We start from the raw sequence: 65,808 nt of genomic DNA, 5'->3' as shown, positions 1-65,808 counted from the left end.
ATTTCGGATAAATGGCTGTCCAGTCTCTTCTTAACAACCTTCGGTGACGAAGCCCCCATAACGTCTGGTGGCAAGCAGTTCCACTGGTTAATTGTCCTCAGTGTTAGGAAATTCCTAACACCGAAGGTTGTGGTCCCTATTTTTCTACTTGCATTTTTTACGTGCTTTCGAACTGCTAGGTTGGCAGAAGCTGGGACGAGTAACAGGCGCTCACTCTGTTACGCGGCACTCGGGATTCGACCCGCCAAACTGCCGACCTTCTGATCGACAAGCTCAGCGTCCTAACCCACTGAGCCAAAAGCTTTCTATCACAAGACACACAAGCCACCCGGTACGTGTCAAGGAAGAGTCACATGAGGGTCACGTTACTCAATCAGCCTTGGTTTTAACTCCAGATTAAACCTGATCCAGAAACGGTTTCACAGCCACCATTGAATTTCAACACCAAAAGGCTTGCCGGTTCCCCATAGGGAAATCCCAGCTAATCCTGAATTTGCAACACTTCATTTAGTGCAGGGGTAAGCCACCTTGGCTCTTTTACGACTCGTGGACTTCAACTCCCAGAATTCCTGAGCCAGCATGGGGGAACTATGGCCTCTTTATGACTCGTGGACTTCAACTCCCAGAATTCCTGAGCCAGCATGGGGGAACCATGGCCCCTTCATGACTGGTGGACTTCAACTCCCAGAATTCCTGAGCCAGCCTGGCTCAGCGTAGAAACCTCTCCTTTTCCCCTCAGCATGGCTGGCTCAGGAATTCTGGGAGTTGAAGTCCACAAGTCATAAAAGGACCAAGGTTGCCTACCCCTGATTTAGTGTGACATCAGCGCTGGAAAAAGCGAATTAATGTTGAAATAAGAGAGATTTTGGTTACTAAATTTAAGACAGCCGGAAATTAATAGAAAATAAGAACGTTATACTGTATTATTAATTAGTTGGTGTATAATGGTTAACCTGGCTTCCCCCATGGATTTTGTTTGTCAGAAAGGTCACCAAAGGGGATCCACATGATCCCAAAGGTCATAAATATGAGTCAGTTGGCAAGCCTCTGAATTTTGATCACATGACCAGGGGGGAATGATGCAACGGTTGTTAAGTGTGAAAATGGGTCATGAGTCATTTATTTTAATGCTGTTGTAACTTTGGGTCACTAAGCTTCAGCATTACTAAAACACAACAAGGTTTTTTCTGCCTCCGTCACTGTGCGAGAACGACTGTGGCGTAACACCGCATTTCTCAATCTCAGCCAAGTGAAGAGGGGTGGACTTCAAGTCCCAGAATTCCCCCAGCCAGCATGCCGGCTGGAGGAATTCTGGGAGTTGAAGTCCATCCCTCTTCACCTGGCCCAGGTTGAGACAAGACAGCTGTGGTGATTTGGCTCTAATGGCAGCAACGGCTTTTTCAAGGCCAAAGGAGCCCCAGGTGTGATCCGGTGAGGCCTTTCCTGGATGAGTCATTTGGGAGGGGGAGGGGGAAGGAGGTGGTGTAGAAGCAAATAAAGGAAGGGGGAGGGGAATTAAAAATAAATCTCAGCTCCTCATTAAGAGGAGCCAATAGAACCTCCTTGGCCAGAAGCAGCATATCTTACTGGGCCCTTCTAATGATATTTCCAGGCTCCGTTCACCTCCCCCCAAAGGGGAGATCTGAGGGTGGGACTACATCTCCCAGGATCCACAGTTGGCCTACCTTTTAGGGAGGGGGACATGAAGCCTCCTCTTTCTTCCTCTCCCTCCCTTCTCTTTCTCCCTCTCCTCCCCCTCCCTCCCCTTCCCTCCCCACTCCCTCCTTCTCCCCCTTCCTCCCTCCCCCTCTCTCCCTTCTTTTACCACTTCCTCCCCCCTCTCCTTCTCCCCCCTCCCTCCCTCTCCCCTCTCCCTCCTTCTCTTCCTCTCCACCTTCTCCCCTTCCCTCCCTCTCCCCATTTCTTTCCCTCCCCATCTCCTTCTCTTCCTCCCCACCTTCTCCCCCTCTCCCTCTCCCTCCCTTCCCCTCTCTCCCTCCTCTTTTTCTCTCCCTCTCCTCCCCCTCCCTCTCCCTCCATCCCCTTCCCTTCTTGTCTCCCCACTCCCTTCTTCTCCCTCTCCCTCTCTTTTTTACCCCTTCCTCCCCCCTCTCTCCTTCTCCTCCTCCCTCCCTCTCCCTCCTTCTCTCTTCCTCCCCACCTTCTCCCCTTCCCTCCCTCTCGTCTCCTTCCCTCCCCTTTTTCTCTCCCTCTCCTCCCCCCTTCCTTTCTCCCCTTCCCTTCTTGTCTCTCCATTCCCTCCTTCTCCCCCCCTCCCTCCCTCCCCCTTCTTTTACCCTTCCTCCCCCTCTCTCTTCCTCCCCCCTCTCTCCTCCCCCCTCCCTCTCTCTCTTCCTCCCCACCTTCTCCCCTTCCCTCCCTCTCCCCATTTCTTTCCCTCCCCCTCTTCTTCTCTCTTCCTCCCCACCTTCTCCCCTTCCCTCCCTCTCCCCATTTCTTTCCCTCCCCCTCTTCTTCTCTCTTCCTCCCCACCTTCTCCCCTTCCCTCCCTCTCCCCATTTCTTTCCCTCCCCCTCTTCTTCTCTCTTCCTCCCCACCTTCTCCCCTTCCCTCCCTCTCCCTCTCTGCCTCTCCCTCCCCCCTCTCTCTCTCCCTCCCCTCTTTTTCTCTCTCTCCCTCCCTCCCTCTCTCCCCCCGGCTGGCTGGGAAGAGGGGCGCTTTGAAGCCCCCGCCGAGAGCGATGGGGCGTTGTAGTCCACCCCGTCGACGTCCGCCGGGAACCATGGGCTGCCTGGGGCGACCCCTGGTGCGGGGCGGACGGGCGGGAGACGGTGGGCAAGGCAGTCCCGCGGCCCTCCCGGGTTACCTTGGCTCTGGCCCGGCCGGCCTTGCTCCGGCTGCGGGGCTTGACCGCCTCCGCCATCCGCCCGTCCGTCCGTCGCTGCCCTCCGCCTCCCGCCGGCTTGTTGTTCCTGCGGAGCCCGGCCGGGGTCACGTGAGCCAAGGGGCGGGGCCCCGCGACGCAGCCAAGGGCAGAGGAGCCGCCCGCGTCCAATCGGAGGAGGAGGTGGCTCCTCCGGAGGCGTAGCCACGCCCACCTCCCAGCGTAGCCACGCCCGCCTGGTTATTTCCTCCTCCCCCCCCGCCCCGCTCTCAGAGAGCCGGGAAATGGACTTCAACTCCCAGAATCCTCCAGCCGGAAGAGGTGAAGTCTGAACGCCGAATTCGGAGCAGAGCGTCGCGGGAGTTGAAGTCCAAACCTCTGGCGGGCTTCTGAGATGCAGAAACGCGGCTAAAAGCAGCCCCTAGAAGAGAATGGCCTAGGCCAGGGGTCTTCAAACTTGGCCCTTTTATGACTTGTGGACTTCAACTCCCAGAATTCCTCAGCCAGCTGGCTGAGGAATTCTGGGAGTTGAAGTCCACAAGTCATAAAAGGGCCAAGTTTGAAGACCCCTGGCCTAGGAGGCTGGAGATGCTCCCCTGTTTTAAGCGCACCCTCGAGAGGTGGGGGTGGGCAGAGGAAAGTGGCAGCAGCTCGCAGGCTTCTGCTTATTGGAACAGCACAGCAAATGGCAAGGGCTGCTTGGATGGGAGACCACCAGGAAATCCCACCAGGCCAGGCTAGTTCATTTGTAAACATCCCAGGGGAAGACGTGGGAAATTGTTTGCGTTCTCTTTCCGTGGGGGGGGGGGCAGCGGGGACACCCTGGATTGTCCCTAAACTCCCCAGAAGTCGACTGGAGTTTATTTTTTTTTTTATTTTAATCCCATTTATATCCCGCCCTTCTCCGAAGACTCAGGGCGGCTTACAATTTAAGCACAAACCAATGTGCTTAGCAATAGCCTTCATTCTATGTATAGGTAAAGGTAAAGGTTCCCCCGCACATGTGTGCTAGTCGTTTCCGACTATAGGGGCCGGTGCTCATCTCCGTTTCAAAGCCGAAGAGCCAACGCTTGTCCGAGGACGTCTCCATGGTCATGTGGCCGGCATGACTAGACGCCAAAGGCACACGGAACGCTGTTCCCTTCCCACCAGAGTGGTCCCTATTTTTCTACTTGCATTTTTATGTGCTTTTGGACTGCTAGGTTGGCAGAAGCTGGGACGAGTAACAGGTGCTCACTCTGTTACACGGCACTCGGGATTCGACCCGCCAAACTGCCGACCTTCTGATCAACAAGCTCAGCGTCCTAACCCACTGAGCCACCACGTCCCTTCATTCTATGTATATGCCTGCTTATTTGAAGACAAATCGGTTTCTCTTTCATCTTTGGCCCCACCCTGGGCTTTCTGAGACTGCAGAGAGCAGAATTACAGACCTGGAAGGGACTCTTGGAGGTCTTCTAGTCCAACCCACTGCTCAGGCAGCAGACTCTTATGCCAGGGGTCTCCGACCACTTTAGACTCGTGGACTTCAACTCCCAGCATTCCTCAGCCAGTCATGCTGGCTAGGGAATTCTGGGAATTGAAGTCCACGAGTCTTTAAAAGTCGTTAAGATTGGAGATCCCTGCCCTGTGGCCATTCCAGACAATGGAGGCAATGCAGGACTGTGCCTTTCGTGAATGCACGCAAATGGGAGGAAAGCAATGAAAAAAAATGATCTTTGCCTGGGTTTTGAAATGTGAATGTTGTTTATTTGCCACGATGAGTGAGAGCGGCTTCTCTTTCGGGATTCTGCACTCGCAAACTGGCACCGAGTTGCTCCTCTGCACTTTTTAAAAATCTACCGGCTTTTCTCCTCCACCAGTCAACCATGGAGGAAGTGAGTCCGGCGAAGTCATAAACATTGCAACGTGGAACAGCGACCCCTGGCGGCTAGGGCGGGAAGGCAAAGCCGTGTTTCTAAACTTGTATTCGGATTTGAGCCCTTGCCTTTGCAAATCCTTAATGCGCAGTTTTCTAGTCCTCACTGAACTCGTCTATTTTCTCGAGCTATATAAATTCCCAGCCAAATCCTCAGCCAATAACACATTTGGAGGGAACTAGTTTAGGGAAAAAGGGACGCGGTGGCTCAGTGAGTTAGGATGCTGAGCTTGTCGATCAGAAGATCGGCAGTTTGGCGGGTCAAATCTCGAGTGCTGCGTAACAGAGTGAGCGCCTGTTACTCGTCCCAGCTTCTGCCAACCTAGCAGTTCGAAAGCACATAAAAATGCAAGTAGAAAAACAGGGACCACTCCGGTGGGAAGGGAACAGCGTTCCGTGCGCCTTTGGCATCCAGTCATGCCGGCCACATGACCACGGAGACGTCCTTGGACAAGCGCTGGCTCTTCGGCTTTGAAATGGAGATGAGCACCGGCCCCTAGAGTTGGAAACGACTAGCACGCATGTGCGGGGTACCTTTACCTTTAGTTTAGGGAAAACACATCGTCAAACCCACTGCTTGGATAACTGGAGCTTTTTAAGAAGAGACTAGAGATAGTCACTTGTCTGAGATGATATAAGTTGCTTCTCTCTTTGTTCAGTTTCCGACCATTGTTTCTTGTCCTTCCCTCTCGTGCTTTGGAGAACAATTTGGTCCCCTCCTTTCTGTGACAGCCCCTTAAATATTGGGATATCACGGCACCCGTTTCTTCTTTTCATTAGACTAGCCAAACCCAATGCACATTCAATTTATTTTTTCAGCCTTCTCCAGTAATCTACCATATCCCTAAAGACCACCCTATTTTTCCTTCTGTAGGAAGTCAGCCCCCACCCCCAGAGAAAGAAATATTTTTGGAAATATTTAAAAGACAGAATATATTTCTCTAATGGATTTAAAAGGCAGAAAGCAACCCATACACATACCCCCAAGTCTCTCCTATCCCAAGCAGAAACCAAGTCTGCAGAATTGCAGATGTGATAATGTTGTCAGAAAGACCGGGGCCAGGAAACTGGGATTAGGAAGAAAGATCCCTAGAACCAACAACGTCACACCAAAAATCTAAGAGTCATCAGCCCCAGCCCCAGGGAAGCAGGATACGACCTTTGGGACATAATAGGATTAACCCACCACCATCAGAATACCAGAAGGCACACTCAGACTCAGGTCAAAGTTCACGCCACAGGAACAACTCCAAACAAAAGGCTCCAGAGGGTATAAAAACCCACTCCCTACATGTGCTCGATCTCTTTTCTTCCAGAGCCATCTTCCTGTCTGGCTCTCCTCTTCAATAAACTGCAGCCTTCTTCCTAAAGCAGTCGCCATGTTGTTTATTCCCAGCTTGGACTGAACCCTGATGAAGACTTTCCCTTCATTGCTTCCATGCACTGAGTTCAAAGCCAACAACTGGGGGGAAAAACGCTATACAACTGGAAAAAAGCTTCCTAAGTTAACAGAGCCCAGTCTGTGCCCAATAAGGCAGTTGTCACATCAAGGACACAGGTTTATATTAATTGCTTATTTATTTATCTCCTATATTATAAGCCCTCAGAATTCTTCTTCACAGAGTAGAATATTACGGTAGAAATAGGTAAAAGGTAAAGCTTCCCCCATACATGCGTGCTAGTCGTTTCTGACTCTAGGGGCCCGTGCTCATCTCCATTTCAAAGCCGAAGAGCCAGCGCTTGTCCAAAGACGTCTCCGTGGTCATGTGGCCGGCATGACTAGACGCCAAAGGCGCACGGAACGCTGTTACCTTCCCACCGTAGTGGTCCCTATTTTTCTACTTGCATTTTTACGTGCTTTTGAACTGCTAGGTTGGCAGAAGCTGGGACGAGTAACAGGCGCTCACTCTTGTTACGCGGCACTTGGGATTCCACCCGCCAAACTGCCGACCTTCTGATCGACAAGCTCAGCGTCCTAACCCACTGAGCCACCGCGTCCCTACAGTAGAAATAGGGTAGGATTAAAAATATTGATGACCAAAAAAAAAAAGGCAGAAATCCCACAACAGTCTGCTTTGGATTCCAGAAGCTTCCGTGAATGAGTACTACAGCTACCACACATTTTCTGTCCCTTTTAATCATGAGGACTAGAGCCTTGCTTTTAACTAAAAGGGGAGCTTCTCAGGCAGCCGACTCGGCACCATCACAATTCAAAAGTCCAGAAGGAGAAGAATTAGCCTGAATGTTACGGCTGTTCCCACACACAGATTCCCCAGTCATTTGCAGACCAATAAGTTTTTAATTCTTATTGCTTAACAAATCAGGAAGAGTCCATTTGCTCTACATTTCACCGGATTTTGAGCAAACTAAAAAAAAGGGAAGGCAATCAGAACTCTATAAGCTTTCCCACCACTCTCTAACATAATTAAGTAAGATCCAAGAATTAAGGCTAATATCCTGGGATTGTCTTGATCCCTCCTCACAACCACCCTGTGAGGTAGGTCAGGCAGAAACTACAATGTTTCCCAAGAAACCCACTTTCCAGGTAATTCTCACGTATGTTTAATTCTTCAGATGTCACACACCCCTCCCCTGCTACTAATGAAAAAGGCAGGGGTCCAAATATGTGGTCAAAAAAAAAGGTAAACTTGTGGGTCTAAGGATGCAGTGGATGCTACGGCTCCCATCTTGACTTTTTCCGGCCACGTCCTGTGAACACCCCTGCAGGGGTTTTCTCCCTTCCTTCAAAGGAATAAAACAACAGAATAATCTGCAGAGAAAATTTGGAGAAGTGGATTGAGACAGCTTTTAAAATGGCTGCCATTTCATTTCCTCATAGAGGTATCGTCCAAGGAAAGATTCCGAGACCTAGAGAGAAGAAAAAGATCAAAGAATGAGGGGAAAAAACGCAGACTGGATCCATCTACGGATAATCCTCGGTTTACGACCACGAGTGAGCCACAAATTTCTGTTGCTAAGTGAGGCATTTGTTAAGTGAGTTTTGCCCCAGTCTACGACCTTCCTCGCCGCAGTCCTTAAGCGAATCACTGCAGTTGTTAAGTTAGTAACACGGCTGTTAAGTGAATCTGGCTTCCCCCCATTGACTTCGCTTGTTGCAAGAGGGGATCACCTGACCCCTCCGGGACATACTGCGACCGTCATAAATATGAGTCAGTGACCAAGTGTCTGAATTTTGATCACGTGACCACGGGGAGGCTGCAACTGTCGTAAGTGTGAAAAATGGTCATAAGTCATTTTTTCCCAGTGCCGTTGTAACTTGGAACAGTCACCATACCAACTGTTATAAGTCGAGGACTGCGTGTAAGCCAAGATCTGTTTAACTGTGATTTGCTGATTAAAACACAACTTATAACTCTGTGGTAAGCCAAGATTCACGCTTCCAAATTGTGAGAGTTGTAATAAGGTAAGCCCAGATCGAGCAAACCTTAATCTGGGGAGATTAATATGATATGTTAATTTATGTCTTACCTTCTTGCATTAACCTAGCAATACTCTTTGTAAGCTATGGTTTATGACTGAGGGACTAGTGCAGTGACGGCGAACCTTTTAGAGACCGAGTGCCCAAACTGCAACCCCAAACCCACTTATTTATCGCAAAGTGCCAACACGGCAATTTAACCTGAATACTGAGGTTTTAGTTTAGAAAAAACAATTCACACGTTAACATCTTTTGTCTTAAAAGAAAAAACACAATAAGAAAGCTTTCAATTATACCAACAACTTTTTACTGAAAGGTAAAAGTTTGCATTTGGCATGCTTTGGAACAATTAATGTGATTTTTGCTGTTGCATGCATGCTGATAATTTGTCTAATCTCGGCTCATACTTTGTAAGTTTGAGAGCAACACATGCAGCACTCAGGTCATCTCTTAGTCTGTTTCTGGTGTCAGATTTGATATAATTCAAAGCTGAAAACAGCACGCTCGCTCCGGAGGCATGCTTTGGCTAGGAAGGGCTTGAGAAATGGCTTTTTTCTGCAGAAACTTAGCCAAAGAGCGAGGCACGCGTGCCCACAGAGAGGGCTCCGAGTGCCCCCTCTGACACGCCTGCCATAGGTTCACCACCACAGGACTAGTGTACCATCAGCAAATCTTGTTTATTCGCACTTAAGAATAGCCAAAGTATAACTGTGAGCTAATCCATGACTTAACACATTTCAATCCTGGCAGCTTTTAAGAGGCGTGGACTTCAGCTCCCAGAATTCCTCAGCCAGCATGAAAAACTTGAGGCTTTTAAGAAGAGATTGGACAACCATTTGTCTGAACTGGTATCGGATTTCCCGTGTAAGCAGGGGGGGTTGGACTAAAAGGCCTTGAAGGTCCCTTCTGATGCTGTTATTCTGTTTTACATGGCTGGGGAATTCTGGGAATTGAAGTCCATCCATCTTAAAGTCACCAAGATTGAAAGACACTACCTTAAGATGTTGTATAAACACAGAGATATTCTGTATTATTCTATTCCAATGATATGCTTAATTAGACAGGCACTTTAAGTTCCTTTTCTAAATGACAAAACTTACCATCTCTGGGCTAGTGAGGATGAATTACGCTATACCCATCCACAGAAGCGTAGTTAGCTTCCCCTATAAAAACAAAGGTTACAGTTATTAATCCATAGAGTAAAACAGGGGTCTTCCAACCTGGCCCTTTTATGACTTGTGGACTTCAACTCCCAGAATTCCTCAGCCAGGCATGCTGGCTGAGGAATTCTGGGAGTTGAAGTCCACAAGTCATAAAAGGGCCAAGTTGGAAGACCCCTGGAGTAAAATGTCTGAATCCAAATTTAAAATGGCAAAAACTCTCCTTGATTAACCGCCAATTTGGGTAGGAACAAAAGTTATCATTTAGGAAATGTCAGACAGGTGTAAAGTCTGCTGATTAAGATAAGGAGATTCCCAAAAAGTTTATTGCAAGCAGCTGGAGACAATTCAAGTCAAGATCAGAAATTACCCATTATCATGTAAGCATCCAAAATTAACCCTTCCCTCCATTTAAGGGGCTCTTTGTCCAAAATGCAGGTAGTCCTCAATTTTTAATAATAACAACAACAACAACAACAACAACAAAAAGTTGGAAGGCACCTTGGAGGTCATCTAGTCCAACCCCCTGCTCAGGCAGGAAACCCTATACCATTTCAGATAAACGGCTGTCCAGTCTCTTCTTAAAAACGTCCAGTGTTGGAGCATTGACCGTTTCTGGAGGCAGGTTGTTCCACCGGTTAATTGTTCTGTCAGGAAATTTCTCCTTAGTTCCAGGTTGCTTCCCTCCTTGATGAGTTTCCATCCGTTGCTTCTTGTCCTGCCTTCTTCAGGGGCTTTGGAGAATAGCTTGACTCTCTCTTCTTTGGGGCAGCCCCTAAGATACTGGAAGACGGCTATCATGTCCCCCCTCGTCCTTCTCTTCATTAAACTGGACATATCCAATTCCAGCAACCGTCCTTTATATGTTTTAGCCTCCAGTCCCCTGATCCTCTTTGTTGCTCTTCTCTGCACAAGTTATTATGGCTGTTTAGCAGGTCATCATGGACCAATCCTGATTTTATGACATTTTTTGCAGCGGTTCCTAAATGAATCGCCATGGTCATTAAGGGAACCCGTGATGGTTAACGGAAGTCATTGTCATGGACATTTTTTTTGCTGGAAACTAGAAGTCAATGCTAACTTCCAGCAAAACACACACACACACACACACACACACAAATGTAATCCACGATCACGATTGTGGGATGCTGCAAATGGTCATAAATGTGAGCTGATGGCTGAGTGGTCAAAATGTGATCACATGCTCACAGAAAGGCAGCCGTTGGAACTTAAGACTCTGGGTCATAAAAAGTAACCTGGCGGGGGGCGGGGGGGCAGGGGGTGACTGTCATAAGTAGAGGACTACCTGTATCGGAGATTTTCATGCCCGTTTCCCATAACGCTGGGGAAAAGCAGAGGGGGATGGGGAAACTAAATCTCTGTCTTCCCCCTTTCACAAGGTTCCCTTCGCTCAATTTCCAATTTTAAACAAGGCTGGAATTCTGCTTCAAAGTTCTCCCTCTGCAGTCCCCAAATTAGCAGATGAATAACAGAATAACAGAGTTGGAAGATACCTTGGAGGTCATCTAGTCCAACCCCCTGCTCAGGCAGGAAACCCTATACCATTTCAGATAAACGGCTGTCCAGTCTCTTCTTAAAAACGTCCAGTGTTGGAGCATTCACCGCTTCTGGAGGCAGGTGGTTCCACTGGTTAATTGTTCTGACTGTGAGGAAGTTTCTCCTTAGTTCCAGGTTGCTTCTCTCCTTGATGAGTTTTCATCCGTTGCTTCTTGTCCTGCCTTCAGGGGCTTTGGAGAACAGCTTGACTCCCTCTTCTTTGGGGCAGCCCCTGAGATACTGGAACACTGCTATTATGTCATGCCTCATCCTTCGCTTCATTAGACTAGACATACCCAATTCCAGCAACCGTTCTTTGTATGTTTTAGTCTCCAGTCCCCTGATCATCTTTGTCGCTCTTCTCTGCACTCTTTCTAGAGTCTCAACATCTTTTTTACATCGTGGTGACCAAAACTGGCTGCAGGATTCCAAGCGTGGCCTTACCAAGGCCTTGTAAAGTGGTATTAACACTTGATGTGATTTCTATTCCATTCCATTCCATTCCATTCCATTCCATTCCATTCCATTCCAATCTATTCTATTCTATTCTATTCTATTCTATTCTATTCTATTCTATTCTATTCTATTCTATTCTATTCCATTCCATTCCATTCCATTCCATTTTATTCTATTCTATTCTATTCTATTCTATTCTATTCTATTCTATTCTATTCTATTCTATTCTATTCTATTCTATTCTATTCCATTCCATTCCATTCCATTCCATTCCATTCCATTCCATTCCATTCCATTCTATTCTATTCTATTCTATTCTATTCTATTCTATTCTATTCTATTCTATTCTATTCTATTCTATGCCATTCCATTCTGTTCTAGTTCCATTCCATCGCTTCCTATTCCTGTTAATGCAGAGGTGTAGAATTGTGCAAAAAAATGGGGACACACCAGGGGTGCAAGGTTTACTTACCTGCTTCACTGGGAGGGATGGGCATCTGGGGTCTCCTGCAGGGGAGAAGAGGTGAAGGTAAATCAGTCCAACCCAACTTCAGACACCTTCAGTCAACTTGGTCGAGGCCAAGCACAGCAAAATAACGCTTAACAGAGGACATGGCCACTAAATACAGGCAGTCCTCCAATTATGACCCAAAATTTCCATTGCAAAGCGAGACAGCTATTCATTGAGTTTTGCCCCATTATATGACTTTTCCTGCTGCAGCCGTTCAGTGAATCCCTGCCATTGTTAATAAGGCAGTTGTTAAATGAATCACCGAAGCCGATCACATGACTCCAAGGCACGGCGACCGTCATAAATACGAGCCAGTGGCCAAGCGTCTGAATTCTGATCACGTGACCAGGGGGATGCTGCGACGTCACAAGTCTGGAAAAAGCGACTAAATTGATGGTTGCAAATTGAGGATTACCTAGATGTAACATAATGCATTTTGACTCCTGTCTTTTTCTTTCTTCCAAGCAAGAAGTTTATCTTCATAAGTCAAGGACTTTCTGTACAGTGTACTTTTTTTTATTACTCAAAAATAATATAATTATTCTTGGCAGAAAACTATGACGTTAGCATAAAGCAGCTAACAAAATAGCTGAAAAGAATAACATTTACATTAAATATATATATATATGCTTTTTCATTCTTACGTGCCAGGCACTGGAAGCTGACTTCTTCTAGCTCCTGTGTTCTTTTGTGTGTTGTAATAATTTTCATAGACTACAGGAGCTGCAAAAAGCAGAAAACAAAAAACAATGTCACAAAACAAAAAAAACACACAACTTGTTTCTCCGCTAACATTGGCCCAAACTGGATGGGATGTGTTACTTTCGGGTGCTGAGATTAAAATTCTTACAATTCTGAGCCAGTGGAGAGAAGTATTCTGGGATTTTAGTAGCCCCTTCTGCATTATATATATTTTTCCTTAGCAAAACGTGGTTCTGAAAACATGTTTGTTGGTTTGTAAGCCTCCTTTATTATTTGTATAAGTAACTCAAACATACCTAATACTGCTTCCTCCTCCTATTTTCTCCAAAATAACGATCAACCTGTGAGGTAGGATGAGTGGAGAGAAAGTGATTGGGCAAAAGTCAACCAGCTGGCTTTCATGCCTAAGGCGGGATTAGAACTCACCGTCTGCTGGTGATTGGCCCAAAGTCACCTAGCCAGCTTTCGTGCCTAAGCCAGGCTAGAACAAAGTCTTCTAGTGAGCAGCCCAAAGTCACCCAGCCGACTTCCATGCTTAAGGCAGAACTAGAACTCACAGTCTCCTGGTGAGTGGCCCAAAGTCACCTAGCCGTTTTTTATGCCTAATGCGGGACTAAAACTCACAGTCTCCTGGTGATTGGCCTAAAGTCACCCAGTCAGCTTTCATGCTTAAGGCAGAACTAGAACTCACAGTCTCCTGGTGAGTGGCCCAAAGTCACCTAGCCGTTTTTTATGCCTAATGCGGGACTAAAACTCACAGTCTCCTGGTGATTGGCCTAAAGTCACCCAGTCAGCTTTCATGCTTAAGGCAGAACTAGAACTCACAGTCTCCTGGTGATTGGCCCAAAGTCACCCAGTCAGCATTTATGCCTAATGCGGGACTAGAACTCACAGTCTCCTGGTGATTGGCCCAAAGTCACCCAGTCAGCTTTCATGCTTAAGGCAGAACTAGAACTCACAGTCTCCTGATTGGCCCAAAGTCACCCAGTCAGCTTTTATGCCTAATGCGGGACTAGAACTCACAGTCTCCTGGTGATTGGCCCAAAGTCACCCAGTCAGCTTTCATGCTTAAGGCAGAACTAGAACTCACAGTCTCCTGGTGATTGGCCCAAAGCCACCCAGTCAGCTTTTATGCCTAATGCGGGACTAGAACTCACAGTCTCCTGGTGATTGGCCCAAAGTCACCCAGTCAGCTTTCAAGCTTAAGGCAGAACTAGAACTCACCGTCTCCTTGTTTCTAGCCTAGTGTTTTAACCCTAAACCAAACAGGGAACTCGAGAGTATCGGTAGAGCTTCTGAAGTGGTTGTATTGATTGTTACGGATGGATATGACTACCCCGGCTATGAATTTTGCTATATAATTTGCTGTACATCCACAAAAAAATAAAGTGGAATGGAGTAAGAGGAAGCATTGAGACACAAACTTTTAGAGTTGATATCAATCCTTCAAATTCAAGTATATCAAGAAAGAGGCACAGAAGGACTTCCGGGCAATTTGCAGTCGGGTATAATAAGAGAAACTTGAAACCCCGTCCAAATTTCTCCCTATCTCCACTTATGCTAAGGAAAATCAAGATGGGATTAGTTTGAGTTTCTTTCTCACAGGTCCTTCTAGCACTGGACGGCCGTCTGTTCTTCCTTTTCCACGAGTCCCTGATGCCTTCCCCAAAATTGCCTCTCGTCTAAACTCCTTTACAGACCCGTTGTCATGGTTCCGACAGATGCAATTCTTCAAAGAACCTCGAAGCATTGTTTTTCCTTAAGGAGTCTTTTAATCCCGCTTAGACTACTGCAACGCTCTCTACATGGGGCTGCCCTTGAGGACCACTTGGAGGCTTCAGCTGGTGCAGAATGCGGCTGCGCGAGTTGTGATGGGGGTCTCCCGATACCCCCATGTAACACCTCTACTCCGCGAGCTGCATTGGCTTCCAGTTGCCCTCCAGGTGAGATTCAAGGTGCTGGTGATGACCTATAAAGCCCTACATGGCTTGGGTCCGGGATATCTGAGGGAACACCTGCTGCCGGCATCAAGTTCCCTTCGTCCTGTGCGCTCCCAAGGGGAGGGTCTTCTCAGGGTGCCACCGGTAAGAGATTGCCGGCGGGTAACACCCAGGGATAGGGCCTTCTCAGTGGGGGCGCCTGCCCTCTGGAACCAGCTGCCCATGGAGCTGAGGACTGCCCCCGACCTCCGTTCATTCCGCCGGGACCTGAAGACCTGGCTCTTCGAGCTCTCTGGCCCAGGCTGAGAATTTTAATTTTAATTTTAATTTTAACTGGGGTTTTATTTGTTCAGGGACGGATATAATTTTTTAAATTGTTTTTAACTTTTGTATTTTTGTTTTTAATCACCCTGTAAACCGCCCTGAGTCCTTCGGGAAAGGGCGATATATAAATGTAATAAAATAAATAAATAAATAATCAAAAGAGCATAGCTTTGGCAGATACACGGTCAAGCTGAAATCTGGATTCCCGTCCCTTAAGCACACGGTATCAAAACACAGTTCCTCCCTCTAATTAACCGTCATAAATCACATTCTCCAATTAGTTTGCATTGTAAGCTTTCCCTCCTGTTTAACAACTGGCCAAATTCTTCTCTTCTTTCAAAACAGCCTTGAGAGACATTCTTCCTACTCTCCACCACCCCCACCCCCGCCCCCCAGCATCAACTAATTCTAACTCTAAAAGTAACACACAAGTTTGAAAGAGGCAAAGCTTGCCTCTCCACGTGTTGTCAAAGCAAGAACATCTGACGTTAGCAGCGTTGACAAGCGTGTTTTAAAGACATGAACGTGAGACCGCGGGAATCTGTCTCTTTTACCTGGAGGGATGTTGCCGGTCTTGCGAGCGTGTACGAAACACTCTATGTCGTTCCCAATGCTGCACTGCTCGAGGGCTTTCCGGATCTCCTCGTAGTTCTGTCGCACGGAAGAGAAAGTCAATTTTAGTGGCGGAAAAAACGATGCGCCCCAAATTGCTCCTAAGTTCGTGTGCTTACTACACAACAATCAAATCACTTTTTGGAATTTAAAAAAGTGTGTGTGTGTGTGTGTGTGTTTTCTCTTTTCCTGCGGATGAATGAATCCATTCTGTTGTGGCAAAAATCCAACTTGGACCATCGTCTTCGTGACTCGGTTCAGAAAACTGATCATTTTTGGAGACCTAACCCGATTCACAGGGAAAACAATGTTTCTGCAAATGTATCTTCAGGGGCTGCCCCAAAGAAGGTATGTGTGTGTGTGTGTGTTTGTCAATCTCTTCTCTAAAATGCCCAAAGGCAGGACAAGAAGCAACGGATGGAAAATCGTCAAGGAGAGAAGCAACCTGGAACTAACCAGTGGAACAAGCTGCCTCTAGAAGCTGTGGATGCTCCAACACTGGAAGTTTTTAAGAAGAGACCGGACAGACATTTGTCTGGAGTGGTATAGGGTTTACTGCCTGAGTGGGGGGTTGGACTAGATGATCTCCAAGGTCCCTTCCAACTATTCTATTCTATTCTATTCAATTCCATTCCATTCCATTTCATTTCATTCCATTCCATATTTTCTATTCTATTCTATTCTATTCTATTCTATTCCATTCTATTCTATTCTATTCTATATTTTCCATTCTATTCTATTCCATTCCATCTATTCTATTCTATTCTATTCTATTCTATTCTATTCTATTCTATTCTATTCTATTCTATTCTATTCTTATTCTATTCTATTCTATTCTATTCTATTCTATTCTATTCTATTCTATTCTATATTTTCCATTCTATTCTATTCCATTCCATGTTTTCTATTCTATTCTATTCTATTCTATTCTATTCTATTCTATTCTATTCTATTCTATTCTATTCTATCCCTTTGAAAATGCCCAACCCGAAAAGTTTGCCAATCTGCCGAAGGTAGGGATTGACGCTCCTTTCTTACATCATCATTCTTGACGCAAGCTTCAGACAGCTGATTGACATGGAACCACAAAGCATTCCGGAAATAGTTGATCCGCTCAATTTCTTGGCTCTCGAAGAACTGCAGGAGACACAGAAGAAGTTCAGCTGCTGAACTCGGCAAAGAAGCAGCATTTGATCAGAGCAGTTTTTTTTATTTAATGTATTTACGAACTGGGCCCCTTGGCGAAAGTTTGAGAAGAAAGGCAATACCAACGAAGCCGCCATAAAACCGCCGGTGGAGATTCTCCATCGTCCAGGTCATGCTGCTCTTCAAAGGTGCTATTTCAAGAAGCAAGTGGACTTTCTTGGTTTTTCCTTGGAGATGATTCGCTTCTCGTTCCAAGCAGCTTCTTCGGTTCTGATTGAAACTCCAGTTGCCTCTTGAAAAATCACCTTTCGGACCACCATAAAGCCATTAAAACCTGACCCCTTCCAGTTAGGTTTTAGGGCTGGGCGTGGGATGGAGACCACGGAAGTAGCTTTTAGGGATGATCTGTGGTGCAACTTTGCGTGGAGAGACCTCCTTGTCCAGAAACATTTGACACCACCTACCACGATACCCCCTATGGCTTGTCTATGAAAACTAGGATTGCAGCCACTGAAGAAGCTTCTTGGAGGAGAAGCGAAACGTCTTCAAAGAAAAACAAGAAAGTCCAGTTGCCTCCTCAAAAAGCATCTTTGGGACAACCAGGACCTGGAGGACGGACAATCTCCACAGACGCTTTCCCAATGGGTGTTTTTTGCCGGAAATAGGTGGTTTTCAAATTTGATATATCAATAAATTAATTTTGAGGGACAATGCTATTCCAAAGGGGAGAAGCAGTAGCCCTAAAAAAGCACATTTTAATGGTCCTCACATGTGTCAAGAAGGGGTGTAGACATAATCTGCAGAATACACACACAAACACACATACATACATTATATATATACACACACATACATTATATACATATATATATACATATATATACATATATATATACACACATATATATACACACATACACACATATACATACAAACATACATATATACATATATATACATACACACACATATACATACATGCGTAATATACACATACATTATATATATATATATAGATATATATATACACATACACACACACATTCATACATACATATATATATACACACACATATATACATATACATATACATACATATACGTATATATACACACACACCTACATACACACATAAACACACACACACACACACACACACACACACACACACACACACACACACACACAGCAACCTTGGCTCTTTCATGACTTGTGGTCTTCAACTCCCAGAATTCCTGAGGCAGCATGGGAGTACTATGGCCCCTTCATGACTGATGGAGTTCAATTCCCAGAATTCCTGAGCCAGCATGGGGGAACTACGGCCCCTTCATGACTACTGGTGGACTTCAACTCCCAGAATTCCTGAGCCAGCTTGGGGGAACTACGGCCCCTTCATGACTGGTGGACTTCAACTCCCAGAATTCCTGAGCCAGCTTGTGGGAACTACGGCCCCTTCATGACTGGTGGACTTCAACTCCCAGAATTCCTGAGCCAGCATGGGGGAACTATGACCCCTTCATGATTGGTGGACTTCAACTCCCAGAATTCCTGAGCCAGCATGGGGGAACTATGGTCCCTTTGTGACTGGTGGACTTCAACTCCCAGAATTCCTGAGGCAGCATGGGGGAACTATGCCCTCCTTCATGATTGGTGGACTTCAACTCCCAGAATTCCTGAGCCAGGATGGCTCAGCTTGGGAAACCTCTGCCTTTCCCCTCAGCGTTCCTGGCTCAGGAATTCTGGGAGTTGAAGTCCAGAGTCATAAAAGAGCCAAGGTTGCCTACCCCTGAACTATATACCCTTATGTGGAAGTATTTCACACACCGCTGTTAACTTACAGGCTCCGTGCACAAAGGGTTCTACCAAACACTCAGCCAAGTAGCTGAATCGGCAATTAATCTGTTGGTTCAGCTGAATATCTTACTTTTGGTAACAACAATGCAGAGGAGGAGGAGAGAAAACGGAACCGAGAAACAATGGAGAATCCAACCGAACGTGAACGCCACAATCTCGGGACCTTGTGTCTTCCCTCCGCGTTAAAAACACCATCCTTCGAAAAACACAATCTCTGCTTTAGTTTTCACGGTGTTGTGTTGGGTTTACCTCGCAAGCCTTGACATGCTCGTTCTGCCATTCTTCCCTAATCTTCTCGAGAGCGTTGACGTTATTCTGATATAGCCTGTCTGCAAAGGGGAAACAAGCACAAAGTTATCCAAGGTTGCGTTATTAAAGGGAGGGTGGACCCAAATTGCAAACTTGAAGCTCAAGATCCAAAGCCCCCGGGATGAAGAGAGAGCCTGATGACAGCGCATTCACTTGGGCAACTGACTGGTATGGGGCACCAGTAACTCCCTTTTTAGAACCCTGTAATCCATTAATCACAATGAGGTGGTCACTGACCTCGAACCAGACATCTTAGAATGTGAAATGAAGTGGGCCTTAGAAAAGCTGAGCAACAACAAAGCTAGTGGAGGTGACAGTATTCCAGCTGAGCTATTCAAAATCTTAAAAGACAATGCAGTAAAAGTGCTACACTCAATTTGCCAGCAAATTTGGAAAACTCAACAGTGGCCACAGGATTGGAAAAGATCAGTTTACATTCCAATTCCAAAGAAAGGCAGTGTCAAAGAATGTTCAAACTATCGCACCATTGCACTCATTTCTCATGCTAGTAAAGTTATGCTTAAAATCCTACAAGCTAGACTCCAGCAGTATGTGGATCGAGAACTACCAGAAGTACAGGCAGGATTTCGAAGAGGCAGAGGAACTAGAGATCAAATTGCTAACATACGCTGGATCATGGAGAAAGCTAGAGAGTTCCAGAAAAACATCTACTTCTGCTTCATTGACTATGCTAAAGCCTTTGATTGTGTGGATCATAACAAACTGTGGCAAGTCCTTAAAGAGATGGGCATACCAGACCATCTTATTTGTCTCTTGAGAAATCTATATGCGGGCCAAGAAGCAACAGTGAGAACTGGACACGGAACCACTGATTGGTTCAAAATTGGGAAAGGAGTCCGGCAAGGCTGTATACTGTCGCCTTGCCTATTTAACTTATATGCAGAGCACATCATGAGAAAGGCAGGGCTAGATGAATCAAAAGTTGGAATTAAGATTGCCAGAAGAAATATCAACAACCTAAGATATGCAGATGATACCACTCTAATGGCAGAAAGTGAAGAAGAACTAAAGAGCCTCTTGTTGCGGGTGAAGAAGGAGAGTACAAAAGTTGGGTTGAAACTAAACATTAAGAAAACCAAGATCAGGGCATTCGGCCCTCTCAATTCCTGGCAAATAGATGGGGAAGAAATGGAGGTAGTGACAGATTTTATTTTCCTGGGCTCCAAGATCACCGCAGATGGGGACTGCAGCCAAGAAATTAAAAGACGCTTGCTCCTGGGGAGGAAAGCCATGACAAATCTAGACAGCACTCTAAAAAGCAGAGACATCACCCTGTCAACAAAAGTGCGTATAGTCAAGGCTATGGTCTTCCCAGTTGCAATGTGTGGCTGTGAAAGTTGGACCATAAGAAAGGCTGAGCGCCAAAGAATTGAGGCCTTTGAACTCTGGTGCTGGAGAAGACTCCTGCGAGTCCCTTGGACTGCAAGGCGATCAAACCGGTCAGTCCTAGAGGAGATCAACCCTGACTGCTCTTTAGAAGGCCAGATCCTGAAGCTAAAACTCAGATACTTTGGCCACCTAATGAGAAGGAAGGACTCGCTGGAGAAGAGCCTAATGCTGGGAAAGATCGAGGGCAAGAGAAGAAGGGGACGACAGAGAATGAGGTGGCTGGATGGAGTCACTGAAGCAGGAGGCATGAGCTTAAATGGACTCCAGAAGATGGTGGAGGACAGGAAGGCCTGGAGGAACGTTGTCCATAGGGTCGCGATGGGTCGGACACTTCGCAACTAACAACAACAACAATCCAGGGGCCCCCAATCCCCGGTTTGTGGACCGGTACTGGGCCACAGCATGCCAGCAACCGGTCCGCACAAACAAGCAAAGCCCCATCCACGGGATGCAGCCAGCACACAAAACCAGGCACCCTCCAGTCCGTGGAAAAACCTCTCTCCACGGAACCGGTCTCCAGTGTCCAAAAGGTGGGGGACCCCTGCTGTAATCCCTTAATTCAGGATAGAGTAGGGGCAACTAGTGCAGGATTGAGTATCATACAGGAAGTCCTCGGCTTACGATGGCAATTAGAGCCATAATTTCCAGCGTTAAGTCATTGCGGTCATAAGTCAAGTCAGACCCAACGTTGTGACCATTTTTAAAGTGGCCATTCAGCAAATCATTAAGTAAATTACACGGTCATTAAGCAAATCCAGCTAGCCCAGCGGTAGGGGTCTATTTTTCTGGACATTGGGCAAATAAGTCGCAAATCACAACCATAGGACGCTACAACTGGTTGCAAATGTGAGCCGGTTGCCAAATACCCTAATTACAATCCCAACGGACGGGATGGTGCCACGGATGTAAGGGTGAGTACAGATCATAAGTTGCTTTTAATCACAGACGTTAAGTGAATCACAGAGTCGCTAACGGAATCTGGCTTGGCTCATCAAACCGGCTGGGACAGCTGCAAACGGCGTTCACAGGAGCCTGGGACTCGGCAACTGTCGCAAGTATATGTCAGTTGCCAGGCAACTGATTTTTGACCACGTGACCACGTGGGGATGCCGTGATAAATCTGAGGACCGGTCATAAGTGTGAAGATAGTCTCTTTTTTCAGAGTTGTTATAACTGTTCTCGGTAACTAAATGAATTATTGTAAGGCATGGACCGCCTGTACTATCATTTCACTTCTATTTTCGTTGTTGTTCTTGTTTTACATTTCTTTTTAAAAAATTAACGAGTGACGTGATCCTAGTCTCTCTGTGTCAGCCCGTCTAACTTTTTCTCCTCTGCGCCTTGAACGGCTCTTCGTTGAAGACTAAGAAGCAGAAATCCGTTTGAAAATCGGCAATTCCCTTCCGAAGCAGAAACTCACCCGAGTCTTCCAGGGCCGTCTTAGCCTGGGCCAGCTTCACGAAGAGCTGAAAAGAGAGAGAGGAGAAGTGGGGAAGAGACACAACGGCAGTCGGGGGGAGGAAGGGAAAAGAGATGGGAAAAGGGAAAAGGGAAAAGGAAAGGGAAAAGGAAAGGGAAAAGGGAAAAGGAAAGGGAAAAGGAAAGGGAAAAGGGAAAAGGAAAGAGAAATGGGAAAAGGAAAGAGAAAAGGAAAAGGAAAGGGAAAAGGAAAAAAGAAAGGGAAAGGAAAAGGGAAAAGGAAAGAGAAAAGGAAAGGGAAAAGGAAAGAAAAAAGGAAAGAGAAAGAGGAAAAGGAAAGAGAAAAGGAAAAGGAAAGGGAAAAGGGAAAAGAAAAGGGAAAAGGGAAAAGGAAAGAGAAATGGGAAAGGAAGGAGAAAAGGGAAAAGGAAAGGGAAAAGGGAAAAGGAAAGAGAAAAGGAAAGGGAAAAGGGAAAAGGAAAGGAAAGGGAAAAGAGAAAAGGAAAGAGAAAAGGGAAAAGGAAAGGGAAATGGGAAAAGAAAAGGAAAAAGGAAAAAGGAAAGAGAAATGGGAAAGGAAGGAGAAAAGGGAAAAGGAAAGGGAAAAGGGAAAAGGAAAGAGAAAAGGAAAGGGAAAAGGGAAAAGGAAAGGAAAGGGAAAAGAGAAAAGGAAAGAGAAAAGGGAAAAGGAAAGGGAAATGGGAAAAGAAAAGGAAAAAGGAAAAAGGAAAGAGAAATGGGAAAAGGAAAAAAGAAAGAAAAGGGAAAAGAAAAAAGGAAAGGGAAAAGGAAAGAAAAAAGGAAAGAGAAAGGGGAAAAGGAAAGAGAAAAGGAAAAGGAAAGGGAAAAGAAAAGAAAAGGAAAGGGAAAAGGGAAAAGGAAAGAAAAAAGGAAAGAGAAAGGGGAAAAGGAAAGAGAAAAGGAAAAGAAAAGGGAAAAGGGAAAAGGAAAGAAAAAAGGAAAGAGAAAGGGGAAAAGGAAAGAGAAAAGGAAAAGGAAAGGGAAAAGGAAAGAAAAAAGGGAAAAAGAAAGAGAAAGGGGAAAAGGAAAGAGAAAAGGAAAAGGAAAGAGAAAAGGAAAAGGAAAGGGAAAAGGAAAAGGAAAGAAAAGGGAAGGGAAAAGGGAAAAGGAAAGAAAAAAGGGAAAAGGGAAAAGGAAAGAGAAAGGGAAAAAGGAAAGAGAAAAGGAAAAGGAAAGGGAAAAGGAAAGGGAAAAGGAAAGGGAAAAGGAAAGAAAAGGAAAGGGAAAGTGGAGACGGAAAGAGAAAAGAGAAAAGGGAAAAAGAAAGAGAAAAGGGAAAAGAAAAATGGGAAAAGGAAAGGAAAAAGAAAAAAGGAAAAAAGGGAAAGAAAAATGGGAAAAGGAAACAGAAAAGGAAAGAGAAAGGGAAAAGGAAAAGGAAAGGGAAAGGGAAAAGGAAAGAAAAAAGGGAAAAGGAAAGAGAAAGGGGAAAAGGAAAGAGAAAATGAAAGAAAAGGGAAGGGAAAAGGGAAAAGGAAAGAAAAAAGGGAAAAGGGAAAAGGAAAGAGAAAAGGAAAGAAAAGGGGAAAAGGGAAAAGGAAAGCAAAAAGAGAAAAGGGAAAAGGAAAGAGAAAAGGAAAATGGGAAAAGGAAAGGAAAAAGGAAAAAGGAAAAAAGGGAAAGAAAAATGGGAAAAGGAAAGAAAAAAGGGAAAAGGAAAGAGAAAAGGAAAAGGGAAAGAGAAAAGGAAAGAAAAGGGAAGGGAAAAGGGAAAAGGAAAGAAAAACAAGAAAAGGGAAAAGGAAAGAGAAAAGGGAAAAGAAAAATGGGAAAAGGAAAGGAAAAGGAAAATGGGAAAAGGAAAGGAAAAAGGAAAAAGGAAAAAAGGGAAAGAAAAATGGGAAAAGGAAAGAGAAAAGGAAAAGGAAAGGGAAAAGGAAAAGGAAAGGGAAAAGGGAAAAGGAAAGAGAAAGGGGAAAAGGAAAGAGAAAAGGAAAAAGGAAAGAGAAAAGGAAAGAAAAGGGAAGGGAAAGGGAAAGAAAAAAGAGAAAAGGGAAAAGGAAAGAGAAAGGGGAAAAGAAAAATGGGAAAAGGAAAGGAAAAAGGAAAGAAAAAAGAGAAAAGGGAAAAGGAAAGAGAAAGGGGAAAAGGAAGGAAAGAGAAAAGGAAAAGGAAAGGGAAAGGGAAAAGGAAAGGGAAAAGGAAAGAAAAGGAGAGGGAAAAGGAAAAGGAAAGGGAAAAGGAAAGGGAAAAGGAAAGAGAAAGGGAAAAGGAAAGAAAAAAGGGAAAAGGAAAGAGAAAGGGGAAAAGGAAAGAGAAAAGGAAATGGAAAAGGAAAGAGAAAAGGAAAGAAAAGGAAAGGGAAAATGGAAAAGGAAAGAAAACAGAGAAAAGGGAAAAGGAAAGATAAAAGGGAAAAGAAAAATGGGAAAAGGAAAGGAAAAAGAAAAAAGGAAAAAAGGGAAAGAAAAATGGGAAAAGGAAAGAGAAAAGGAAAAGGAAAGGGAAAAGGAAAAGGAAAAGGAAAGGGAAAAGGGAAAAGGAAAGAGAAAGGGGAAAAGGAAAGAAAAGGTAAAAGGAAAGAGAAAAGGAAAGAAAAGGGAAGGGAAAAGGAAAGAAAAAAGAGAAAAGGGAAAAGGAAAGAGAAAGGGGAAAAGAAAAATGGGAAAAGGAAAGGAAAAAGGAAAAAAAGGGAAAGAAAAATGGGAAAAGGAAAGAAAAAAGGGAAAAGGAAAGAGAAAGGGGAAAAGGAAAGAGAAAAGGAAAAAGGAAAGAGAAAAGGAAAGAAAAGGGAAGGGAAAAGGGAAAAGGAAAAAGAAAAGGGAAAAGAAAAAAGGGAAAAGGAAAGAGAAAGGGGAAAGGAAAGGGAAAAGGAAAAGGAAAGGGAAAAGGAAAGAAAAGGGAAGGGAAAAGTGAAAAGGAAAAAAAGTGTAAAGGGAAAAGGAAAGAGAAAGGGGAAAAGGAAAGAGAAAAGGAAAAAGGAAAGAGAAAAGGAAAGAAAAGGGAAGGGAAAAGGGAAAAGGAAAGAAAAAAGAGAAAAGGGAAAAGGAAAGAGAAAGGGGAAAAGGAAAGAGAAAAGGAAAAAGGAAAGAGAAAAGGAAAGAAAAGGGAAGGGAAAAGGGAAAAGGAAAGAGAAAAGGGAAAAGAAAAAAGGGAAAAGGAAAGAGAAAGGGGAAAGGAAAGGGAAAAGGAAAGAGAAAAGGAAAAAGGAAAGAAAAGGGAAGGGAAAAGTGAAAAGGAAAGAGAAAAGAAAAAAGAGAAAAGGGAAAAGGAAAGAGAAAGGGGAAAAGTAAAGAGAAAAGGAAAAAGGAAAGAGAAAAGGAAAGAAAAGGAAAGAGAAAAGGGAAAAGAAAAAACGGAAAAGGAAAGAGAAAGGGGAAAGGAAAGAGAAAAGGAAAAAGGAAAGAGAAAAGGAAAGAAAAGGGAAGGGAAAAGGGAAAAGGAAAGAGAAAAGGGAAAAGAAAAAAGGGAAAAGGAAAGAGAAAGGGGAAAGGAAAGGGAAAAGGAAAGAGAAAAGGAAAAAGGAAAGAAAAGGGAAGGGAAAAGTGAAAAGGAAAGAGAAAAGAAAAAAGAGAAAAGGGAAAAGGAAAGAGAAAGGGGAAAAGTAAAGAGAAAAGGAAAAAGGAAAGAGAAAAGGAAAGAAAAGGGAAGGGAAAAGGGAAAAGGAAAGAGAAAAGGGAAAAGAAAAAACGGAAAAGGAAAGAGAAAGGGGAAAGGAAAGAGAAAAGGAAAAAGGAAAGAGAAAAGGAAAGAAAAGGGAAGGGAAAAGTGAAAAGGAAAAAAAAGTGTAAAGGGAAAAGGAAAGAGAAAGGGGAAAAGGAAAGAGAAAAGGAAAGAAAAGGGAAGGGAAAAGGAAAGAAAAAAGAGAAAAGGGAAAAGGAAAGAGAAAGGGGAAAAGAAAAATGGGAAAAGGAAAGGAAAAAGGAAAAAAAGGGAAAGAAAAATGGGAAAAGGAAAGAAAAAAGGGAAAAGGAAAGAGAAAAGGAAAAAGGAAAGAGAAAAGGAAAGAAAAGGGAAGGGAAAAGGGAAAAGGAAAGAGAAAAGGGAAAAGGAAAATGGGAAAAGGAAAGAGAAAAGGAAGAAGGGGAGAAGAAAAGAATGACCTCAATATTTCTTTCACAGGAAAAGTAGATTCCCTCATAACTGGACTGGGCAGGATGGAGGTTCATACAGGCATGGGAGTCCTTGACCTATGACTAAAATTGACCCCAAAATTTCCGCTGCTGAGCGGAGGAGACATTGGCTGAGTTTGGGCCCCATTTGACAACCTTTCTTCCCACAGCTGTAAAGCGAATCCCTGCAGCTGTAAAGTTAACAGCACGGTTGTTAAGCGAAGCCCTCTTCCCCCATTGACTTGGCTTGCCGGGCGGTTACAAAAGGGGATCACGTGACCCAGGAAGTACATGCCAGTTGCCAAGCCTCCGAATTTGGATCCTATGATTTATGGGGAGGCTGCAACAGTGGTGTGAAAAAAGGCGATAAGTCACTTTTTTGTAACTTCAAAGGGTCACTAGGGGAACAGGGGTGAGTGGAGGCCTGCCTGTAATTGAAGAGCAAGCCATATTTTCAGCGGATCGTCCATTCTGCTTGGCCTGCCCCCCCACACACACCTTTTCCTGCTGCTTCAGCGTAACCAGGTTGCTGCTCCGATGAACGGCTTGCTCTGCTTCGTCTTTGTCTCTGCATCGCTGCTCGTAGAGCCTCTTGGCCTAGGAGAGGGCAAAAGGAAGCAAGCTGAAAATTATCACGTATTTTGAATCAGCAGAATTCTTAAATGCCTATGGCAGGCGTCTTCCAACTTGTCTTCCCCTGGTCTGGATCCAAGCCCGCAATTTCATCAAAGTGGCCGACTGAGGAATTCTGGGAGTCGAAGTCCACCAGTCATAAAAGGGCCAAGTTTGAAGACCCCTGAGAGTCTGGATCCAAGCGCACAGTTTCATCAAAATGGCCGACTGAGGAATTCTGGGAGTTGAAGTCCACCAGCCATAAAAGGGCCAAGTTTGAAGACCCCTGGTCTGGATCCAAGCCCGCAGTTTCATCAAAATGGCCGACTGAGGAATTCTGGGAATTGAAGTCCACCAGTCATAAAAGGGTCAGGTTTGAAGAGCCCTGGTCTGGCTCCAAACACAGAGTTTCATCAAAATGGCCAACTGAGGAACTCTGGGAGTTGAAGTCCACCAGTCACAAAAGGGCCAAGTTTGAAGACCCCTGAGAGTCTGGATCCAAGTGCACAGTTTCATCAAAATGGCCGACTGAGGAATTCTGGGAGTCAAACTCTACCAGTCATAAAAGGGCCAAGTTGGAAGACCCCTAGTCTGGATCCAAGCCCGCACTTGCATCAAAATGGCCGACTGAGGAATTCTGGGAGTTGAAGTCCACCAGTCATAAAAGGGCCAAGTTGGAAGACCCCTGGTCTGAATCCAAGCCCACACTTGCATCAAAATGGCCAACTGAGGAATTCTGGGAGTTGAAGTCCACCAGTCATAAAAGGGCCAAGTTGGAAGACCCCTGGTCTGAATCCAAGCCCACACTTGCATCAAAACGGCCAACTGAGGAATACTGGGAGTTGAAGTCCACCAGTCATAAAAGGGCCAAGTTGGAAGACCCCTGGTCTGGATCCAAGCCCGCAGTTTCATCAAAATGGCCGACTGAGGAATTCTGGGAATTGAAGTCCACCAGTCATAAAAGGGTCAGGTTTGAAGAGCCCTGGTCTGGCTCCAAACACAGAGTTTCATCAAAATGGCCAACTGAGGAACTCTGGGAGTTGAAGTCCACCAGTCACAAAAGGGCCAAGTTTGAAGACCCCTGAGAGTCTGGATCCAAGTGCACAGTTTCATCAAAATGGCCGACTGAGGAATTCTGGGAGTCAAACTCTACCAGTCATAAAAGGGCCAAGTTGGAAGACCCCTAGTCTGGATCCAAGCCCGCACTTGCATCAAAATGGCCGACTGAGGAATTCTGGGAGTTGAAGTCCACCAGTCATAAAAGGGCCAAGTTGGAAGACCCCTGGTCTGAATCCAAGCCCACACTTGCATCAAAATGGCCAACTGAGGAATTCTGGGAGTTGAAGTCCACCAGTCATAAAAGGGCCAAGTTGGAAGACCCCTGGTCTGGATCCAAGCCCGCAGTTTCATCAAAATGGCCGACTGAAGAATTCTGGGAGTCGAAGTCCACCAGTCATAAAAGGGCCACGTTTGAAGACCCTTGGTCTACAGAGATTCTCAGCCATCCAGCTGTCCGCAAAGGTTCTTTTTTCAAGAGGCAACTTGGACTTCTCTTGTTTTTCCCTGAAGACGATTCGCTTCTCATCCAAAAAGCTTCTTTGGTTCTGACTGGATGGTGAGGAACGGAAGGAAGTATAAATCCCTCCATTTCCCCACCATCCAGTCAGAGCTGAAGAAGCTTCTGGGGTGAGAAGCGAAACGTCTTCCAAGAAAAAACAAAGAAAGTCCAGTTGCCTCTTGGGGGAAAAAAAACACCTTTTGGGACAGAGTTATTAAAGGAATAATTCCTTTTCTAGGAAAATACACTCACTTCTAAGGTTTTCTTATACTGCAGATTCCGGTTTTTATGAATGGCATCCATTATTAGTTCAATCTGTGAAAAGAAAAGAAAAAAGAACAAAAACAAACCCGTTTGTTTCCAGGCAAAACATTTTCCCCTTCTAAAAATAGAAGACGACGGCACACCAAGAAGCGAGAATGGAAAAAATCTATCTTTTATTTTTAACCTTGCAAAGCGCAATTCTTTGTTCACCCTAGAGCAGGGGTAGGCAACCTTAGCTCTTTTAGGACTCATGGACTTCAACTCCCAGAATTCCTGAGCCAGCATGGAGGAAACTATGGCCCCTTCATGCCTGGTGGACTTCAACTCCCAGAATTCCTGAGCCAGCATGGGGGAACTACGGCCCCTTTATGACTCGTGGACTTCAACTCCCAGAATTCCTGAGCCAGCGTGGCTCAGCTTGGAAACCTCTCCCTTTCCCCTCAGCATGGCTGGCTCAGGAATTCTGGGAGTTGAAGTCTACCAGTCATAAAAGAGCCAAGGTTGCCTACCCCTGTCCTAGAGAGTTTCAACTTACATGTAATCCTTGACTTATAACCACAATTCAACCCAAAAGTTCTACTGCCAAGCAAGACAGTTGTTAACAGAATCTTCCCCTAGTTTACGATGTTTTTTGCCACCGTTGTTAAGTGAATCACTGGCCTTGTCAGTAACACGGTTGTTAAGTGAATCTGTCTTTGCCAATTGATTTTGCTCATCAGAAGATCACAAAAGGGGATCGCGTGACACCCCCCCCCCCAGGATGTCATAAATATGAGCCGGTTGCCAAGTGTCAAAATTTGGATCACGGGACCACCGGGATGCTGCAGCGGTCGTAAGTGTGAAAAACGGTTGTCAGTCATTTTTTTCCGTGTCATCGTAACTATGAACAGTCACTAAATGAATGGCTGTAAATCAAGGACCACCTGTATTTCTAAACTGAGTGGAATGAGGCAGTCAACTGTGCAGGAAGCAATGGTTCCATGTGGACCAGAAACCCGATTTCATTTAACAGTGTCAGCCCCTTTGAGGCCAGCAAATTCAGGAAACAAAAATCAGTTGGATTTCTAAAACAATCTTCTTCAAGTAGTCCTTAACTTACGACCACAACTGAGCCCAAATTTACGTGGCCAAATGAGACATTTGTGAAGTGTGTTTTACGACTTTCCTTGCCACACTGGTAAAGTGAATCACTGCAGTTGTCAAGTTGGTAACACCATTGTTCAGGGAATCTGGTTTTCTCCATTGACACAACAACAATAACAACAACAATAATGTTGGAAAGGACCTTGGAGGTCATCTAGTCCAACCCCATGCTCAGGCAGGAAACCCAATACCATTTCAGACAAATGGCTGACCAGTCTTTTCCTTAAAACATCCATGGAGCATTGACTACTTCTGGAAGCAGGTTGTTCCACTGGTTAATTGTTCTCACTGTCAGGAAGTTTCTCCTTAGTTCTAGGTTGCTTCTCTCCTTGATGAGTTTTCAACCATTGCTTCTTGTCCTGCCTTCTGCCGCTTTGGACAACAGCTTGACTGCCTCTTCTTTGAGGCTGCCCCTGAGATATTGGAACACTGCTATCATGTCACCCCTCACCCTTCTCTTCGTTAAATTACACATACCCAATTCCAGCAACTGTTCCCTATATGTTTTAGCCTCCAGTCCCCCAATCATCTTTGTTGTTCTTCTCTGCACTCTTTCTAGAGTCTCAACACCTTCTTTACATCGTGGTGACCAAAACTGGATGCCGTATTCCACGTGTGGCCTTATCATGGCATTGTAAAGTGGTATTAATACTTCTCGTGATCTTGATTCTCTCCCTCTGTTAATGCAGCCTAGCACTGTGTTGGCTTTTTTGGCAGCTGCAGCACACTGCTGGCTCATATTGAAGTGATTGTCCACTAGGACTCCGAGATCCCTCTCACAGTTATGACTATTGAGCAAGGTACCAGCTATACTATAACTGTGCATTTGATTTTTCCTGCCTAAATGTAGAACCTTACTTTTTTCACCATTGAATTTCATTTGTGTTCAAGTCTGTCAAGACTTTGCTTGCCAGAAGGTCACCCGGGGACGCTGCAAACTGTCATAAATACAAATCAGTTGTCAAGCATCCGGATGTAAATCACATGACTGCGGAGATGCTGCAACGGTCATAAGTGTGAAAAATGGCCATAAGTCACTTTTTTTCAGTGTCGTTGTAACTAACTGGGTAACCTGCCAAAGGAGTTCGCCAGATCAAATTCTATCTAACACAATGAAGGCCGAGTTACTCTTTAAGTTTCTTTTTCGTGTTTCTCTTTCCTATAAACCAAAGTTTCTCAACCTCAGCAAACTTTTAAGATCCGTTGACTTCAAGAATTCCCCAGCCAGCCATGGGAATTCACCCATGGGAACCCGCCCATGTTAGCTGGGGAAGTCCGGGACTTCCACACCTCTTCAAGTTGTTAAGATTAAGAAACACCACCGTACACTAAGAAACATTTTCGATAATAGTTGTTGTGATTCAGGGTCAGCCTGTGGGTTCGGCAGTTGGGTCGGACGACTCAGAGGAGGAGGAGGGGGTGTTGAAGATCTTGCTGATGAGAGCCCTCAGCCAGGCCCCTCCCACTTGGTCACCACGGAGACCCAGCTGTGTGAGCCTGACAGCGTGGATGAAGATGACCCACAGCTGGCCCTGTTCAAGGACGCCCGACGCAGGAGGCAGTCAATTAGGAGTAAACAGAGGAAGGCAATGGGGATCCTCGGAAGGAGGCAGAGAGAAGCCACGCCCTGAACTCTATATAAGGGGAATGTGTGGGGAGGGCTGGTTTGCTGAAGGCAACCGCTTGGATAGTTCCTGTTTCTTAAAGCTCCTGTTTCTTGGTTTGTCTTGTTCCGTTTGTTTTTGTAGTAATAAATTTGGCAGGCGTAATTCCAGCCTCTTGCCTTCTTGTAAAAGGGGTTGTCCCTGCCTTTTCTGCAGGGCCGGTAGCAGGCTGGTACAGAACAGTAGTCCTGTTTCTTCCAAAGCTGCTTTTTTTCCACGAGGCAACTGGGCTTTCTTTGTTTTTCTTTGAAGACGTTTCGCTTCTCATCCAAGAGGCTTCTTCGGTTCAGACTGGATGGTGGGGAATGGGAGGATTTATACTCCTTGCAGACAGCTGGTCCCTTGCATGCTGCTTTTTCAAAAGGCAACGCAAATGAATGCAAATGCCTGGTGGTCTGCAAGAAATAAAAATCCTTCAAATTCCCCACCATCCAGTCAGAGCTGAAGAAGCTTCTTAGATGAGAAGTGAAACGTCTTCAAAGAAAAACAAAGCAAGTCCAAATTACCTTGGGTGAAAAAAACACATTTTTGGGATAACTACGACCTGGATGACTGAGAATCTCCATAGAGAGTCGTCCTTCTTCCTCTATATTCCTAAAGTCTCTTAGACATTTGGTTACGCCAGCTAGTGTGCTGTGCGCAAACTCAACCTTTGTGTAGTGGAGGAGGTGAGGGAAAAAAAAACCCATTGTGATGTCCTTTGCCAGTAAAAGCTAAAAATCGGCAGCTGTTAATCCTGAACTTTGAAATATCACATAAACTTAAAATGAGAAAATTGCATACAGGAGGTCCTTGACTTGCAAAAGATATAATAATAATAATAATAATAATAATAATAATAATAATAATAATAATAAGAAGAAGAAGAAGAAGAAGAAGAAGAAGAAGAAGAAGAAGAAGAAGAAGAAGAAGAAGAAGAAGAACAACAACAACAACAACAACAGCAACAACAACAACAACACAACATTTATTTATTTTTTATTTTAATTCCATTTATATCCCTCCCTTCTCCGAAGACTCAGGGCGGCTTACAAGCTTAATAATAATAATAATAATAATAATAATAATAATAATAATAATAATAATAATAATAATAAAATTATTATTATTATTATTATTATTATTATTATTATTATTATTATTATTATTATTATTATTCAAAGAGACAAGCACCTGCAACATAACACCCTGGACTTAACAATTGTCAATAAGAAAAACAAAAAAAACTCTGGCTAGTGGCCGTGGCCGTGCCTGGAGACAGCAGAATAGACAAGAAAGAACTGGAGAAGACAACAAAATACAAAGACCTACAAATAGAAATAGAAAGACTGGAGCAAAGGCAAGCAAGGGTGGCACCAATAGTAAGAGGCACTGTCAAGTTTCGGACGGATGAGTTTTCAAGTGACTCTGAGGCATTGTTTACCTTAAAAGTCCTTTATTAGCCTGATACACCGGCAAATACTTGCTCGAAAGAAGCTGGAATCTGAAATCTCCGCCCCTTGCACAATGTATTAAAACACAATTCTCCACCTTTCTAATTGTGTCATTAATCATATTCTCCAATTAATTTAAAGAATCAGTTTCCCTGTCGTTAGAAGACCAACAAAGCCTTATCTTCTTTAGGGAGAAAAATGGCCTTGAAAAGTACAATCCTACTCATTCCCCCTCCTAACCTTAAACTAAAACAATACACGTCTTAAAGCAATACACAAGTTTAACCTATGAAGCGCCGCTACTTCTTCATCTCTTGTCAAGCCATAACATTCAATGTTAGCAGCGTTGACATGCGCCTTGGGTGCCATCCCAAAACAACTGGAGCACTACTTGAACACCATCATCGGCATTGACAAATTTGCCATCAGTCTATTGCAAAAGGCAGCCTTACTAGGAACTTTTTTTAAAAAAAAATTATTTTTTTTTATTTTTTTAAAAAAAATTAAAACATTTTTAATAATTGGGTTTTTAATCAGAGTTATAGGGGTTTTAGATTTTAATTAAGGAAAATTTAATCTATTTTAATTTGTTATTAATTTTTGTATTGTAATGTTTTAATTGCCTTGTGAACCGCCCTGGGTCCTACGGGAGAAGGGCGGTATATAGGTTTAATAAATAATAATAATAATAATAATAATAATAATAATAATAATAATAATAATAATAATAATAATAATAATAATAACTGCTTCCATCTTGCGACGAGATCTGTAATACCATCAAATATCCACATCTGCCTATCCCAGGTCCTTGGTAAGGATTTGAAAGACAAAAATGCCAAACCCAGTCTGAACATCTGCTTAACTGTGATCAATAATAATGATGATGATGATGTTGGAAGGGACCTTGGAGGTCATCTAGTCCAACCCCCCTGCGCAGGCAGGAAACCCTATACCATCCCAGACAAATGGCTGTCCAGTCTCTTCCTAAAATCTTCCAGTGTTGGAGCATTCACCACTTCTGGTGGCAAGACTCCTGCTATAGGATGGGCTAGGAAGTTGTCCGGCATCCCTAGTTATCACCCCCACATTCAGTCAAGGAGGCTTTATCATCAATAATCTACAATGTCAATGTATTGATTTAACAGCTAACCAGCTTATGTAATGTAAGATGTAATGATGGGAATGACTCAGCAGGGTCTATGTCCCTTGAAGAGCCACCTGGTTGTGTGTCTGTTTAAGAGCCTTGGTATAAAGGGAACACTCCCCTACTGTGTTGTCTCTCTTCCGTTTTCCTGCTGTAACTGTGGTGTGTTGGATCCTACTGTATCAGCACGTGTATGTATATTGTTCCTGGTGTATGATACTGTAGATTGTGTTAAGATAAACCACCATTTAATACAAGCCGCTGTTTACTGCACAGTAAGACTGTGCACGCTCTGACATACAATTTCAATTTCTATTTATTGATGATATTTTGAGATATTCCTTACCTTTTTACGGTGGAGTTTTTGCTTTTCTCTGAAATCCTCCATTTTCTTTGCCTCTTCCCTGAGGTTCTGGGCTAGCTGCATATGGATCTGGCCAACACTCTCCACTCCTTAGGAACAAGAAGTCCGAAAGATCATCAATTCCGGTAGGAAAGCCACTTTTATTGCCGTTTTATAGGTGAGAAACCAGCGGGGAAACTCCCCAACTGGATTTCTACCTTGTGCAAAGCCATAAGTGGCTTATGCATGGTCCTCCCCTTAAGCTACAATTACCTCATTTCACATTTCCCCCAGTTCAGCAGAGATGTGGCCTACAAACCACAAAGGCTGGGTTCACACCTTGTAAATCTGATCTCCGCCTGATCTCCGCTCCTTCCGGCGCGATCGTAAAACCCACCTTTTTGAACAAGCCGGCCTGACCTGATGGGATGGGGTTGGGTTTTATAAATTGGCCTTAACTTGTAATCTGTATTAATTTATTACGGGCATCGCTGTTTAATTACTTTTTAATAATTTTTAATTTTTGTATCTTGTTTTTATTATGTATTGCCCTGTTCACCGCTCTGAGTCCTTCGGGAGAAGGGCGGTATACAAATTAAATTAATAAAAAATAATAATAAAATAAATAAATAAATCAAAGTCAAACTTATCCAGAAAACCCTGGTTTACCCCTCGCTACGATTCTCACCGGGTGCTCGAGGTTGACTCAGCTTTTCATCCTTCCGAGGTCGGTGGGAAAGAGTGAGCTGTGCCTCATTTTATAACCTTTCCCACCACTCTTGCTAAGTGGATCGCTGCAGCTGTTCAGTTAGTAACATGGTTGTTAAATGGATCTGGATTCCCCCATTGGCTTGGCTTGTCGGAACGTCGCCAAAAGGGATCCCGTGAGCCCAGAACACACTAAAACCGTCATAAACGTGTGCCGGTTGCCCAGCGAACGAAATATGATCACGTGACCCTCGGATGTTGCCTTGGTCGTAAGTGTGAAACACGGTCGTAAGTCGCTTTTTTTCAGTGCCTGTTGTAACTCTGAACGGTCGCTAAGTGAATGCTTGTGAGTCTGGAACTGCCTGTGCTCTGCTCATGTCATTTGGCTCCAAGATTGCATTAGGTCTGAACCCAGCTATGGTGGCTTATACCTCAAACCATGGTTAAAGCTAATTATGCTTGATTAAAGCCCCTATTGTGATCTCTTGGCTAGCATAAGAATTAACGCAAAAGGTTCGCATCTCATGTTAGTATCCTCGGACCCTACGCTCATTCCAACGCACCTCCTGGGCCTACCAAAACATCTACAGTTACTGACGTAGCAGGAAAAAGCTAGTGTCCACGCTGCTAACATCGGATGTTTTTGCTTTGACAAAAGATGGAGATGCAAACCATTTTCTTCTTTTGCTTTTGCTTTTTGGGTTAGAGTTAGATGCTGCTGAGGGGGTGGAACGTGAGTTTAGCTAGACATAACAATACGGAACCCAGTGTGAGAACCAAGGTTATGGAAATAAGAGATGATAAGAATTGGTGGGCTGGAGAACTGGAGGGAAAGCCTGCATTTCAAACTAATTGGAGAATGTGATTTATGACTGTTAATCGAAGGAGGGAATTGTGCTTTGATACTATGGGCTCAGGGGGGGAACTCAGTTTTTGGCTTTGATTGTGTTAGTGCCGATGCTGTGCTACTCAAATAAAGATTTTTTAAGGTACCGTATTTTCCGGCGTATAAGACGACTTTTTAACCCATGAAAATCTTCTCAAAAGTTGGGGGGTCGTCTTATACGCCCAGTCGTCTTATACGCCGGAAAATAGTACATAAATCAATCGAGCGTCCCCGTTCGTGCAAAGCAACTTCAAGCCTCCTTAGTCCAGTCCCCCCTCCAACGTGACTCTCCCTTCCCACCCCCAAGAGCCTCTAAGCCCCTTCCCTTCCCCCTTGCAAACGCCAGACCCCGGGAGCGGCAGGAAGCCCCTCACCCTCACCCAAGCGGCATCTGAGCATAAGCAGAGCGTGCCCTGCTACCCGCTATCTCTCCCGGCAGTTGTCTTCTACCCCTGCAGGAGGACCCTGGGTAGAGGGGGTGGCATGTCGGGCCCAGGAGGCCTGACATTCAGCGGGGCCTCGAGACCACTCACTGGCGATCCGGCAGACGCCCACATCCGGCCTCACAACCAGCCGCAGAAGCCCGCACCTGGCTTTCCTTCCCCCCACCCGGCTACCGGTTCCTGGGCCCCGGCCCCAGCCACGGGCCAGCTCACCAGCGACCAGGCGGACGGACTCCCAGCCACCAGACGCTGCGCTTTGGGAGATGCTCCCCGGCGGGTCGGGGAGAGAGCGCCCGCCCGCCGCTAGCCCGTTCCAGGAACTTCCGGGGACTTCCGGCAGGCCTGGCGCCCCTCTCGCCCACAGACCACGCAGCGGCCCTCGCCAGCCGGCCTCGGCATGGCCGCCCCAAGCCCAGCTCTCCAGCGCGTCTTCTGAGCCCACCTGGCTGACTGCCTCCTGGGCGGGGCTTGGCTCCAGACGCGTGGCTGCTCCGTCTGCAAATGTGCTCTCAAATGGGTGGGTGGAAGGAAAAGCCCCTTTGGGCTTCAAAAGGGAGGCTTTGCACCATCTGCATCAGACGGGGCTGAATCGGGCTTGTGTCGGACACTTGGCAACTGGCATGTAAGTATTTTCCGGCGTATAAGACGAAAAATCTTGAAAATCTTCTCAAAAGTCGGGGGTCGTCTTATACACCGAGTCGTCTTATACGCCGGAAAATACGGTAAACAGTGCTTCGAAGTTCTTTTGAAGAGTTTCATCTGTCGGAAACATGACAGCTGGGGTGTTTCTATGACAAAATGGAGAGCTCCATATTCTGAGCTTAAAGGAGAGTTCTAGCATTTCCCAACCTGGGCATGAGCCTAGTGAGTAACTCTAAGTTGAACAAGACGTATCTCAGAAGTTCCTGCCTGCTGACAGTAACAGTACTACAATCTAGCAATGTGGGAAAGTCCCAGGCTGCATGTCGTAAGGGAGCCTAAAAAGTTGGCTGACTGACAGGTACGGTTCCTCAAACTCTACACCATGGATGTCCGAACCTGGCAACTTTTAAGACCTCTGGACTTCAACTCCCAGAAATTCCTCAGCCAGCCATCACCAGGAGACAGAGAGTTCTAGTCCTGCGTGAAAGCCAACTGGGTGACTTTGGGTCAATTACCAGGAGGCTCTGAGTTCTAGTCCTGCCTTAGGCGTGAAGGCCAGTCTCTCTCTCTCTCTCTCTCTCTCTCTCTCTCTCTCTCTCTCTCTCTCTCTCTCTCTCTCTCTCTCTCTCCCCATCCCACCTCACAGGGTTGCTGTTCTTGGGATGCTGGCTGGGGAATTCTGGGAATTGAAGTTCTCCAGGCTTAAAGGGGACACCCCTGCTCTGGAGTTTTCTGGCACAGGCATCCGTGGGGGGAAATCTAGTGATGAACATGGTGTTAGGGAACAAGCTGCATCCTTTGTACACTTGCGTGTAACATACAATACCTTTAACCTGGCTAAAGAGCAAACCGAGGTTGCGTTGATGGCTTTGGTGTAACTACTAAGCAAGCACTGACCAAAGCAAGTGGTCCTTGCAACCGGCAGGATCATAGTAAGAACTACAATAATTATTTTGATAATAGAGAACAAACCCCACTCCCTTCTAGCACTGATGATGTTACCAAGCTGGGTCATGAAATGTCTGCAAAAGAACAATCCAGCTCAGAGAGCACCAAGGACCCCACAGTTATCGTCTTCTATTCCTCCTCCTCCTCCTCCTCTTCCTCCTCCTCCTCCTCCCCCCAACTCCCTTCTAGCACTGATGAGGTTACCTAGTTGGGTAATGAAATGTCTGCAAGGAAAGAACCACATTCAGAGAGCACCAAGGGCTCCCCAATTGTAACCTTAATTTTAAGATAATCTCTTTGATTCTACGAGTCCTGTGACTAAAAACAAATACATATAAAATGAAATCTGATTTGTTCTTTCCCCCTGGCACAGCCACTAAGTGGGTGACGGACCAAGCACGAGCATCCTTGGCGGACCAGGGCCAGCTACGGTTTGCTGGATCCCCTTGGGTGCATTTCTTAGGCAAGCACTTAGCCAGGATCATCTGAACAGAGACACAGGTTCAGTTCTTCGGTTCATCTAGCCTAGCTTCCCTCACGCTCATCCAGCCCTCTTCCATATAGGACAGCAACTGGTTTTATCCCCAACCAGCATGGACGGGTGACTACCTTATCTGGGTATTATGGGAATTGTAGCTGCCCGACGGGGACAATCCACAGGCAGAGCTGATTTATTTCCCCCACAAACCAAGTTCAGCTTTGGTAACCGTTACACGCTGCAGATGACTTACGTTGCTTGAAAACCTCCAGTGCTCTTCTCAGGGTGCTAAAATGAAAGGAAAACAGACAATGCACACTCGGGGGGTTGAGCAACCGCGAAATTGTGTTGATGTCACCGAAAAACACACACACACACACACACAACCCCCCCCCCCACAAGACTTAGAAATTAGTCCAATTTCAACACCTGACTAGGCAAGTTATGAAACTCAAAACGCAGCTCTGCAGTCAGATAAATTTCTGTACTTCTCTTTCCTCCTTTGCTAGTGAACCTCCCTGGGTGGCGGAGTAAAAAAAAAAAGTATTTCTCAATCGTTCAAGGGAGACTGGAAATGCAAAATGCAAAATGCAGAAGACCCGTTTAGTTCAGGCAGGGAAGGTCCAGTGAGAAGAACAAAACCTTGTGTGCCTTCGTGCCCCAAGGTCAAGTTCGCACAATGCACTAAGCGGGGGGGGGGCAGGTGAGTTGCAGGCACCTTATTAGTTGGGCTTCCTCCCCCAATCCGCTAAACCCTGAAGAAGCAAAGCACACCCTAGTTTTACGCCTTGGGTGAAGCCAGCGAACGGCTCGTGAAACAAAGCCAGTCTGCGTTTGAAAGATGAAAGGAGAAGCAGGTTGCTCCTTAAGACAACGAAAAATCCGAGTGGTTGCCCTTTGCCAAGTCCGCCATGGTGTGCCCTGACTGCTTTGAGATCAAACAGGTTTGGCCTACGGATTAAGGCATCAGGCTAGAAACCCAATAATGGTGATGGTGAGTTCTAGTCCCGCCTTAGGCATGAAAGCCAGCTGGGTGACCTTGAGCCAAGCACCAGGAGACCCTGAATTCTAGTCCTGCCTTAGGCGTGAAAGCCAGCTGGGTGACTTTGGGCCAATCACCAGGAGACGGTGAGTTCTAGTCCCGCCTTAGGCAAGAAAGCCAGCTGGATAACTTCAGGCCAATCACCAGGAGACTGAGAGTTCTAGTCCCGCCTTAGGCGTCAAAGCCAGCTGGGTGACTTTGGGCCAATCACCAGGAGACTGAGAGTTCTAGTCCCGCCTTAGGCATGAGAGCCATCTGGGTGACCTTGGGCTAATCACCAGGAGACTGAGAGTTCTAGTCCCGCCTTAGGCATGAGAGCCAGTGGGGTGACTTTGGGCCAATCACCAGGGGACTGAGAGTTCTAGTCCCACCTTAGGCATGAAAGCTAGCTGGGTGACTTTGGGCCAATCACCAGGAGACTGAGAGTTCTAGTCCCGCCTTAGGCATGAGAGCCATCTGGGTGACCTTGGGCTAATCACCAGGAGACTGAGAGTTCTAGTCCCGCCTTAGGCATGAGAGTCAGTGGGGTGACTTTGGGCCAATCACCAGGGGACTGAGAGTTCTAGTCCCGCCTTAGGCATGAGAGCCAGTTGGGTGACCTTGGGCCAATCACCAGGAGAGTGAGAGTTCTAGTCCTGCCTTAGGCGTGAAAGCCAGCTGGGTGACTTTGGGCCAATCACCAGAAGACTGTGAATTCTAGTCCCACCTTAGGCAAGAAAGCCAGCTGGATAACTTCAGGCCAATCACCAGGAGACGGTGAGTTCTAGTCCCACCTTAGGCATGAAAGCTAGCTGGGTGACTTTGGGCCAATCACCAGGAGACTGAGAGTTCTAGTCCTGCCTTAGGCATGAAAACTGGCTCGGTGACTTTGGACCAATCACTAGGAGACTGTGAGTTCTAGTCCTGCCTTAGGCATGAAAGCAAGCTAGATAGATAGATATATAGATAGAGATAGAGATATAGAGATAGAGATATAGCTATATAGCTATAAATATATATAGATATAGATTTATAGAGATATAGAGATAGAGATAGAGATATATAGATATAGATATAGATATAAACAGATAGAAACAGACCTAGCTATAGATATAAAAAAACATTCCAGGGAATGAAAACAAGTGTTAAATTAGATGTCCTTGACAATGGCAGAGAGAGATCACCAAGAAGGATTTCCTTTTGCCCACTGCTGTACCAAGTCATCTGTCTGCATCAGTGGCCATGGATGGGAACTGGTAGCCACGCCCCAAGCCAAAGAGAAACTGTCTTCCCGTGGCTGTATTTTCCTACCAAATTAGGAACTAAACCTCAACCCTTTGGAGTACTTTGCAGGGAGAGAAGGCCAGCCTGAACAAATGGCAAAGGAACTGCAGGGGACCTCAGACAGCAATTCCTATGAATTCATTCCTGCATTTGTCAGTCATTATTAAAAATAAAAAATATAAAAAAAAATAAACCATCCGAAGCAGGGCCGTCGGATACGATTTCCTTCTATTTTCAGAAGTTCATCAGGACTTTTTTAAACTAGGGATGAGGACCCAGATTGTTGGGGGCAATTAAGCTGACTTTGTAATAATGCCGCTTGGGGGGGTGTGTGAAAGCCCTAATAAGCAGGCATATACATAGAATGAAGGCTACTGCTAAGTTTGTAAGCCGCCCTGAGTCTTCGGAGAAGGGCGGGATATAAATGGAATTAAAATAAATAAAATAAATAAAATAAGTGGCCAGGCTGAAGTCTGGGTAAACAATGTGGCATTTGACTGAGGACGATGGCTTAAGACCGTGGTGGCGAACCTACGGCACGCATGCCACAGGTGGCACGCAGAGCCCTCTTTGTGGGCACACACGCCATCGCCCCAGCCTTAGGCCTTCAGCTGGGTTTTATAAAACATTTTTGCTTTCGGCCTCCGCTGCTGTGTGCAAAAAAAGAGAGAAAAGTTTCAATCAATCAATTTCAACTATTCGCAGGGGGAAAAAAAGATCTCGCAAAGTTGGCAATGACTGATTGAACTTTTTAGTCCCACCCAGTCTGCCGTTACCACCGCAGCCACGCCCATCCAATGGGCCACGCCCACCCAATGGGCCACGCCCACCCGGCACCCGACGATACATAAGTGGGTTTTGGGTTGCAGTTTGGGCACTCCGTCTCTAAAAGGTTCGCCATCGCTGGCTTAAGAGTTTTGTCCAAAACTTCCTTTTTCCCCCAAAGTGGGCTGGCTTACTTTAGCTCCGTCTGTCCACACGGCTTCTTCCGTGACAGGTTCACCAGCTCCTTCCCATATCTTTCTTCTATAGAAGCCCTGAAACAGACAAAGATTGGTGTGAAAATCCGGTTCTAGGCCAGGGGTAGGCAACCTCGGCTCTTTTACGACTCATGGACTTCAACTCCCAGAATTCCCGAGCCAGCCATGCTGGCTCGGGAATTCTGGGAGTTGAAGTCCATGAGTCGTAAAAGAGCCGAGGTTGCCTACCCCTGTTCTAGGCAAACACGGCGTACTGATCCATGACTTCATAAGTGGTGTGGTGGCGCATTAAGAGCCGTGGTGGCACAGTGGTGAGAATGCAGTATTGCAGGCTGACTCTGCCCACTGCTAGGAGTTCGATTTTGACAGGCTCAAGGTTGACTCAGCCTTCCGTCCTTCCGAGGTCGGCAAATTGAGGACCCAGATTGTCGGGGGGCAAGAGGCTGACTCTGGAAATCGCTTAAGAGAGGGGCTATAAAGCATTGTGAAGCGGTATATAAGTCCTAGTGCTATTGCTACTGCCCTTCCTTCCTTCCTTTTTGTTTCCCTCCTTCCCTCCCTCCCTCCCTCTCAGTGGCTAGAATCCAGTACTGCAGGCAAACTCTGCCCACTGCCTGGAGTTCGATCCTGACAGTCTCAAAGTTGACTCAGCCTTCCGTCCTTCCGGGATGGGTAAAATGAGGACCCAGATTGTTGGGGGCAAAATGCTGACTCTGTAAACTGCTTGGAGAGGGCTGTAAAGCACTGTGAAGCGGTATATAAGTCTAAGTGCTATTGCTATTCATTTTCCTTCCTTCCTTCCTTCCTTCCTTCCTTCCTTCCTTCCTTCCTTCCTTCTTTCCTTCCTTCCTTCCTTCCCTCCCTCCCTCCCTCCCTGAAGGCGCAATCGTTAGAATGCAGTTATTACAGGCAAACTCTGCCCACAGCCTGGAGTTTGATCCTGACAGGGCTCAAGGTTGACTCAGCCTTCCATCTTTCCGAGGTCGGTAAAATGAGGACCCAGATGGTTGGTGGGCAAAATGCTGACTCTGCAAACCGCTTAGAGAGGGCTGTAAATCAGCACAAAGCAGCATATAACTCTAAGTGTTATTGCTACTGCTATTCCTTCCTTCCTAACCGTGGTGGCACAGTGGCTAGAATGCAGTATTGCAGTCTTGCTAACTCTGCCCACAGCCAGGAGTTCGATCCTGAACGGGCTCAAGGTTGACTCAGAATTCCATCTTTCCGAGGTCGGTAAAATGAGGACCCAGATGGTTGGTGGGCAAAATGCTGACTCTACAAACCACTTAGAGAGGGCTGTGAAGCAGTGTGAAGCGGTATATAAGTCTAAGCGTCAGCTCTGCAAATGAGCATGGCTGCAGCCATTATTTCTCCTCATTCTCAGTTGCCACATAGAATGGGAGGGGGGGTTGCCTATGTGCTTAGTTACTCATAAGACGCTGGCTGAAGAATTCTGGGAGTTGAAGTCCACAAGTCAGAAAAGGGCCAGGTTTGAAGATCCCTGACATCCATTATTCCAATATTTTTACATGTGATACCTTATAAAAAAAATACTATATTACTTACATTTCTTATCCCTCTTATTGTAGGGCCCCTTTATATCCAAAGTTATCTGTTCTTTTAACCGTATTCAAACAAGGGCTTGCTCGTATAATACTTCATCTGGCAGGGAGAGTCAGATCTCTTGAATTAAAGCTACGTCTTCTGATATCCTGTTCCAAACTTTTAGCCGTTCGGACAGCCCTCAACTTGCAACCGTAATTTTATCCTGGAATTACAGTCATAAGTCACCCTGGTGGTTAAGGAGGTCACCATGTGACTGACCCCCCCATTGTACGACCTGTTTTGCGGTAAATGAATGCCACGGTTATAAAGCAAATCCATTATACGCCAAGGGCATTTTTGTTGGGAACCAGAAATAAAAGTTGTAGATTGCTGACTTATCATTGTGGGACACTGCAAACGGCCGTCAAATGCAACTGTATGATTGTATGACCGCAGGAGCAAGGGTGTGTGGGCAGCCATCAGAAGTTTGAAACCAGGCCCTAAGCAGCTTTGGGGTGGTCCGCCGTAACGTCAAATGGTCGCTAAGCGAGATAGTCAAGAACTACCTGTATTGGAGCTAGCAAGTCCATGAGGACATTCAAGAAATATTCGCCATCCCAGGAAAGCAGTCAAACACACCTTTCTCGCAAAAAGTCCTCAAATTCTTTGCAGTTCTTCCGGCCGTCGTTCAAGTGCTGGACAATGTTGTCGTATCCAGCTGTGCTGATTAAATCTGTTGTCTGAAAAGCATGTTCGAAACTTGGTTAGGCAAATAACACACAACTTTCTCCACAACAGTCAATAGACAGAAGCAGGCCAAATCATTGGTTTTGAAGTCACCTTCTTGTACCAAAATGAAAAGTTTTTTCTGGATCCGGTCATCGATGTCCAGAGCTGCTAGAATAAACTCTTTCTGATAGATCTGGAGGTGTTTATGATTTATCATACAGAATCAACTGTCGCGAATGCGACCGATTCTACGTGAGGCAAACATCATGTCAATTAAAAACTAGGATCCACAAACACTGGCTGGCAATCAAACGCCACAATCCCAAATCCTTAATTGCTACCCACTCCGACATCAAACAACACCAGATAATAGTAATAATACTAATACTACGAAGGAGGAGGAGGAGGAGGAGGAGGAGGAGGAGGAGGAGGAAGAGAAGAAGAAGAAGAAGAAGAAGAAGAAGAAGAAGAAGAAGAAGAAGAAGAAGAAGAGGAGGAGGAGGAGGAGGAGGAGGAGGAGGAGGAAGAGGAAGAGGAAGAAGAAGAAGAAGAAGAAGAAGAAGAAGAAGAAGAAGAAGAAGAAGAAGAAGAAGAAGAAGAAGAAGAAGAAGAAGTTGTAAGGGACCTTGGAGATCTTCTAGTCCAACCCCCTGCTCAGGCAGGAAACCCTATATCATTTCAGACCAATGGCTGTCCAGTCTCTTCTTAAAAACTCCCAATGTTGGCGCATTCACCGCTTCTGGAGGCAGGTTGTTCCACTGGTTAATTGTTCTCACTGTCAGGAAGTTTCTCCTTAGTTCTGGGTTGCTTCTCCCTCTGATTAGTTTGATTGGAGCAACGCAAAAATCACTGGCCACGCTACCCGTCGCCACGCTCGTGAGTTCATCGGAGCCTGGCACCCCACAAGCAATTCCATCCACAGAGACATCAACCTACAACCAGCCTACAAACCCTTCAGGATCCAAATCAACCACACAGCCAAACAGTCCCAGCAGCAGTTCACCTCCCAGTGGCCCAGACTTGATATAATCTCCCCATCACAAGACCCGTCACAAAATTCTCACTGATGACTTTCACCGACTTATAAAAGAGTATTTTTTTTCCCAACTTGGGGTCCGGTCCCTGAATCCTTATTGTTTCCCCTGCATAGGTGCTCCTGTTTGGGGCCTGCCATTCTGCTGGCAGGGATAACTTCCATTTTCTATCCTTCCTCTCCATCCTCTCTCCATTTGAGAGAAGAAACTGCCTCCCTGATCAGGAGACGGTTACGGAGAAACGAAACTGGAGAAGATCTTGAGATGTTTGCCAACTGTGCCAGCTACCCAAACATCATTGCCACCTGTGGACTGGCTGCGTTTCAAATGGACACTATGACTTTAGTGGGAAAATTGCTGGTTTAACTATTTATTTATTTATTTATTTATTTCAATTTATATACCACCCTTTTCCCAAGGGACTCAGGGCGGTTTACAGGGCAAATTAAAACAGTACAATATATACAGGTTAAAATAAAATTAAATTGTTGTTGTTGTTAGCTGCGAAGTCGTGTCCGACCCATCGCGACCCTATGGACAACGTTCCTCCAGGCCTTCCTGTCCTCTACCATCTTCTGGAGTCCTATTTAAGCTCACACCTCCTGCTTCAGTGACTCCATCCAGCCACCTCCTTCTCTGTCGTCCCCTTCTTCTCTTGCCCTCAACCTTTCCCAGCATTCGGCTCTTCTCCAGTGAGTCCTTCCTTCTCATTAGGTGGCCAAAGGATTTGAGTTTTAGCTTCAGGATCTGGCTTTCTAAAGAGCAGTCAGGGTTGATCTCCTCTAGGACTGACCGGTTTGATCGCCTTGCAGTCCAAGGGACTCGCAGGAGTCTTCTCCAGCACCAGAGTTCAAAGGCCTCAATTCTTTGGCGCTCAGCCTTTTTTATGGTCCAAAATTAAATTAAATAGCCCCAAAATAATTAAAAATTAAAACCTTAACCCCAAACCCTCAGTCCAGGCCGGCAAGCTCGAATAGCCAAGTTTTTATAGTTTTTAAACTATACCGTTTAAGCGGGATTTTCTCCAGATCTCGCCTTGACTTCCTGGCTGTCGCTAACCCCTAATAAAAGTTTCTTTTCTAGACAATGCCTGCTCCAAGAGTTCTGCTTTCTTGGGTGGTTAGCTGGGATGGGTACTTACACTGGGCCCCTTTAAAATGGGGGTGTGGGGGTGAATTCTGGGAGTTGAAGTCCACAGGTGTTAAAGTGGCCATATTTGAGAAACCCTCTGCTAGAATAGAGAATATAATCAAGTCAGTGAAGTAAATTTGGCTAAGTTTCTCCACCGACATCATAAACTTCTCTCTGGGACTTTTTTTCCAAATAGTTCATCCTCCAGAAAACTTAAAGACTGCCACTTCCATCATTCTCAGATCTTCTACAATTCTCAACATGGAATTGTAGTCCAACACATCTGGAAGGACAAACTGGGATAAACTGATAAGGAAATGAAAGATAAGGAAATGAAAGCTGGTTCTTCTAGGACAGGGGTCCCTGAGCCCCAGTCCGTGGACCGGTACCGGTCCGCACAAACAAGCAAAGCCCCATCGGTGGGATGCAGACAGCGCACAAAACCACACACTCTCTGTTCTGTGGAAAAACTATTCTCTATTGAACCGGTCTCCGGTGTCCACAAGGTTGGGGACCTCTGTTCTAGGAGACCACTTGGAGAAAGACCTGACCTTGGAGAAAACAGGCAGAAATAGTTAGAAAAATAAAAGTATGGCTTTAACCCCAGGAAACAGAGAAAGTGTGGGAAAGAAACACAGACACAATTCATTGGGGAACGGTGTCTCAACAACTTGAAGATGCGTTGACTTCCTTTTTCTAATAGCAATTTGGTTGAAAAGGACAAACAAACGCAAAGGATTAAAAGCTACGGGGAATCCTTGGCTTACAACTGAGCCAATATTTCTGCCGTTAAGCGAGGCATTTGTTAAGTGACTTTTGCCCCCCCCATTTTACGGCCTTTCTTCCCTCAGCTGTTAAGTGAAGTGTTGCAGTTTGTTAAGTTAGTTGTTAATTATTGCAGTTGTTAAGTGAATCTGTCTGCCCCAGTGACTTTGCTTCTGAGGAGGTTGCTTCTGAGGAGGTTGCTTCTGAGGAGGTTGCAAAACGGGGGTCACTGGATCAAAGGGGCCAAGCTCCCTGAACAAATGTCTCGCTTAGCAACGGAAATTTTGGGCTAAATCAAGGACTCCCTGTATGTGAACGAGAGGAGGAGCAAGCCGGATTTTTTTGGCACCAAAAAGGCATTCTCTTAGGAGCAAAGATTAAAGCAGCGCTTGTCAACTTGGGCAGCTAGATGTGTGGACTTCAACTCCCAGAATCCCCAGCCCACATAGCCCCAGCTGGGAATTTTGGGAGGTGGAGTCCCCATACCTGGAAGCTTCTAGGTTGAGAAACATTACGTAAAACAGAGGTCCCCAACCTTTTGGGTACCAGAGGTCCAAATAATAATAATAGATAGAAATAATAGAAACATAGATAGATAGATAGATAGATAGATAGATAGATAGATAGATAGATAGATAGATAAAGAGAGAGAAAGAAATAATAGAAATAGATAGAAATAATAGATATAATAGAAAGATAGATATACCGTAATAGAAAGATAGATATAGATAGAAATAATAGAAATAGATAAAATAATAGAAATAGATAGCAATAATAGAGATAGATAGATAGAAAGATAGATAGATAAGAGAGAGAAAGAAATAATAGAAATAGATAGAAATAATAGATATAATAGAAAGATAGATATACCGTAATAGAAAGATAGATATAGATAGAAATAATAGAAATAGATAAAATAATAGAAATAGATAGCAATAATAGAGATAGATAGATAGATAGATAGATGATAGATAGATAGATAGATAGAGATAGAGATAGATAGATAGATAGATAGATAGATAGATAGATAGATAGATAGATAGATAGACAGACAGACAGACAGACAGACAGACAGACAGACAGACAGACAGACAGACAGACAACCTTTATTGTCCTTTTTTACTGTGGGCACAATGGCATACATAAAAAATGAAATTTAGTTGCTTGCTCTCAAAGTGTACACATACATAAGACACATTTAAACATACTATATACAACATATGTATAGACCTACATCCTTACATATAAGTGACATAAATATTAATCACTGTCCATCTTGAATACATAACGGAAGGAGGAAGCTTTAGAGTTCACAAGGTTATTGTTGTATGGAATGAAACGATGGCTGAATCTGGATGTTCTGCTTCGGATACCACGAAGCCCCCCCTCCCCCCAGAAGGTAAGAAGGAAAACAGGTTGTGGAGAGGGTGTGTTGTGTCCCAGACAATCTTACAGACCCTGCTCAAGCAACGCTTCTGTGCCGTGTCCTGGATGGGAGGGAGGGAACTGCCAATGATCTTTTCGGCTGTCCTCACCACTCTCTGCACCGTCTTCCTGTCCGAAGCAGGGATGCTTCCAAACCAGACTGTGATGCCGTACAACAGGATGCTTGTTTGTGCGGACCGGTTGCTGGCATATAGCGTCCCAGTACCTGTCCACAGACCAGGGGTTGGGGACCCCTGATGTAAAAGGCTAAACAATTCATTCCACGGCCTGTTCGGGGGAATTATTGCTAAATTTCTCCGTAGTGGGACGAGTCAGTCTTTCCTCGGAAGTTCTCTTTTAAAATTACAATTTCCTCAAACGATTACATAAGAATCCCAAGCCGCTACTACCATTTGGAACACTTCCTTGCCAGCGTGAGAACCGGGCCCTTCTTCGCTGGAGAACCAAGTCTTAATCCTTCAGTGGATTACCACGAATCAGAAGCAACCGGTCCCCGTTTCAGAAGAAAAGGTCTAGGAAACAGACAACTCTGTCTGAATGCAAAGCTGCCTTCTTTAACCAGAAAGTCACATATTCCAAATTCAACGCTTCGGGCTCAGTAGAATAAAGAGAAGTGGTACTTAAGAGAAATGTGGGGGGTGGGGAGAGGAACAGTTGCATGAAGAAGAGGCAGAAATAACCATGTTGTGTATGTAGAGTACAGGGAGTCCTCGACTTACAACCGCAATTGAGCGCCAAATTCCGGTTGCTAAGTGAGACATTTGTTCAGTGAGTTTCATTACTTTAATCATTCATAAGTCACTTTTTTCGGTGCCGCTGTAACTTTGAACGGTCACTAGGCATGAAAGCCAACTGGGTGACTCTGGGCCAATCACCAGGAGACGGCGAGTTCTAGTGCCGCCTTAGGCACGAAAGCCAGCTGGGTGACTTTGGGTCAATCACCAGGAGACGGCGAGTTCTAGTCCCGCCTTAGGCACGAAATCCAGCTGGGTGACTTTGGGCCAATCACCAGGAGACTGAAAGTTCTAGTCCTGCCTTAGGCATGAAAGCCATCTGGGTGACTTTGGGCCAATCACCAGGAGACTGAGAAATTCTAGTCCCGCCTTAGGTACGAAAGCCGGCTAGGTGACTTTGGGCCAATCACCAGGAGACAGTGAGTTCTAGTCTAGACGGTGAGTTCTCTGCTTGATTGCAGAGCACAATGCAGGTAGACCGCGGCTTATGATCAGAAGTGAGCCCAAAATTTTTATTATTATTATTATTATTATTATTATTATTATTATTATTATTATTATTATTATTATTATTATTAATTTAATTTGTATACCGCCCTTCTCCCGAAGGACTCAGGGCGATGAACAGGGTAATACATAATAAAAACAGGATACAAAAATTAAAAAGTAATTGAACAGCAATGCCCGTAAATAAATTAATACACATTAAAAGTTAAGACCGATTTATAAAACCGATTTATGTGGCTACGTGAGACATTTGTTAAGTGAGGTTTGCCCCATTTCACGACTTTTCTTGCCACTTTCTTCGCACTGGCTCAAAATCGACTCAGCCTTCCATCCTTCCGAGGTCAGTAAAATGAGGACCCAGATTGTTGGGGCCAAATAGGCTGACTCTATAAAAGCGTTTAAGGGACGCGGTGGCTCGGTGGGTTAGGACGCTGAGCTCGTCGATCAGATGGTCGGCAGTTTGTCGGGTCGAGTCCCAAGTGCCGCGTAAGCGAGTGAGCGCCTGTTACCCACTGCCTTTGTGCCTGACATGGGACAGTCTGTTCAGCAGAAAATATTTGCGTCTGGTCATTTGTTCATCTTTAATTTGCAATAAGGTTTTTTAAAAAATGTAGCCCATGTGGCCTTTATTATTATTTTTTTCCTCCAAACTGTCTTGGTGAAATATTCATCCAGGCAAACATATCGGCTCTTCATCTTCGGGGGGAAAAAGAGAAATGCAAATAATTTATCCAGAGGCTCAATTCTTTGCTAATTTCCTGCCTCTTCTGTGTTCAAATATTCACGTTGCTGCTTTGAATATCATTTGCAGCTTCCTTTTTTTCTTTTTCTTTTTTTTTTTTTTTGGATACCATGCTAGATTTCAGTTTTTGAGCAAGATTAATGTTTGGGGGGATTTTTTTTTTTTAAAAAAATATTTATTTTGCAGAATTGTGTTCTCTGCCGAAAAGCGCGCTTTTTTTTCTTAACAGATTTGCGCTTAAGCTCCCTGGCAACCTGTGTGTGACTTTCTTTTGCCCTTCCTGCTTTTATTTTTCAGGAGAGTTTAAAATTATTACAGTTTAAAATAATTTTTTGCTCTTCTGGCTTTTGTCAAAAGCTTCCTTTTTTTTTTTTTAACCAAACCGCGTCTTTTGAGGAAGTTTCTCTTGAAGTCCAATATGACTTTGCTGGCCTTCGGGGGGGGGGGGGTCATTTTCCAAACTTAACGCCCATTTCGATAGAAAAGAATATTGGTAACTGCAGAGTTCCTGCCGTTTTTCGGAGCTTGTTCATCAGAATAACAAGAGTTGGAAGGGACCCTTGAGGTCTTCTAGTCTTCTAACGTTTTTTTGGCAGACGTTTCATTTCCTAACTAGGTAACATTATCAGAGCTAGAGGGTGTAGGGTTTGTTCCCTGTTTATATATAGTAACTTGGCTTGACCAAATAGGAACATATTCCATCCGTTTACCACCTACACCTGATCGTATTTATACGCTCGTTTTTCCTTCAAAAGCCCGAAGCATCACGTTACTTGAAGGAAAATCTTCTTTTATGTGTTTCCACCTGGACTTTCAAGATAATAACAATAACAGAGTTCCAGTATCTCAGGGGCTGCCCCAAAGAAGAGGGAGTCAAGCCATTCTCCAAAGCCCCTGAAGGCAGGACAAGAAGCAACAGATGGAAACTGACCAAGGAGGGAAGCAACCTGGAACTGGGGAGAAACTTCCTGACAAAGGGAACAATTAATTTCCTGACAGTGAGAGCAATTAGCCAGTGGAACTCCTTGCCTCCAGAAATTGTGAGTGCTCAAACGCTGGAAGTTTTTAAGAAGAGATTGGATATCCATTTGTCTGTCTGGAATGGGATAAGGTTTCCTACCTAAGCAGGGGGTTGGACTAGATGACCTCCAAGGTCTCTTACAACTCTACTGTTATTGTTAGTTACTGTTACTGTTACTGTTATTGTTATTATAGAGTTGGAAGGGATCTTGGAGGTCATCTAGTCCAACCCTCTGCTCAAGAAGGAAACCCTACACCCATTTCAGACAAATGGCTGTCCAGTCTCTTCTTCAAAACTTCCAGTGTTGGAGCGTTCACAGCTTCCGGTGGCAGGTTGTTCCACTGGTTAATTGTCCCATCAGATCATTTCATGAGGTCCTCTTCCAGGACCCCCCACCGAAGGACAGGAGAAAGCCCCCCCATCAACTAAATGCCCTCTTCAGAGAATCCAACCTACAGTCACGTTAGCATCGATTCAGCACATGAAAAAGAAGAGCCTTCAATTTTCCTAGTCTCTTTAATTACCTTTCCATTGTAGTTTATCTTTGAACAACAGCACCCACGCCTAGTTTTGCATGCTGCCTTGATTGAAAATTTCATTTGAGCTTTTTCTTTTTCTTTTTTTAAAGCATGGTCTAATACAAAGGGCCCAGACAGTTTCAGCCATTTAGTACCATATGCTAAATAAATAATAAATTAATTGGGTGATTTAAAAGAGAAAGAAAGAAAGAAAGAAAGAAAGAAAGAAAGAAAGAAAGAAAGAAAGAAAGAAAGAGGAGGAAAAAAGAAAGATAAAGAAAGAAAAGAAAGAGAGGAAGGAAGGAAAGAAAGAAAAGAGAGAAAGAAAGATAAAGAAAGGAGAAAAGAAAAAGAAAGATAAAGAAAGAAAAGAGAGAGAGAGGAAGGAAGGAAAGAAAAAAGAGAGAAACAAAGAAAAAGAAAGATAAAGAAAGAAAGAAAAGAGAGAGAGGAAGGAAGGAAAAGAAAAAGAAAGAAAGAAAGAAAGAAAGAAAGAAAGAAAGAAAGAAAGAAAGAAAGAAAAGAGAGGGAGAGAGAAAGAAAGAAAGAAAGAAAGAAAGAAAGAAAGAGAGAAAGAAAGAAAGAAAAGAGAGAGGAAAGAAGGAATGAAAGAAGGAAGGAAGGAAGGAGAAAGAGAAAGAAAGAAAGAAAGAAAGAAAGAAAGAAAGAAAGAAAGAAAGAAAGGAAGATAAAGAAAGAAAAGGAAGGAAGGAAGGAAGGAAAGAAGAAAGAAAGAAAGAAAGAAAGAAAGAAAGAAAGAAAGAAAGAAAGAAAGAAAGAAAGAAAGAAAGAAAAGGAAGGAAGATAAAGAAAGAAAAGGAAGGAAGGAAGGAAGGAAAGAAGAAGATATAATACAGGCAGTCCTTGACTTATGACCACAACTGAGCCCAAAATCTATGTTACTATGTGAGACACTGAGCGCCAAATTTCCCTTGGGAAGCAAGACAGTCATTAAGTGAGTTTTGCCTCCTTTTGCAACCTTTTCTTGTCACAGTTAAGTGAATCGCTGCAGTTGTTAAGTTAGTAACACGGTCGTTAAGCGAATCTGGCTTCCCCCATGGACTTTGCTCGTCAGAAAGTCGTCCCAGGACTCCGGGACTTGGCAACTGTCATAAATGTCAGTCAGTCGCCAAGCATCTAAATTTGGATCCACCAGGACGCCACAACTCTCTTCAGTGTGAAAAATGGTCACCAGTCCTTGTTTTCACTGCTGTTGTAAGTTCAGTCGCTAAATGAACCGTTGTATGTCAAGGACTACTACATACATGTGTTAGATAACAGCGCCATCAAGTCAACTCCCGGCACAAAACATAGATGGATCCAAGTAGCATTTTTGGCAAAAAAAAAGAGAAAGAAATATTCTACAAAGGGTTTTGTGAACAGTTTCTTGCAAGGAAAAAAACCTGTACGCCTTCCTAACTCCAAAGTCCATTTCCCAAAGCTCAAACGCATCATTTTACTGCTCCTAATAAATTTAAATTTTACCCCTACTCTGTTATCAGCCCGAAACTTTACACCAGCTGTGTCCAATCTGAAGCGCACAGACCACATGCAGCCCTGGGCAGCTAGTCATGCAAGCAGACAAGACAATAAAAATGACAGTAAAACAAAATAATGCAGGCTTGTTATTTATATACATTGACTATATTTTATATAGTGACAGGATAGCAGTCTTCCAGTATCTCGCGGGCTGCCCCAAAGAAGAGGGAGTCAAGCTATTCTCCAAAGCACCTGAAGGCAGGACAAGAAGCAACGGGTGGAAACTAACCAAGGAGAGAAGCAACCTGGAACTAAGGAGGAATTTCCTCACAGTTAGAACAATTAACCAGTGGAACAACCTGCCTCCAGAAGCGGTGAATGCTCCAACACTGGGAGTTTTTAAGAAGAGACCGGACAGCCATTTATCTGAATTGGTATAGGGTTTCCTCACGAGGTTGGACTAGATGACCTCCAAGGTCACTTCTGGAAGTTTTTCAGAAGAGACTGGACAGCCATTTGTCTGAAGTGGTAGAGGGTTTCCTCACGAGGTTGGACTAGATGACCTCCAAGGTCACTTCTGGAAGTTTTTTTTTTTTTTTTTTTTTTTTATTGAAAAGTTTTAAAAAATACAATTTTCCTTTAAAAAAACCCCCCTTCCCCCTCCCTCCTCCCCTCCCTACCTCCCCCCTATCTCCCCCCCTCCCCCTCTCCCTCCTCCCTCCCCTGCCTCCCCCCTCTACTTCCCCTCCTCCCCCCCTCCCCCCCCTCCGACTTCCCAGAGCAAAATACAAGGTATATATCTAAAAAGCAATCATAAACAATCATATACTAACAATTATAAACTCTAAAATCCATCACTCTCTAGCTTATATAAAGTAAGCCAATCCTTAACAATACTAAATATATATAAAAAACTAAAATAAAAGAAAACTAGCATCATTCCCATCTATGTTCTTCCACATTTCCCTATTACCTAAACATATTCTCATTTCCACATCACAAACACCTATCCCTATTAACCTCTCTAGCCAAAATAGACTATAATAGATAGTTCTTACACAAATTAACCCGCATTAACCCACAAAACTTTCTTCCTCTTCCTCTGTAATAAATTGTCCATTAATTCCAAATTAAAGATTCTGTTATCATACATATCATCCCAAAACTTTTAAAAACACAGCTACCACTTGTCTATAAGTATATTGTGGAAGTTCCATAGATTTCTGCTGGTCTTATTTTTTTGTCTTTTTTGAGCGTTTTAAGGCAGCACGCGTCACCCTCTGTTCTCTAATATCATCCAAAAGAGTTGCAGCTTGAACTCCTCCTGTACCCTTCTCGTCTATCAGTCCATCTTCATCCTCTTGATGTTCTCCTTCTCCAGATCCCTCTGCAGCTTCCAGAAGTGTTGATGGGGTTACATTTAAAACATTGTTGTAGAAGTCATGCGCTTGCTTCACATTACCCAAACAGTACCTTTTGCCATCATACATGAAGCTCAGCCCAGCTGGGATCTCCCATCTGAACCTTATATCCCTTTGCTTGAGCTCTTGCACAAGAAAAATAAAATCCTTCCTTCTCTTTAAAATCTTTGGAGGAATTTCTTTTAGAACCAAAACTTCTTGACCAGCAATCACAACTTTGGTATCATAGGCAGCTTGTATAACTTCATCTCTAACTTCCCTTTTTACAAAATAAACCACCACATCTCTAGGCAACTTTCTCTGTTTAGCAATCCACGAATTCACACGAAACACTTTGTCCATACCTTGTTTTAATTCAGATGCTGGATGATTCAATACCCCCTCAAAAGCCTCAGAAACCAGCTGTTTTAAATCTTCCTTAATATTCTCTTTTAGGCCTCTAATTCTCACAGCAAACTGCATCTGGTAAAATTGGGCCAGACTCTGTTCACTGTCCATTTTGTCTTTTAAATCTTCAATTTCCAAAACTTTTGCTTCTAATATAGCATTCTTTTGAGTCAAGTCTTGCACTTGGTCATCCAGCACCTCCACACATTTAGCAACTTTATGCACTGAGGACAAAATGTCTGCCTTCATCTCTCTAAGTTTCTGTTCCATCCTTTCTTCCATTCTCTGCTCCAATTTCTCCAATTTCTCCTCCATCTGTGCAAATTTAGCACCCATTGACTCCAGAATTAACTGGGTATGTCTTTCAAGATCCTTCGAAGTCAATACATCAGGAGAATGCAACGCCTGCAGTAATGATTGTTGTTGCACCGGAGAATTTCCAGCACTCCGAAAAGTTCTAGGGGGAGGTTTAGCCGCCATCTTTTACTTACAATTGTGACGCACTTTCACTTTAAGTTTTAAGCAAAGTCCATCAAGCTTGAGAGTAAATAAAATAATCTTCTTCATCTCTTCATCTTTCCCTCTTGTACTGCTCTGCCTGCTCTTTTCCTTTCATAGTCTCTCCTTCAAGCAGGGATGGTCGCAGACGCCTGGCTCTGCTCCATAAAGTCCGGAGCAGAGACGCTAGCCAGCTGGGAGCAGCCCAGGCTACGGGGGAGTTCAATCCTTCAGCCGCCCAAGCTCCAAGCTCAGGCGGCCCCGGAGAACTCAACCCCCACCTGGGGGCTCACCCCCTCCTCTTCTCCCGAGGAGGGGGCTTCAAATTCGCCCGAACAGCTGATCGGCGCTGTTTCGGGCGAAAAATCACACAGCTGAGCTGCGGGCAGCCCGGGAAGGCTGTCTCCGGCGCCACGGAGCCACCGGAAGTCCCACTTCTGGAAGTTTTTAAGAGACTGGACAGCCATTTGTCTGAAATGGTATAGGGTTTCCTGCCTGAGCAGGGGGTTGGACTAGATGACCTCCAAGGTCCCTCCAAATTATTATTATTATTATTATTATTATTATTATTACTATTATTATTATTATTATAAAACTTTTATTCATAAAACATGAACCTCAGTCAACTGAACGCTCAAATTGACTGGCACTAATGGTTGACACGGGTTGCTGCCAGCATCCTAGGTATCAACCAGGTATCTCCTTAAAATGTAAGATGTTCCGAGTAGCACAGTTGTTGTTGTTGTTGTCATTATCACTATGTTGTTCTTGTTATTATCACTATGTTGTTGCTGTTGTTGTTGTTGCTGTTTTTATCATATTATTATTATTATTATTATTATTATTATTATTATTATTATTATTATTATTATTGATTAGGTGAAACCTGGCTCAAGAGCAGTAACTGCAGGAGTGATCTCAGAGTCCTAGTGGACAATCCCTTAAACATGAGCCATATATTTTACATGTGGACCAAGACAATTCCTCTTCGCTCAGTGTTGGACAGCCAGGTTTTGTACAATTGGAGTGTTATTCAAAACCAGAATTTTGGGGAGAAAAACCCCCAAATGGTCCTGCAGTTTCAGACAGACAGCACCGCTGAGAAACAGGCATGTAGAGAGCCAAACATTTGATGGATGGGTCTTGTTTAGAATTTTTGGTTTTGCAGAGTTGACTGAGGAATTCTGGGAGTTGAAGTTCCCACATCTTCCAGCTATCATGGAGTGTATGTTTTTATTCATCCATTCCTTCACTCGTTCGTATCCTGCCTTTATATCACTTTTCTAAATAACTCAAAGCGACAAAAAAACATGCAAACGCACCTTCCTCCTCCTACTTTCCCCACAACAACAACAACCCTGTGAGGTGGTTTGGGTTGAGAGAGAGAGAGAGAGAGAGAGAATGGCTGACGGCAAAGTCACTCAGCTAGGTTTTTTATGCCTAAGGCAGAACTAGAAGTCACAGTTTCCCACTTCCTAGACTGGTGCTTTAACCACTAGACCAGGTTGACAAACATTGGTCTAAGGCGTAAAATATATTATATAAAGAAGCTACTACCATCTTCCTCACTCCGTCCCGTTCACTGAGTCAGGAGAGCCTGACTTAACTATGAAGAGAAGAGGAGAGGAGAGGAGAGGAGAGGAGAGGAGAGGAGAGGAGAGGAGAGGAGAGGAGAGGAGAGGAGAAGAGAAGAGAAGAGAAGAGAAGAGAAGAGAAGAGAAGAGAAGAGAAGAGAAGAGAAGAGAAGAGAAGAGTTGGAAGGGACCTTGGAGGTCTTCTAGTCCAACCCCCTGCTCAGGCAGGAAACCCTATAGTACCATTTCAGACAAATGGCTGTCCAGTCTCTTCTTAAAAACTTCCAACGTTGGAGGATTCACCACTTCCGGAGGCAGGTTGTTCCACTGGTTAATTGTTCCAACTGTCAAATTTCTTAATTTCTTCCGAACACAGAGGAAATCGATGTTGCTTTAAACCTGGGAATGCCACAGTCCTGTTCATGAGTAGCAAGTCCCAAAGATGCGGAAAAAACCCGCGCATTTCAGCGTTTTTTGCCCTAATTGAATGAGCGAATGGTTCACACCCACATTGCAATAATCCCCACAAGCAGTCCTGAGGTCACAGGTAAGCCTCCACTTACATTGGTTTAGTTCCCATCCGAAGAGGCAACGACGCTGGAAAAAGTAACTTACAACAGATCCTCTCACTTATGCCCATTTGCAGCCTTTCCTGGTCACGTGATGAAGATTTGGGGCCTTGGTAACTGGCACATATCGAAGATAGCTGCGCATAAGCAACCTGGATTTAAGGAGAAACTTCCTAACAGTGAGGACAATTTACCAGTGGAACAGAAGTTGCCACCAGAAATCGTGGGCTCTCCATCCCTGGAGATTTTTAAGAAGAGACTGGTCAGCCATTTGTCTGAAATGGTATACATTCTCCTACTTAAGCGGGGGAGTGGGGGGGCTGGACTAGAAGACCTCCAAGGTCCCTTCCAGCTCTATTCTATCTATCTATCTATCTGTCTGTCTGTCTATCTGTATCTGTATCTGTATCTACCTATCTATATCTATATCTCTCTATCTCTCTATCTCTATCATCTATCTATTTATCTATCTATCTATCTCTATCATCTATCTATCTATCTATCTATCATCTATCTATCATCTATCTATCATCTATCTATCTATATCTATATCTATCTGTATCTCTATCATCTATCATCTATCTATCTATCTATCTATATCTATCTATCTATCTATCTATCATCTATCTATATCTATATCTATCTCTATCTCTATCTCTATATCATCTCTCTATAGATAGATAGATAGATAGATAGATAGATAGATAGATAGATAGATAGATAGATAGACAGACAGATAGATAGAAAGATGGATGCATGGATGGATGGACGGACGGACAGACAGACAGACAGACAGAGACAGACAGACAGACAGACAGACAGACAGACAGACAGATAGATAGATAGATAGATAGATAGATAGATAGATGAAATAATGGGATGAATGCGGTCACCATTTGTGTCTTTCCCACCAGGCTTCTGACAAGGAAAGTCTGTGGGAGAATCTGGATTCACATGACTTAACAACCACGTTGCTCACCAAGGGAAATTCTAGTCCCAATTGTAGTCATAAGTAGAAATGGGAAGGCCTGGGGGGGGGGACAGAAAAAATAATGGGAAAAACAGTTCCCCCCCTTTTTTTTCCAAAGCCGTTACGAAAACAAACAGAAATACAAACTTGTTTTTTTCTCAATTTTTTTCCAGGCCTTCCTTAGCCCTCCTTTTGCAGCTGACGGTGCCTAGAGGGGATCTGTCCAGTGAGGCTGAAATAAACTTTGATTAAAACGGTCTAATACAGGGGTCTTCAAACTTGGCCCTTTTATGACTTGTGGACTTCAACTCCCAGAATTCCTCAGCCAGCTGGCTGAGGAATTCTGGGAGTTGAAGTCCACAAGTCATAAAAGGGCCAAGTTTGAAGACCCCTGGTCTAATACTTTCAAAATAATCTGGGGAGCCTCTGTGGGAGGAGACCCACCTCAGCCACAACGTCCCTGGAGCGCGATGTCATTGGAAAGCAAGCGTCCCACGCCACAGGAGCTGGGATTAGAGTCCAGACACATCCCGTGATCCGGATAACCCCAGTGGCCAAGGAAAAGCCGTGGTTCAGAGATAAACCACGATTTGCCCATCCTTCCACCAATAGGCTCCCATTCACACAACCCGGGCCCGCTTCCCCAGGTTGCTGCATCGACCCCCACCGTGCAGGCTGCGCTGCCAATCGGAGGCTCAGTTCAATACATCAGAACAGAGCTGGGAGGGACCTTGGAGGTCTTCTAGTCCAGCCCCTGCTCAAGCAGGAGACCCTAGACCACTTTAATCCATCAACGCACCAGAACAGAGCTGGGAGGGACCTCGGAGGTCTTCTAGTCCAGCCCTCTACTTAAGCAGGGGACCCTATACCACTTTAATCCATCAATGCACCAGAACAGAGCTGGGAGGGACCTCGGAGGTCTTCTAGTCCAGCCCCTGCTCAAGCAGGAGACCCTATACCACTTTAATCCATCAACCCATCAGAACAGAGCTGGGAGGGACCTCGGAGGTCTTCTAGTCCAGCCCCCTACTCAAGCAGGAGACCCTAGACCACTTTAATCCATCAACGCACCAGAACAGAGCTGGGAGGGACCTCGGAGGTCTTCTAGTCCAGCCCCCTACTCAAGCAGGAGACCCTAGACCACTTTAATCCATCAACGCACCAGAACAGAGCTGGGAGGGACCTCGGAGGTCTTCTAGTCCAGCCCCCTACTCAAGCAGGGGACCCTAGACCACTTTAATCCATCAACGCACCAGAACGGAGCTGGGAGGGACCTCGGAGGTCTTCTAGTCCAGCCCCTGCTCAAGCAGGAGACCCTATACCACTTTAATCCATCAACCCATCAGAACAGAGCTGGGAGGGACCTCGGAGGTCTTCTAGTCCAGCCCCCTACTCAAGCAGGAGACCCTAGACCACTTTAATCCATCAACGCACCAGAACAGAGCTGGGAGGGACCTCGGAGGTCTTCTAGTCCAGCCCCCTACTCAAGCAGGAGACCCTAGACCACTTTAATCCATCAACGCACCAGAACAGAGCTGGGAGGGACCTCGGAGGTCTTCTAGTCCAGCCCCCTACTCAAGCAGGGGACCCTAGACCACTTTAATCCATCAACGCACCAGAACGGAGCTGGGAGGGACCTCGGAGGTCTTCTAGTCCAGCCCCCTGCTCAAGGCTCTCCGGCCCCTTCCCCAAAGCCTCCAGCCACGGAGCACCCGCAACATCTGGCGGCCAGCCGTTCCAGCGGCTGCCGGCCCCCCTCCCTGTTGGGAAGCTGCCCCTTCTTGGCGGGCGGCTGCCCTTCCTTCCTTCCTCCCTTCCCCAAGCGGGCGCCCGCGGGGCTCACCCAGAAGCTGTCCTTGAAGAGGGTCTCGGGCATGGCGGCGGCCGGGCGGGGCTGGCGGCGCTTCTGGCCGGGGCGGCGGGGCTGGCCGCTTCCTCCCGCCGGGACGGAGGGACGGGCCGCCGGCTGAGTCTCCGCCCGCCACGGGGAGGGGAGGGAGGGGAGGCTGGAGAAGGGGCCGGGGGGCTTTCCCTGCTGGGCCACCCCCCTGCGAGGGAGGCTGGACGGAGGGGCAGAAAGAGAGAGAGAGGGAGAGAGAAGGGGAGGGAGGGAGGGAGGGAGGGGGCAGGGAGGGAGAGAGAAAGAGGGAGGGGGAGGGAGGGAGGGAGAGGGGGGGACAGGGGGGAGGGATGGAGAGAGAAAGAGGGAGGGGGCAGGGAGGGGGAGGGATGGAGAGAGAAAGAGGGAGGGGGCAGGGAGAGGGGGAGGGATGGAGAGAGGGAGGGGACGGAGGGAGAGGGGGGAAGGACAGAGAGAGAAAGGGAGGAGGAGGGAGGGAGAGGGGGGGAGAGGGGGGAGGGATGGAGAGAGAAAGAGGGAGGGGGCAGGGAGGGAGGGAGAGATGGAGGGGGCAGGGAGGGAGAGAAGGGGGAGGGATGGAGAGAGAAAGAGGGAGGGGGAGGGAGGGAGGGAGGGAGAGAAGGGGAAGGGAGGGAGAGAGAAAGAGGGGGGGGGCAGGGAGAGGGGAGGGAGGGAGAGGGAGGGGCCAGGGAGGGAGAGGGGGGAAGGACAGAGAGAAAGGGAGGAGGAGGGACGGAGGGGGGGGAGGGACGGAGAGACAAAAGGATGGGGAGGGAGGAGGGAGAGAGAGAGAAAGGGAGGGAGAGGGAGGGACAGAGAGACAGAGGGGGAAGGAGTGACCCAGAAAGAGGGAGGGGGAGGGAGGGAGGGAGAGAGAGACAGGAGGAGAGAGGGGAGGGAGTGGAGAGAAAGAGAGGGAAAGAGAGAGGGAGGGAGGGAGAGAAGCCAGGGCAGACCCCTTCCCCCCCCAGGCACCCAGGCCGCTACGAGGTGGAAAGGGCCTTCTTCCTTTTGTGAGTCTCGTGGCCCGTTTTTACACAATCGCTACCCATTCGGGGAAGACTGTTGTTTAACCTTGACTCAGCAGCCTCGGACAGGAGGAAGAGCGCCGCCGGGCGGGCAGGCAGGTGTCTTGCTCAGCTGTGGCTTGGGGGGCACTTTTTTCAGTGCCGTTGTAACTCTGAACAGTCACTAAGCGAACTGTTGTAAGTCGAGGACTACCTGTACTTCATCACTTTTTTCCTTTTTTTTTCTGGTCATCAAGTTTTTGACCCCTTGCTAGGCGACTGGCGGTCCTCAGATGTTGCCGTATCCTAAAAGTGGTGCAATGGGTGAAAAGGTTGAAAAGCCCTGGACTAGACCATTCAATTGAGACCAGATTTAATCCTCTTTTCTAATAGCTCTGATTAAAAAAAAAAGTCCGTCCACTGCACACAAACATCAGCATTATCACACGAAATAGGGAGGTTTGGGGTTCGTTTGCATCTGCGGCATGTAATTAGCCCACAATTACGGTTTGTTTTGTCATCTTTCCAAAGTCAGGTCTAAACTGCTGTAAAATTGCTATAAATCTTCAGCCCCAAGGCAAGCTGCAATTTCTGATCCCAGGCTGGCTTTCCACAACGATAAATAGACTCCCACAAGCAAAACCTAATAAATAACATTCTGCAGTTCTTCAAATCAGAATTGCCAGAATTATAACCTTTGGCGTGTTAAAAAGAATAAAGATTTTTAACTCAGCAGAGAGTTTGCAGGGCAATTTAAAGATAATATCTTAATATCTTTTAATATGCCTCTCTCTCTCTCTTCTTTCCAAGAGATAAAATCAGAGTTGCTCTGGGCAACAGTTTGGATTTTAATTTATAACTTCCCAAGAATTATCTGAGGAAATATTCGGGCATTTTGCACAGGCGGACAGGCCCTTTAAAGCTATAAATTTGCTTTACTGAACTGCTTTGCCTGCAGCTCAAAGACACTTCGGCAACTCCTTTCAACCTCCTTCCATCCATAATTTCAAAAGAGTTCCTGCCTGACAGGTTAATTAGTCACTCGTGGGTGTGGGGCGCACGTGTCTCCTTCGGGGAGTCTCACGCTGAGATGTGCAGGTAATCCTCGGCTTACGACCACAAGGGAGCCCAAAATTTCTGTGGCTAAGCGAGACCGTCCTTAAGTGAGTTTTTCCTCATTTTACGACCTTATTTGCCGCCGTTGTTAAGAAAATCAATTGCTAAGTTAGGAACAGGGTGGTGAAGTGGATCCGGCTTGTCGGAAGGTCGCCAAAGGTGATGACGTGAGGTCAGGACGCTGCCACCGTCATAAGTCTGAATTTCGCTCAGGTGACCGTGGGGACGCTGCAACCCCCAAAGGCAAGGCCCGTGGCTTTTTTTCTTTGAGCAGATACGTTTGCAGATTGCAAGGGAAGAACAATGCGTTGCAATCTGTAGCGAACGCATTTAAGCTTTTTCTTTCTCGGCACAATTTTTGCTAAGTTACCTCTGAGCAAAGTGCAGAGCGCAAACAAGGAAGAAAGAGCAATGGCTGGGTTATAACAGATTATACTTTGATCCCTTCATAAGATGGATAAGATGATAAGATAAGATAAAATAAAATAAGATAGGATAAGATAAGGTAAGGTAAGATAAAGGTAAAGGTTCCCCCGCACATGCGTGCTAGTCGTTTCCGACTCTAGGGGCCGGTGCTCATCTCCGTTTCAAAGCCGAAGAGCCAGCGCTTGTCCGAGGACGTCTCCGTGGTCATGTGGCCGGCATGACTGGACGCCAAAGGCGCACGGAACGCTGTTACCTTCCCACCGTAGCGGTCCCTATTTTTCTACTTGCATTTTTACGTGCTTTCAAACTGCTAGGTTGGCAGAAGCTGGGACGAGCAACAGGCGCTCACTCTGCTACGCGGCACTCGGGATTCGACCCGCCAAACTGCCGACCTTCCGATCGACAAGCTCAGCGTCCTAACCCGCTGAGCCATCGCGTCCCTTAAGGTATGATAGGATAAGGTAAGATAAGATAAGATAAAATAAGATAGGATAAGACAAGATGATGAGATGAGATGAGATGAGATGAGATGAGATGAGATGAGAAGATAAGATAAGATAAGATAAGATAAGATAAGATAAGATAAGATGACCTTTATTGTCATTTTTTTTTAGTGTGGGCACAACAGCCCACATCAAAAATGAAATTTGGTTGCCTGCTCTCGAAGTGCACACATACATAACACACATTTAAAACATGCTGTATACAACCTATGTATAGACCTACACCCTTACATATAAGTAACATATTAATATTAATCACCATCCACCTTGAATACATAACAGAAGGAAGAAGCCTGACAGTTCACAAGGTTATTGCTGTATGGAATGAAATGATGGCTGAATCTGGATGTTCGGCTTTGGATACCACGAAGACCCCCTCCTCCCAGAAGGGAACAAGGAAAACAGGTCATGAAGAGGGTGTGTAGTGTCCCAAACAATCTTATGGACCTTGCTCAAGCAATGGACCCTGCTCAGTATGAAAAACAGTGGTAAGTCACTGTTTTGGTTTAGTAACTTCAAACAGTCACTAAATGAGTTGGTGGAAGTCAAGGACTCTGTGTATCACGTTGGCTTGAAAAGAAGAGCTACCTTGATTTTTAGACTGGCGCCTAAGATAAGCCCTAACTAGTTTTGGGGCAAGGCGCACATGTAAAAATGAAGCTAGGGTGGGGGTGGAGCTGCCCGACACGCCCCACACCCACTTGCTTTAGGACCGCTGCAGCCGGGCCTCCCACACCCAGACACCTCCCACGCCGCTGCTTGGGTTCTTCTGTGGACACTTGTGGTTGCATGCCACATGGTGCACCGCGCTGCTGCCGTCACTAGTAGCGGGCCATGTGGCGCATCTTGCTGCTGCCGCCGCTCACAACAGAAGGCCGCGTGGCTCATGGCGATGATCGCACCAGTGGCGCCATTCACACGTGCCATGTCACAACACACCAGGTGGCCTCCTGCCACGAAGAGCAGCACTGGTGCAATTGCGGCCATGAGCCATGTGGCCTCCTGCTTCGAGTGCCGCCGGCGGTGTGGTCAGTGCCACGAGCCACGCGGCCTGTTACGAGCAGCGCCACCAGCGCAATCGGTGCCACGAGCCACGCAGCCTACCGTGCGTGGTGGCACCGGCGAGGTGCGCCACATGGCCTGTAAGTGGCAGCAGGGGTGCCACCACTTTCATTTTTACGTGTGCGCCTTGCCCCCAAACTAGGGCTTATTTTGGGGGTAGGGCTTATATTAGGCACTGGAGGCGACGTTTGCACAGCACAACACACCGTGTGGCCTTCTGCCACAAGCAGCGGTGCAATGCGCCACATGGTGTGTGGCCAGAAACACAACCACAGAAGAACTCAGACAGTGGCGCGACAGGCCTGGCTGTAGCGGTAATAATAATAATAATAATAATAATAATAATAATAATAATAATAATAATAATAATAATAATAATCCTTTATTGTCAAAGTACAACATGTGTACACTGAGATTAGCTGAGCCTCCCCCCGTGCTCTCTCCCCCCAACACACAGTGACAACAAACCCTCCATCCCACCACACTATGTGAACCCACTACACCACACACCGGCCTCCCAAGTCAACTCTGCATAAGATTATGTCCCATTTAAAAGCCTAACAGCCCACGGATAAAAGCTATTTTTCAGCCTGTTGGTACGGCTGGCTATACTCCTATATCTCCTACGGGATGGTGGGAGAGTAAAGAGATACCGTCCAGGGTGTGAGTCATCCCTGAGAATCTTCCTCTCTTCCAAGGCAGCAGGGCCTGGCGAGGTCATCCAGTGGTGTCAGGGGACAGCCCACAATGTCTTGTGCTGTGCTCACTACCCTCTGTAATACTTTCCTGTCCGCGGCTGTCAGACCAGCATACCAAACCACAATACCATACGAGAGGACGCTCTCTATAGTAGACCGGTAAAAGAGGGTCATTAGCCGTTGTTCTACCCTGTTCTTCCGCAAGACCCTGAGAAAGTGGAGCCTCTGTTGGGCCTTTCTAGCCACCTGAGTTGTGTTGACTTTCCAGGTCAGATCTTCACAGAGGTAGACTCCCAGAAATTTGAAGGAGGAAACTCTCTCCACACTGCCCTCCCCGATGTAAAGTGGGGCAGGTTCCTCCTTTTTTCTCCAGAGGTCTAACACCATATCTTTCGTCTTGCCGATGTTTAGGTGCAAGTTGTTGTTACTACACCATATGGATAGTTTTTGTACCTCCGCCCTGTATGCTGTCTCATCCCCACCTGTAATAAGACCCACCACAGTTGTATCATCTGCGAACTTGATTATCGCAGTGGATGGGTCAGATGATACACAATCATAAGTGTATAAAGAGTACTGGTAGGGGCTAAGCACACAGCCCTGTGGTGTGCCGGTGCAAAGCTTCAGGGGGGTGGACAGAGCAGACCCGACCCTCACTGTTTGTAACCGATCCCTAAGAAAGTCTTGAATCCAATCGCAGATGGCGGGGGAGAATTTCAAGTCAGTCAGCTTGAAGGTAAGCGGGTAAGACATCTCCTGAAAATAAGATCTGGTGCCTCTTTGGGAGGCAAAAAACAAATATAAGATCGGGTCTTATTTTCGGGGAAAGACAGTA

The 65,808-nt window shown here is 45.5% G+C and overlaps 1 protein-coding gene across 2 annotated transcripts; it reads right to left on the bottom strand.

Annotated features, from left to right (window-relative positions):
* Positions 1–6,749: 6,749 nt before the first annotated feature.
* Positions 6,750–60,378, bottom strand: PSTPIP2 (proline-serine-threonine phosphatase interacting protein 2). Of its 2 annotated transcripts, none has more exons than XM_083354889.1 (15): positions 60,144–60,378; positions 43,415–43,515; positions 41,210–41,287; positions 38,199–38,233; positions 33,844–33,950; positions 28,099–28,161; positions 26,175–26,273; positions 21,605–21,650; positions 18,715–18,794; positions 16,503–16,601; positions 15,407–15,503; positions 12,535–12,609; positions 11,848–11,882; positions 9,303–9,365; positions 6,750–7,631 (listed from the first exon to the last, which is right to left on the bottom strand). In XM_083354889.1, the coding sequence occupies exons 1-14, from the start codon at positions 60,174–60,176 to the stop codon at positions 9,327–9,329; spliced, it is 987 nt and encodes a 328-aa protein (XP_083211015.1). In that variant the 5' UTR covers positions 60,177–60,378; the 3' UTR covers positions 6,750–7,631; positions 9,303–9,326. The 2 variants fall into 2 exon arrangements, with proteins under 2 accessions (XP_083211015.1, XP_083211014.1); XM_083354888.1 differs by having other exon boundaries at positions 6,751–7,631; positions 12,531–12,609.
* Positions 60,379–65,808: the final 5,430 nt, after the last annotated feature.

Source organism: Vipera ursinii, assembly GCF_947247035.1.
Source record: "Vipera ursinii genome assembly, chromosome: 2".
Lineage (NCBI taxonomy): Eukaryota > Metazoa > Chordata > Lepidosauria > Squamata > Viperidae > Vipera > Vipera ursinii.
This window is presented reverse-complemented; position numbering and strand designations above follow the sequence as displayed.

Bases quoted from the DNA above. Each gene is read 5' to 3' on its own strand.
- PSTPIP2 (XM_083354888.1), bottom strand. From the start codon at position 60,176: ATGCCCGAGACCCTCTTCAAGGACAGCTTCTGG. The intron at 33,951-38,198 runs GTAAGTCATCTG...CTTGTTCCTAAG, and splicing joins ACTGGAGGTTTTCAAGCAAC to GAGTGGAGAGTGTTGGCCAG. The intron at 18,795-21,604 runs GTGAGTTTCTGC...TCCCCTTTGCAG, and splicing joins GACGGCCCTGGAAGACTCGG to ACAGGCTATATCAGAATAAC.